A 72,089-nucleotide genomic window follows, 5' to 3' on the forward strand; every position below is an offset into this window, starting at 1 on the left:
CCAAAATTTATTAAAATTTAATTAAAATCCAAAAAATTACCCAAAAAAATCCTAAAAAATCTCCAATATTTTTGTAAAGAATTGAAATTTTTTTCAAACTAGAAATATACAAAAAATGCAAAAAATTTTGAAAAATAAAAAATATTTTCAAAAAATTAAAAAACTAGCCAAAATCCATTAAAATTTGATAAAAATACCGACATAATTTCAAAAAAATTTCAAAAAAGTCTAAAAACTTCATTGTTCCTTTTGTCAATCATTTCTCAATTGAAAATGCTTTCCTAATTGGCCGAAGTATTATTTGAAGAAAAAACCCTAATTTTTTGCCCAAATTCATGAAAAATTCATTTTCAATCTCAACAATGAGCTGAAAATTTAAATCTGATTACCTTAGTGACACTATGATCATGTTTGATTTGCTGAAATCTCATTTTTACATTATGTAAAAAAAAACTAAAATACACTATAAAAACAAGAAACAAAACAAAACAAAACCACAAACTTTCCGCACATTGATATTTCAACCGTGATATGTTTTCTCCATTGGTTTGTTGTTTCGATACACATCAACATGAACCACCATATTGCCCTTCATTTTATTTTTTGCATTTTTATCCTTTTAAAAAAAGTAAAAAAAGAAAAAGAAAAACGAAAAAATAAACAAACACCAAAACCATAATAATAAAACCCAACTAAAACAAAATCCCAACATATACATCATTTTATTTTATTTTGGTCATATGTATCATTCGTTTGATTCATTTTGGTCAATGTGTTAGTTGTTTTTTTGTTTTTCTGTACAACAAGATGACTAGTTTTAGTCGACATTTTGTCCGTTGTGTGGAATATTTGTGGATTGTGCATTTTCTTTTTTTTGAGGATGTGGTATTCGACTTTGTAGATAGCCCCAACCATTGCCAAGTTTTTTTCTCTTTTTCCCTCTCTCACGTTGCATCGTAACACACCTGTAATTGTAATAAAATCAACCGACCGTTGCACCCACCAAATAAACAGAATGCACTTCATTAATTTTTAATTTAAAAGAAACCCAACCGTTAATTGTAAAATGAACTCCCGCCATTGCACGAGCACATGGCACAATAACCCACATAATTTTCTAAAATAAATCCACAGTGCACACGCACACGCGCTATAGACACAATTTATTTGTAATTAAAATGAACCCCTGCCGTCACACATGTATACACTTTGTGCCACAGATCACGTAAGTTGTAACAATGAATTGCATTTTTAGAGACCCCCAATTAGTCAAGTCAGTCTAAGTAGGGGTTGGGATTGCGGAATCGACTCACTATGCATTAATGGTTAATTAATAACGAACTGCAATCTAATTTGTACATGATTAAAATGAACTCAACAGTATTCACCCATCCACATTCACTGCACCATAGGTTTACGCAATGGGTTTACGGGGATTGGGATTTGTTAAGTCAGAGATGTCGGTCTTGTTCATCTCTCTTTATTCTGTTGGTCCAAGTCCTGGATTCTGTTTGAGTTTGGTCATTGCCTAGGGTACGGTGTGTTTGAGTTTTTTAATTGATTGCTTGATTCCACGGGGTCTTGGGTGCCTGCTTGTTGCGTAGCATGAAGCTTTCGGTCGCACGAGTGCGTAGGTCATGTCAAATTTTTTTTCCGTAGGATGTGGATTGTTTGGGGAAGTCTATCCAGTCTAGTCTAATTGTCTGTCCTTTGTTTTGATATTCTTCTCAGTGTTGATTTGTCTGGGTTTTGCAAGAAAATTTTCATCTTTTTCCTTGGTTGTGTGTGTAGGTGTTCTGTGTAGTCTGAATGGCATCTACCTCTATTCCTCCTATTGTCATCCATCATGTGCTATTGCCGGTGCATAACTATGCTCTTCTCCTGGAGGCGGATTGCATTCACCGTGATGGTCTTCATCCTTTTGTGGCTTTGAAGTTTTCGCCAACACGATTTGCTACTCCTTCCTGGCATACTTCAAGAACTAGTCTGGCTTGGTTTATAATCGACGCTTTTGCTTATCCACAACCAATATCAGTGATGCGTTGTATTTGCCTCTTTTAGCGCCTTTCGTCCCTAGTGGAAATCAATTATTGACAGCTGAGGAGATCCTTTCTCTCCTGCAGAAGGAAACCTCTACTCCTTTGGTCTCCAACAAAGTTATTACCAATTCTGGGGTTTCTGTAGCTCACATCTCCTCCCCGGTATGGAAACAATTTTTCCAGTTTCTACAAGACATGTTCATGTTAGGGAAGCTTGCTTCCAAATGTCTCTCCAAGGAGCTGTTCACTGCTTCTATTAGGATCCTGGAGGGAGCCAAGTTCAATTGGGCAGCATTCATGCTCGTGAAGATGGATCATCATTTTCAGAGAGTTCGAAAAGGTTAGGGCAGTAATGTCTCCTACGGTGTTTTTCTTCAGAAGATTATCTCCCTTGCACCTTCTCCTGGTGGTGTGCAAGTTCCTGATCCAGCTCCTCTTTTGAAGTAGCCTCCACCTTTTGTTCCAACTCCTCCATTGTAGCCCAATTCTGATTTGGAGGATGAGCCCCCTTCCAGATTCTCTTGCAGTAAAAGATTACGTACTAAAGGGCCCCTTAGTCTTGTTTCTATTTCAGTTTCTGATTCTTCTGCACAAGACTCCATTCCTCCTATTTCTACCAGTTCCCTTCCTTCATTCTTGTCATGTCCTAATCTATTTGCAGCACAAAGGGATGGGCAGCTGGATAAACAGATCCCTGCTTCCTTACAAACAATGTTAGCTGGACCTTTGCTTCCTCATCTAGTTTCTTGTGTCCAGGCTACATTGGAGACTTCACTGACGACTTGTCTTCAGTCCATTTACACAGGGGTGTATACTTCCTTGCAGGACAAAGTGGATTCCTTGACTAGTCAATTGAGTAAGGCTTTGGAGGATCTAGCATTTGAGAAAGCCGCCCTCACGGATATTCACAAACAAATGACTGAAGCTACTGCCCTGATGGATTCCCAGAAGGCCACCATTCGAAGTTCGAAACTCAAGTAGTTACCCTAGAAGCAGAGAATGCATCTTTGACTAAAGAGAATAATTCTACCCTTGAGGAGATGATTGACTTAGCCAGTAGGATGGGTACTTGTGAGGGTTAGCTACAGTCTTCTCAGGAAACTATTGAGTCACAGAAGACGATGATTGCAGAGCTTAATCAGAAGATTGTTACTCTTTCTGTTTCTCCACCTCTTGTGGTTTCTTCTGTAGTATCTTCCAATCAGGATCTTGACCAATTACAGCAGAAGGCGAAGTTGTGTAATGATTTTTCTGCTAAGGTAGAATGCCTTCAACAATGTATGAACTATATGCAGGATGATTTTACTAGTTATGCTGAGCTGGTGTCACCCCCACCATCTTTCTGGATCAAGTATAATCAGCAATGTTTGGCCTTGTATATCTCTTTGAGCAATGTGGATTTAGAACCTCCAGAGGATGGGTGGATGAATTTGTGGTCTACATATTTGCTGAAGTCTATGTTTGACAGATTTGTTGATGAGCTGATTTTGCATGACGTACAATTGTTGTCTTTCATGTATCTTACGAGGCATCCGTTTGCAGATTCCTGATGAGGAAGATATCAATGTGTATGTGGGAGATGTGATTTTACAAGCAGTGATGTATGTGCACTCAGTTGAGCTCCTGCTAGCAGATAGTTTGAAGCATTATCATGAGCAGACGTCTTGGTGTAGAGGACATACTTGGCATCTACCTTTGGAGGATGTTGCTTTAGAGTCTCGTTGTCTGGGGGTGTATTCCACAAATCTGAAATCCAGCCTTTGCAAACTCAACTGCTGCATCATATTGCTGATAATCCATTATTCACTGATTCTTTTTTCCAAGATCTTGCTTATGGTTGTTCTTTTTATCCATTAGATCCCAATGATCTTTTGTCTTTTTCTCTTATGTTCTATCGTGAGGGGGGGGGTGGGGGGCGAATTTTGGAGGGGGGTGTTGTATATTTCCCTCCTCACTTCCAATCCTCACACTATTCCTCTGTTGTCTTTTACTCCTGATTCCCCTCACATTCCTGTTTTTACTTTTTGTCCTTTCATTGCCGATCCAACATCATCACCTAACCCTTCTGAACCTCCTCTTGTAGTTCCTCCTATTCCTTCTGTTTTCTCAGCAGATTCCCTTCATAAGTTTTTGCTGAATTTTCCATCTTTTCCATCTTCCTTATCTCTTCATTTCCCTTCTTTTTATGATCTATCCTATCCTCCTTTACAATGCTCTCCTCTTATTCCATTCCCCTCTCCTTCCGATTACATTAACTTTCCTCCTCAATCAATGCTGGATACACCAAGGTATGATAGTGACATACTTCGTCGACGAAAATGGACACTACATGATTTTGTGACAGGACTGGTGTTTAACTGGCCTTTCATTCCAGGGTCCTAGGATACCTCTACAGCATGTTCGAACTCTTACCTTCATTTTGCTCGGGTGTATGCTCATTCTGAGGATACCTCTGTACATCTTGCAGCTCATTTTTGCTAGTACCTTGCTTTTATGCATCAACAGTCTAATCTGAACACTCACAAGTGTATCTCCCATTTGATGATAAATCCGAATGTGGATGTGACTGTTGCTCTGATGGATATTTTGTATTACTTCGCACAAGATTTCCCTAACAAGTTTCTTATTTTGCTGGAAAGGATGTGTTGTATACAGTTCCTTCAGAATGTGCCTTTGTATTTTGTAGATGAGAGTAAAACTTTGGAGCGTCTCAAGTCTAGCATGCAGTTTAAGAAGTGTTTGCATCCTGCTTAGCAATGGAGTTATTTAATGGAAATCTTTTTCTGTGCTCTCCATTTTTCGGGGACATGTGCCATTCAGATTACCTGATGATGTGTCTATGTGAGTTGTATATGTGGTATGTATATATTGTTTATCTTTGTTGGATGGAGCTGAAGTTGAAGCTGGATTGATGAAGAAGATGTTGGACTACAAGCTAGCAGAAGATGATGCTGATTCAAAGAAAACTCTTATATCCTTTATGACTTTGTGTTGCTAACAATTTTTTTAAAAAAATGGAGATAATATCACAATGGGTGTTTTCCTTTCATTGTAGTATTATCAGAGATACAGGTGATAAGTTGGGGTCGTGGTGGAGTGATTGTTGAAGATACTATAGAAAATCAAATTGAGCTCTTTACTGAACTTACATTCTTCTTTTCCTTAGGTTGCGAGGACGCTTCCTTTCTAAGTGTAGGGATATGTTGAGAGTGAAAAAAAGCTGAAATTTTGATAGATTTTTGTTGTTTTCGAGGTCTGAATGGTTGATTTTTGATGGATTTTGAGTTATGCATGGTTGTTAATGGAAGTGTTTGAGAGTGTTTTGGATGATATTGATTATGTTTTGGAAGTTCATAATGATTCTTAGTAGAAATATGAGGCTCTGTGATGTTTTGATAGGTTCTATTGAGGTTCTGATTGGTTCTGATACCTTCTATATAGCTTCTGTTTTGTGCTGATTTTCTTCTGTATGAATCATGGATTGATGATTGATGAAGGTTGAAATCTTTTGAAATCTTATTGAATAATTTTTTATAGTTTGGAATGGTTTTAGTATGAGTTATGAGGATTTGCTATTCTCTGATGACCTTCTGTAACCCTTTGTAAACCTTCTATAAAGCCTATGTCTCTGTTCTGTCTCTACTTTGTTCCTGTTCTGTTATGTTCTGTAGATCTTCTGTAAGTGTTTATGTAGAATGTATGTGTGACTTTGGAAAAGTTTTCTAGCTTTTGGAAAGGATGAATCTAAGTTCAAAAGAGCTAAAAAAAATGGAAGAAGCAGTTGCTAAAGATTGAAGAGTAGACTGAAGTGACAGAGACATAAGTGAGGTATGAAGAGACACTGTAATGGCCCTGGTGCCTCTTCGACATAGATATACCTCTTATGAGGTGCATCCAAGACCTAAGAAGGATTATTGAGATTCATTACTGAGTATTGTAGTGAGGAGATGATGTATTATTGACAGAGAGAGAGAGAGAGGGAGAGAGAGAGAGAGAGAGAGTCAGAGATAGCCAATTTTATAAAAACAATGTATGTGTATATGAGAGATTGAGAGAGAAAACTATAAAGACATTGAAGATGAATACTATGTGATTGATTTCCATTCAAAAAATGGTGTATTCTTTTATGTTCCTTGTTCTATTGATGGATTCTATGAAGATATTGAAGATTATGGTTGATTTCATCAAATCTGTGGGAGATATCTACTATGATGATGCGTGAAGATTTGCTGTTTTCTTTGTTTTGGTCATCAAAAGAATGAAATAAAAGCTTGTTGATGTTATAAAATATGTTTTCTTGTAGTAGAATCCCCTTTTCCTTGGTGTCTCTCTTGGGGCTCCAACCATAGCTAACTAGCTCTAGATCCATGTTTCTCAACATGGTATCAGAGCCATGGCCGAGCTAGTTGGCTAGTGTGTGTGCACTTTCTCAATTTTCCTCTCTTCCATTCTCTCATTCTCTCCATCTCTCAAAGTCATCCAATGTGTGTTCTCCATTTCAAGATTAGGAGGTTCAAGTATTGAGGTTTTGCCAAGTTTTTGGAAGTGCTGCAGTTCAAGATATCGTGGAGAATAGATCAAAGTCTTTGGAAGTGTAGCTCTTTAGTGTGTGTTACCATTTTCAATATCATTTCATTGAGCTCCTTGAGAAGGTGTATTATTTGCCAATTGATCCGACAAATAGCAAGAGGAAACTATTTGTCTTTAGAGGTGGACTATTAAGGATTGCATGCCATTTCAGAGTAAGGCAAGGCAGTAATTGACTAGTAGCTCAAAACATCGTTTCTAAGGAAGAAGTTTTAGACCATCTTTGAGGTGTATTCTTGTCTGCTGGGGCTGTGAGTTGTTGCAAACACCATAGTATTGTGTTGGATGTATGTAGAAATGGAGGAACATTACATCACACAGATCGTGTACAATGTCAAGCCACAGGTCATGCCACTCTAGGGCTCTAGCAAATCACATCAGGCTTCTTGATCTCATTTAATGAGAAGCTCTATGTCAGAGATCCACCTCTGTGATAGCACATTTTGCTCATTGTCTATGTCCAAGATCAGACCTTGAAAATGCACTCAAGCTAGTCACAACATTGGGCTTTCTATATAAGCATGTACTTGACACTCATTTCAATAAAATGGAACTATTAGTTTGAGTTACTCAAGACTATCTTTATGAGTCCAAGCTAATCTATCTTGGAACCTAATTCACTTGAGTTAAAATGTCTCATTCTGATAATGTATCGTGTGTTTGATTTGCATCCACCATACTAACTAGCTCTAGATTCGTGTTTCTCAACATCTTTTTTTGGAGGTGACTAAGTATTGTATTATTATTAATGGTGTTAAAAAAGAATCTCTAGGTTATAAAATTGGAAGCCATTTGTCTAGCTAACTAATTAGCTCATTATTGCCAAAGTGATTCTCTTTACAAAGTCCCCTAAGATACCACCAAACTTTTGGCCATATTTCAACAACCTAGACAACTTGCCCGTCTCCTTCTCCTAATAAGAGGATTTTAACGCATGCTTACCATATCTTACATAGTGTAAATCACCTAGTTATATTAATAGCAAAAGTTTGTAGGCTGTGATAAAATTTTTTGGGTTGTGAACAATTAATCCCCATGGACTCAATTCTGGAAGAACCTCCTTCCAAATTTGGGGGGCATGGAAACCATCCCAGAATAAGTGTGAAGGCATTTCCACTCCTCCATAAACACATAGGTCATCTAAAATACTTTTGCTCTTTAATTTTTAATGTATAAAAAGAGCACCTAAAATGAGTTTCCAGCCAAATACTCTATCTCTGAGAGGAACCCTAATGTTCCAAAGATGAACAAGTGCCCCCTCAATCTCAACATCTGACAATTCAATGCCCTAGATTCTGCAAATGTGGCTAAAGTTAGGTTTGCACCTTAACAATAGCTTCCTAACATGAGTGGAAGACAATGATTGGTTGATCTTCTTGCCTTCTTTACAGAGAGGGGGGGTGCTATTCATACTAAGATGCGATTTACTACTACACCATTGTACCACTTCTATTTTGACCACTATCCATGATAGTTTACAAGGTTGTGTGAGTTGAGCAACCTCTTGATTGCCCTCCTCCAACACTTCTAATCTACCTTGATGTAGCTAATGTCTAATGAGATATAGCTTTAGAAGTGTTTTTGGAAGGCTCATATACAAAAGGGACTGAATGAAAATAGAGTAGTACCTCAACACACTGTCAAAGTGTAATATCTTCGCACAATAAAAGTTAGTTGGTTGGTTCGAAAATTAGTTAGCCAATTAATAAGTTAGTAAGATTACTAACTAAAGTCTAACTAAGGTAAAAACTAACTAACATTAATTATTAATAATTTTTATTTAATTAAAAATATTTTATTTAGAAAAATCAAGAGTCGTAAATTCGATATTTTTCTTGGATTGGCAAGGACTGTAGCCACCCTTCACGTAAATTACAACACGAATGAGACTTATGAGCTATATTAATCACTAGGTTAATGTGTATAGTTGGATGGTCCAAAAATATTAGATTTTGGGCAAAACTAGTATATTTTAGATATTTTAGATATTATCCTAAAAAAGATATGGAGATTTTTAGAACTGGATGTCATTTAAAAGAAAAGACAAGTGATATTTTAGTTAGTTTGGAGATTTTATAAAAATAAAAAATAAAGAGAGGATTTGCGAAATATCGTGCGCCACGATCGCAGTACACAGGCAATGGACAGCACTTTGAACAGAGAAAAGAAGAAGGAGTGAACTAAAAGCTTTCTAGCAAGTGTCTTGGAGTTTTACCCCCCTTTTGGAGCCAATGGAACCATCAGATTTATGATCTGAGCATCAGATCACTGATCTTTCCAAGATCCCCCTCCACAAAGAGCTCCACTTCTCAACCACAAGCCCTCTTCTCTAATTCACTATAAATATGAGGCATGGGAGAGGCATAAAAAAGCATAAGGAGACCCCGAGAGGCTGCGAGAGAGAGGTAGAGAGAAGGACAGCCCTCCAAGAGATTGTGAGGAAGAGCTTGAAAGAGAGCTTGAGAGAGAGAGAGAAAGAAGAGTCTCCCCGAGAGGCTCCAAGGAAGAGAATTAGCTCAATTCCCTCTATCTCGATCCTCGACTTAACCATCTTCTCTTACGCTGTCAAAGGGTTTCGAAAGCAATGTCGCAACTTCAGAAGTCCTTGATAAATTTCAGGATAGAAAATCAAGCAAAAGAACGTAGTCAAATTTGTACCAAAAATAGGAGATGTAAAGCTTCATCCAGTAGAACTTAAGAATGATCAAAAACTGTTTGTATTGGTACCAATGACAGGGCTCAAGCAACTAAATACCCTAAAAAATGATACTCAGCATACATCTATTCCACTTACTAACAAAGATCTTATTTGTTGAAACAATCAGACCCATATGACTATGAAGCTTTCCATATAATGCTGAAGTACTCCTGATTCCTCAGATTCCAAAACTCTTCATATATTTATACGTCTGATTCCAAACTGTATTTTGAGGGCTTTAGGACACCAATGTAGGGCAGGCAATGTCTCGCACAGTTCCGGAGTGGAGCTCTCATCAAATCTGAAACCAAGGTCAAAGCATCCCCTCAGCTCTTCAAAGTCATCATCAGTCAGACTGCGTGTCTGACACCACCTCCGATTGTTTTCTCCATTGCCTTCACTATTATCAGCATCATCATCATGTTTGAGATGCTGTCCTCGCTGCTGTGAGGCAGCACGCCTTACCTTGCAATGTGGAGGCAGGAATTTGCCACAGTATGAGATGCCCAGCTTCTCAAGCTTAGATCAGTCCTTCAAATCCCTGAGTTCCTCATGGAGCATCACTTCGTGTTTGCGCTCCCATGCTTCAATTAATTGCGCTTCAAAATTGTTTGCGTTCCGTCAAAAGTGAGAAGCGTGACTCATGCAACCACTTTACCAAGGCTCAAATCTTTCGATAGAACACTTCCTATCACATGATAGTTGGTTACTATATGACCACTGCGATCCCAAACAATTCCTGAACCATTTCCTTCAGGAACCTCATCAGACCCCGATAAGTTAACTTGAGGACGTAACGTCACATCAAATGCATTCACCACCAAGTATGTTGTTCTCTCAAATAGCTTCACCATTCTCTCCTCATTAGGTGAAAGGGGAATTGCAAGTGCAACAAGAGAAGTAACATCTGCAATAGTGACAGTCGAATCACCCAAAGCAATTGATGAGAGTTGAAAGTCCACACACAAAAAGAAATAGCAGCAACTATAAGAACACTTCGTCGATCCTTCGTCGACCACCTGATTGAAACAATGGAGCATCCAAATTCCCTCTATCCAGTATGTACCAAATCACTTCTCTGGAAGTAGCAACAGTTTCAGAGGAGATTTTTCCGGATTGACATCGACATTACTTCTTTATCAACTTCCTTCAGCTGCAGTTTTTGTCTACTTCTTCATAATCCTGATCCATCTGACAACGAACATCCTACCCTCTGACCAAACTCAGACCACTTCAGCCTTTTCTCCTTTGTCATGTCTCCTTTTGCAAGCTTTTCATCTTTATCTTTATTCCTGTGCTTCTCCGGCTAATACCTCACCTGTAATAGTTGAGCTAGACGAGCAGTACATCACCCTTGACTATAAGTTTTTCGTCGTTCGCTTTGTTACTATCAATCGCTTGGCACTCCACTCCGTCTTCACACAAAATCAGTCTTTCGTCCCTTTTGCAAATCAGTCAAACGTTGCTGGGGTCTGTCATTCCTCTTCTTACTTTCATCATCCTACTCACAGCATCATTCGACGCAGATTTGATGTCACAGAGCTCCTGCTTATTCTCCATTTTCAGAGCACTCTGTTTTTCTTCTTTCAATCCTCTCTCGTGCCAGGCAAATTGGCGAGCTCCTTTCTCCTGTGTGTCAACCCCTTTTCTCCTCAGAATTCTCCTCAGTTTTTTTTTTAAATCCCACTTTCCAGTTGACGATTTCCTCTGTTTTTCAGAATTCTGCGCCCTTCACTGTCTAAAAAAGAGACCCACTCCCCAATACTCCGTGGTGGAAGACGAGTGTATGTAGAATTGTAAGGAAAAAAAACCCCAGAATAAACTTCCACACCTCACGACAAAAACTAGGCTCAATGCCTCCCTGATTCCGCCCTCCAATCTCTGCGTGTCGACTCCTTTTTCTCCCGAATTCTGCTCCTTTTGATTCTTCATAATTCTCCCTTTTTTTCCCCCCAAAAGCCTTCTTTTTCAAAAATAGCCATCCGTGGCAAAGCCTCCTTTTAAAAATAGCCCAAAAGCTTCTCTTTTTCCCCTCAAAGCACGGCTCCTTTTCCCTTTCAGCATCCGAGTATATATTAGACATACAGACATAAGCCACTGGATTCTTCTTATTCAATTACAATGCATGTTCGAAGGCCTGCATTCCGAATTCCACATTGCCCCACTTCTGACAAGCACCCAAAACAGTAAGCCACAACACAAGGTTAGCTGAATATGGCATCTTCTCTATAACTGCTACTGCCTCGCCTAATAGGCCCAGTTGACCTGTGTGACTGCATGCTTTAAGCACACTACTGAATGTTATCAAGTTTGGTTTTATGCCTTGTGCCCCATTTTGACGAATATATAAAATACATCTTCAGCCTTTCCAAGTTGTGCATATCCTGTGATTAGGACATTCCATGTGCCTAGATCTCGATAAGGAAGCATATCAAACACTGCTTGTGCCTCTGCCAGCCAGCCACATTTAGCATACATATCAATTAATGCAATGCCCACATCCACATTTGTCTTCAATAGCCCTATCCTATCAATCTCAGCATGTATTTCTTGGCCCTTGTTTATAGCTCCAGCCATGCCACAAGCTTTTAAGGTGCAGACAAGTGTGATACTATCCAAAGAGATATCCTCCTCATGCATTTGTTTGAATAATTGTAATGTCTTGTCTCCTTGATCCTGTTCAACATAGACTGAAAGCAATCCTTCATACTCGCTACTATACTCATACGCAGAGAATAAATGTAATCACAACAACTAAGTGTGCATAAAGTATTAAATCGCACACACAACTTTCGGGTGGTTTTCACATCTCGAATGCGCAGCAATACGACATCCACCCCCTCTAATCCTGCGCATCCTCCGGATGGGCCAACTACCCATGATCATTATCATCAAGATCCACAAACAAATCAATCTCTTCGTTATGCATTTCCGGTAGATCAACAAGATTTTCAGCCATATCATCTGTCTCTTCCATTGGAGTTTCTTGTCGTTGCTCTTCTCTTGAAAATTCTTCCAATGCATAATCCTCATCATCTCTTTTCTTGAAAATCTTGATTCTTTTTCCAGCAATAGGCACTCTAAGCATTGTCCCATCCAATTCAGTCAGCTCATATGTTGCATTATCAAAGACATGTCTGACTATGTACGGCCCAAACCATCTTTTCACCATCTTCCGAAGTGCAGTATGCTGATTTTCAAGGCTGCTATCAAAGACCAATACCCAATCTCCCTCTTCTATTGCTCTAGGCCGCAAGCGATGCCTGCTGTCAAACCTGTCCTTATTTCTTAGTCTAGCAACCTTCAACCTGCCAATAGCTAGCTGAATATCCTCAGGTCTCCTCTCCAACTGTCGAATCCGAAGAGCTAAGAGCTCCTCTCTCGTCAAATCCTCCTGCCAAGGTAAAACTGACCAAGTCAAAGCACAAGTCTCAATCGGCATAACAGGTTTCTGACCATACATCAACTCTGCAGGCATATATCCTGTGGTAACACTATGAGTCGTACGATCAGCCCATAAAGCAAATGGTAGAAGTCTTGGCCATTCTCCAATCCGTCCTCTGCATGCTTTGGCTAATGCTTTCACTATCGGCGGATGCCCTCTTTCACTCTTTCCATTTCCCTCTGGATTATATGCTGTGGTTAGAGCCAATTTGATTCCTAGCTGAGAGAAAAACTCCCTAGCTTCATCTGCATCCAATTCACCACGATCCGCAGTGATCTTACCCACAGAACCATACCTGCAGAAAATTTCCTCCAATAAGAACTTACACACTACACTAGTGGTCTTCGTTCTCAAAGATCTGCCCTCAACATGATTGGTAAGATCCTCTCTAGCCAAAACAATGTATCTCATCTGCCATAGACCCATAGGCATGGTAACCAAATCAACTACCCACTTAAAATGAATGCATAGCGGATAGGTCGGATGAAGCTCATCTCTATGACGCACTACTGAATACATCTGGCAGTCTCTGCAAGTCTCAACAAAGTGAGAAACATCTCTATACATGCCTTTCCACCAATATTTCTCCTTGATTTTCTCATAAGTAGCCCATACTCCTCTATGACCAGCCCAAGGACTCTCATGAAACTCCCTCATCACCTGTAACTGTGTCTCTCTATCGCAGACAACCCGCAAAGGTAATCCGCCTCTTTTCTTTGGATGCTTCCAAAGAAATCCGTCCTTGAGAAAATAACCATAGGCTTTCCTTCTGATCTTCTTGAACTCTTCATCTGTCCATTCATCTCTTTTGCTTAGTGTACTAAGGTACCTGCCAATCTGCAACCAATCTCCAACATAAAGTTCTTCTGTAAAAGCCATAATATCAAAGACATGACAAACATGATCAACCATAGTGGCTGAAATTTCTGCATCATCCTCTTCTGCAAGTAGAGTCTCCTCATCATCATACCTGGCTCTAGACAACATATCTGCCACTGGATTATCCTTCCCTGCTATGTGTTTAAATTCCGGATTTAATGACTTGATGTATGCAATCCATCTCAACATGGCTATATCCGGAGTAGAGCAACTCGTGATCATACCAATCAATGGCAAGCAATCTGTCTCTACTACAACTGAAGCTCCAATAAAGTACTCCTTGTCACATTTGAGAGCCGTGACAATCCCCAATAACTCCCTCTTGATTTGCGGATATCTCCTCTGTCTCTCGTTTAGGACTTTCGCCCCAAACCGAATAGCATACCTATTTCCATCTGCATCATCTTGACCCACAGCCCAACCTATGCCAATTGGACTAGTGTCAACTGTCAATACAATAGGCCTATCACAGTTATAATCCGCTTTCCTGAGAGTAGGAGCATTCTGCAATAACTTCTTCAATTTTCGCATGGCTCTAGTGTGACTCTCATCCCAATAGAATTTCTGCCCCTTTCGAAGCAACTGATACAAACAATCTGCAATGTGTGCAAAATGAGGTATCCAAATCATATAAAACACGCAAGCACCAATGAATCTCCGTACCTCTGAAGTAGTAGAACAATACTTTGCAATCTTGCTTATAGCATTCACCTTATCAGGTGAGGGTTTCCTGCCATAATATCCACACATATGCCCAACAATGACAACCTCATTCACTCCAAAAACAGATTTTTGCCCTGAAAGTGTCAAGTTCACTTCTTCTAATCTGGCCAAAATCTTCTCACATGCTGAAATATGATCAGCCACAAAGTATCTGCATCCCTGCTCATTTAGGCTCTCATTCTTCTCTTCTTCTGCACACCCCTTAATGGGCACATCATCCAAGAAAGGCATAGTAAGCTGAGGTATGTAATCACGAAGAACCTTATGCATGGCATTCATCATATGCGCAACAGAATTAGTGGCACCTTGAGGCAAGGTACACATCCTGACAAGCCCAATAGGAGTTCTCATGGTGGTTATATCCCTGCTTTCCAAAGCCAGCTGAAACTGATCATATCCTGAATACAAATCACCCAAGGAATAGATGGCACGTCCTGCAAATGCCTCTGCAAACTCATCCACAACTGGACCTATACCAACATTCCTGATAGTAACTCTGTTCACTGGCTGCATATCCTGAATAAATCGAAGAGTACCATTCTTCTTCGGAACTGTAAACCACCTGTTTGAGTATGGTGCAGATGAAGGCTCAAGGATTCCCATCCTGATTTTCTCATTCAATAATTCAATCAGCTTTGGCAAGTGTGCTTTAGGCACTGGAATAGGTCGAAGATTCCATGGAATATGAGGAATAGTAAAAATGACCATAGGAGCAACAATATCAGGATTCACACATCCAATCTCATGTGGCAAAAAAGCAAATCCCCTTCCATGACGCTCAAGCATCTCCTGAAAGCATTGCTTCTCCATGGGTAACAAGAAATCACCATTTTCTATTTTCAATTCAGCAAGTGTCTCTGCTGAAAATTTATGACCAATATGCTCCGGATTCCTCAAAATTTGCTGTTTAGCAGCCCTCTCTATTTGCTGATCACTGTCAGGTGGAAGCGGTACAGCAACCGGCTTCACCTTCTTATCCACAGTTTTGTATTTTGTGTCAACCCTGGCTTCATTATGCTCTTCTGCATTACATAAACCTTGCTGTAAATCAGCAATTCTGCACTCCAATGGCTGAATATTCTCAGCCCTCTGCTCTATGGACTGCATAGGAACAGCCCCAAACTCTGAATGCTGAAATATTTCAGCAGTACACTCTATTGGCTGAAAATTTTCAGCCCTCTGTCTCTCTGAAAGCTGATCATAACCAGCTGGAAACTCTGTTTGCTGAATTTCTTCAGCACTCAACACTCTTTGCTGAGTTTCCTCAGCCTCTGACTCAATTTGTGACACAAAATCTGCAATTTCATGAAACATGTCCAGGTATTGCACTAATACATTACCATGACAATTCAGCATATCAGTTTTCAGCATATCTCCCATCTCTGTCATCGTATCTGCACAAATCACACTGTCATACATACCATCTATGTGCTCATCATCCTCCAAAATTCCTGCATTTTTCAAATTTTTCTCCTTCCTGCATATATACTGCCTGGCAGCTCTAGGCAACCTAGAAGTCTTCTGATAACTCATTGAATTGTTTGCTGAAATCCTAACATAACCGGAGGAGAAAACATCGCTGCCAGGAGGCGAGAACTCCAATCTCCTCTGCTCTGTACCACCGTCGTCTCGCGAAACGGCGGTACCTAATGAAAACCCGAATCCCTCACAGTGGGCAAGGGTGCATCTCTGAGAGTATCCCTGTTTCTAACATGATTCACACATACAGTCATAAACTGAACTGCTCTCATACCATCTTTACTGCGAATCCGTGCATAAGCAGATCCATCATCCATGACCTTTGTTTCCATGCACATCTCTGTAATGAATGGCTGTCCAAGAATTATGGGATACGAGCATGAATCCTGCACAAAGAAATGAAAATCCTCCTCTACATCACCAATAGAAACCCTGACACTAGGGCAAGCAGCATATAAATCACCTGCAGTGTTATTGGCAGCTCTCATACGCCACCCATGCTCTACATCCATAGGCCATCTGTTACTCTCATAAACTCCACGAACTATGAGATTAATCTCTGAACCATGATCAACCAATGCAACATAAGGCACCTGTTTTTCTCCAACCTTTACCATCGTCTCTGTAGTTGCCCTAGCCCAATGGCTCCGCGAAAAGTGACTACGCGGTATCAAAACAGGCTCATCAATTTCAGCATAATGCATAGGCTGAACCCTCTTCTCTACCTGCGGCAAAACAGAAGCATTATCAACCATAACCTCATCATCATCCTCATCCAACTCTCCAATCAAAACTCCCTGTGTATCAGTGGTAGACAATGCATGTCTTTTCCTCTTCAGGACCTCCTGAAACTGATCCTGAAACTCTCTTTTTGAGATGCCCAAAATCTCAGAAATAGTGAAAGTCACCTCACTGCCAAGTATCTTATCATTAAAGATTTTCTTCATGTCTGTTGATATCTCAATGTCAGACATTAATCTGAATCCTGGCTGCTTTCTCTCTCTAGGCTCTTACCTCTTTTCTCTCTTTTGAGCATCCTCCATCTGTCGATCTGGCCCTGGTCTTGAAGATGGTCCTGCACTAGGTGGAGTAACAAACTCACCCCCTCTAGTCTTCTTAGCTGCACTTGGATTTTCTTCATCCCTCTTACGCTTCTCCTCAACAAATACATCTGCACCATGAGATTTAGCCAAATAAGCATAAATAGAATACCTGTCAACAGGCGAGTCCCAACCTTCTCTGATCTGATGCTAGAGCCTGCACTAGTCAAAACAGTTTGCTGAATTTTCCCCTTGTTTGCAGTCTCCATAGCATAAGTCCATAGTGTGGACTGAGTCTCCAATCCCTTCTCAATCTGTACTCCATATGCAGAAGCATCACCTCTAGCTGTCACATAAGAAGTACGCGCAGCCATATCCTCCACTAACTTCTTCATTCCACCTTTACCAAAGTTGGTAGCAAGTGGAGCTCCTGTCTCAGTCAACCAAATCTTACCATCTTGCCCCCAATATACCAAATTCTGTCTCCTTGCATCCTGGAAAGAGTCACAATCCCTGCAATGCTGATGCTCCGTACTATCACACCAAATACATCTCCGATCTCTCCTAGGAGCACTAGAGCACTCCTAGGTGCAGTAGGAGCACTAGAAGAAGTAGTAGGCACAGTTGAAGCAAACTGCTCCTTCAACTTTCCTACTAACTCCGCTTTGACTGACTCAAGTGTCAAATCTGTGATGCCTTTGATTATGTCATCAAGAGAAGTAGGCACCGATGGAGCGGATGGTTTTGGAGCAGAAGGTGTAGGCATCGGTCGTGGAACAGGAGGAATAGGTGGAGTAGAAACAGTAGGCACTGGCATAGGCCAAGAAACTGGCTGAGGAGGAGAAGAAATAACAGGGATAGAAGTAGGCATAGGAGCTGATGATGGTGTAGGTGTCATGGAACCATTCTGTAGGCGAGTCTTCCATATTCTCCTCTTGGTCAAAGTCGAAACTGCATCCTGAGCATCCTGCCAATCAGTTTTAAGACCCATAGGCTTCGTACGATCTTCAAGAAGCTCACCCAATTCTTCTTGAAGAGCAGGATCTGCAGTTTGCAAGAAAAGCTCAACTTTTTCAACATCCAATGCTCTTTGTTCAATGGCATCAAGCTGACTATACCTCTCTTCAAATTCTCGAATCAACTCTGAAGCAGCAAGACCTTTGTTTGGCATGTAGACCCACTCTCGGAATGACTGCCGAGTAGCCATACCAAAGTCCTCAAGAAAGTATTCTTCTTTTAGAGCCTTCTTAAAATCTTGCCAATGTGTATTTTGAATAAAAAGATCAGTCACTTTTGTTCTCAAAGCAGGTGTGACAAGACGAAGGAAGTACTTACTCATAAGTCCAGCAGGAACTCCAAAAAACCCCATCTTGATCTCATATGTCTTCAAATATGCTGAAACATTACGCTCGTCAAATAGCTTCTTCTCACTCTCAACTGCTTCAATAGCCTTAGTCGCGCTGTTTGCATTCTCCTGCTCCGAATAGAGTTGCCTTTGCTGAGACAACTGCTGTTGATGCAATTGTTGTTGCTGCTGCATATACATTTGTGTTTGCTGATTTTGGAGCTGCATATACATGGACATATTCTGCAAAATCTGTTTTAGATCCTCCGTTGAAGTACTTGACGCAGCAGTCATAGATGGAGCTGAAGTAGAGGTAGCTGGAATTGTAGAAGAAGCTAAAATAGAGGCTGAAGTGTCTCCCATCCTGAAATTTCTGCGACACTTTCACGTCGGGTTTACCAAAGATGTCAAAGGGTTTCGAAAGCAATGTCGCAACTTCAGAAGTCCTTGATAAATTTCAGGATAGAAAATCAAGCAAAAGAACGTAGTCAAATTTGTACAAAAAATAGGAGATGTAAAGCTTCGTCCAGTAGAACTTAAGAATGATCAAAAACTGTTTGTATTGGTACCAATGACAGGGCTCAAGCAACTAAATACCCTCAAAAATGATACTCAGCATACATCTGTTCCACTTACTAACAAAGATCTTATTTGTTGAAACAATCAGACCCATATGACTATGAAGCTTTCCATATAATGCTGAAGTACTCCTGATTCCTCAGATTCCAAAACTCTTCATATATTTATACGTCTGATTCCAAACTGTATTTTGAGGGCTTTAGGACACCAATGTAGGGCAGGCAATGTCTCGCACAGTTCCGGAGTGGAGCTCTCATCAAATCTGAAACCAAGGTCAAAGCATCCCCTCAGCTCTTCAAAGTCATCATCAGTCAGACTGCGTGTCTGACACCACCTCCGATTGTTTTCTCCATTGCCTTCACTATTATCAGCATCATCATCATGTTTGAGATGCTGTCCTCGCTGCTGTGAGGCAGCACGCCTTACCTTGCAATGTGGAGGCAGGAATTTGCCACAGTATGAGATGCCCAGCTTCTCAAGCTTAGATCAGTCCTTCAAATCCCTGAGTTCCTCATGGAGCATCACTTCGTGTTTGCGCTCCCATGCTTCAATTAATTGCGCTTCAAAATTGTTTGTGTTCCGTCAAAAGTGAGAAGCGTGACTCATGCAACCACTTTACCAAGGCTCAAATCTTTCGATAGAACACTTCCTATCACATGATAGTTGGTTACTATATGACCACTGCGATCCCAAACAATTCCTGAACCATTTCCTTCAGGAACCTCATCAGACCCCGATAAGTTAACTTGAGGACGTAACGTCACATCAAATGCATTCACCACCAAGTATGTTGTTCTCTCAAATAGCTTCACCATTCTCTCCTCATTAGGTGAAAGGGGAATTGCAAGTGCAACAAGAGAAGTAACATCTGCAATAGTGACAGTCGAATCACCCAAAGCAATTGATGAGAGTTGAAAGTCCACACACAAAAAGAAATAGCAGCAACTATAAGAACACTTCGTCGATCCTTCGTCGACCACCTGATTGAAACAATGGAGCATCCAAATTCCCTCTATCCAGTATGTACCAAATCACTTCTCTGGAAGTAGCAACAGTTTCAGAGGAGATTTTTCCGGATTGACATCGACATTACTTCTTTATCAACTTCCTTCAGCTGCAGTTTTTGTCTACTTCTTCATAATCCTGATCCATCTGACAACGAACATCCTACCCTCTGACCAAACTCAGACCACTTTAGCCTTTTCTCCTTTGTCATGTCTCCTTTTGCAAGCTTTTCATCTTTATCTTTATTCCTGTGCTTCTCCGGCTAATACCTCACCTGTAATAGTTGAGCTAGACGAGCAGTACATCACCCTTGACTATAAGTTTTTCGTCGTTCGCTTTGTTACTATCAATCGCTTGGCACTCCACTCCGTCTTCACACAAAATCAGTCTTTTGTCCCTTTTGCAAATCAGTCAAACGTTGCTGGGGTCTGTCATTCCTCTTCTTACTTTCATCATCCTACTCACAGCATCATTCGACGCAGATTTGATGTCACAGAGCTCCTGCTTATTCTCCATTTTCAGAGCACTCTGTTTTTCTTCTTTCAATCCTCTCTCCTGCCAGGCAAATTGGCGAGCTCCTTTCTCCTGTGTGTCAACCCCTTTTCTCCTCAGAATTCTCCTCAGTTTTTTTTTAAAATCCCACTTTCCAGTTGACGACTTCCTCTGTTTTTCAGAATTCTGCGCCCTTCACTGTCTAAAAAAGAGACCCACTCCCCAATACTCCGTGGTGGAAGACGAGTGTATGTAGAATTGTAAGGAAAAAAAACCCCAGAATAAATTTCCACACCTCACGACAAAAACCAGGCTCAATGCCTCCCTGATTCCGCCCTCCAATCTCTGCGTGTCGACTCCTTTTTCTCCCGAATTCTGCTCCTTTTGATTCTTCATAATTCTCCCTTTTTTTTCCCCCCAAAAGCCTTCTTTTTCAAAAATAGCCATCCGTGGCAAAGCCTCCTTTTAAAAATAGCCCAAAAGCTTCTCTTTTTCCCCTCAAAGCACGGCTCCTTTTCCCTTTCAGCATCCGAGTATATATTAGACATACAGACATAAGCCACTGGATTCTTCTTATTCAATTACAATGCATGTTCGAAGGCCTGCATTCCGAATTCCACATTGCCCCACTTCTGACAAGCACCCAAAACAGTAAGCCACAACACAAGGTTAGCTGAATATGGCATCTTCTCTATAACTGCTACTGCCTCGCCTAATAGGCCCAGTTGACCTGTGTGACTGCATGCTTTAAGCACACTACTGAATGTTATCAAGTTTGGTTTTATGCCTTGTGCCCTCATTTTGACGAATATATAAAATACATCTTCAGCCTTTCCAAGTTGTGCATATCCTGTGATTAGGACATTCCATGTGCCTAGATCTCGATAAGGAAGCATATCAAACACTGCTTGTGCCTCTGCCAGCCAGCCACATTTAGCATACATATCAATTAATGCAATGCCCACATCCACATTTGTCTTCAATAGCCCTATCCTATCAATCTCAGCATGTATTTCTTGGCCCTTGTTTATAGCTCCAGCCATGCCACAAGCTTTTAAGGTGCAGACAAGTGTGATACTATCCAAAGAGATATCCTCCTCATGCATTTGTTTGAATAATTGTAATGTCTTGTCTCCTTGATCCTGTTCAACATAGACTGAAAGCAATCCTTCATACTCGCTACTATACTCATACGCAGAGAATAAATGTAATCACAACAACTAAGTGTGCATAAAGTATTAAATCGCACACACAACTTTCGGGTGGTTTTCACATCTCGAATGCGCAGCAATACGACAACGCTCTCCCATCTTGAATCTATTTCACCTTCTTAATCTCTCGAGTCTACCTGTGGACGATGGCCTCCAAGCGAAGAATGTCACGTGTGGATGACAATCTTGCAAAACCAGCAACAAGGCTTCGGGCAAAGGCATCACTATCAATCCAACTGCGGTTCTGGTCGTAAGTAAATGTATTTTCAAATTGATAGATGCTTGCTTTGATTCTCATATGAGATACGTTAGGCCCCATACTATGATGCACAAGTATAGGTCATGGGAAAGGATAAATTTCATCTCACCTACTCGAAAGAGGGAGTTTGTGAAGTGCATATATCAAGGGAAGATAATTGCACCTAGTTACATATGACTTATTTGCTGGTAGAGAAATTACAAGGAAGAATTAGTCAAGGGTTACAAATATCATAATTACTAAAAGAATATGACATTGAGAATCGTCAATAGAAAGTACTAGTTTAAAGTTTAAATACTTCAAAAATACTTAGTCTAAGAGCCCAAATATTTAGAAAAACTAGATTCTAGCTCAATGCAAGGCCTATTGGAGTCTAATTACTTGAAATCATCTTGCACTTATCTTATCAAGTATTTACACGTTATGTCTATAACATGTTTGATATATGAGGATAATTTTCCGCTAGTTGCCTCATGACTTGACTAAGAGCTAGTACAAGAAATTAATCATAAGGGTTAAAACTAAGATGTCTTGAGTTCCGTCCGATAACGATGACTTTTTCCAATCCAAATCCAGGGTTGGATTATCAATCAAGGTAAGTGACCTATAGAGCTTACATCATGAAAAGTGTTTGAACCCTTAACATATGCCCTAGCTGAAGAAAGGAAGTGTTAAGAAACATTTTTGCATAGTATTGCTCTTAGATCCCAAGGGGGAGAGCAAATATGCGTTGGGAAATATTATATAATCTACTCTTGCATTATTTTGGAAAGAATGCAATTGGTTTTGTTGATTGATCGAACAACATCCTAAATGTTTTTACATTCAATTGGTTGTTAGTTGTTGTTTGAATGATTATTCCAAGTGCTTGTGATTTATAGTAAATGCATGGTAAGGGTTTGTGATGACAAGTCGCCATGGGAATAAAGGAATGTTTTCTTGGAAAATGATATTAGGCTGAATGCCTTGTTTGTGCTTGATTCTTAAAGGATTTAATTAAGGAAGGATATATTGCACGGGTGGATTACCTCCATGATCGCACCGCGTATTAACCCGAGAGGGCACTGCTCGATTCATGGGCCGAAGGTCGAGTGGTGAAAAGGCCAACCACGGGAATGATGTTTCTCTCCTAGACAGCTTGCGGGTCAGTTGGAGCTCTGGACACCCTTTGCTAGGTCTAGAATGGAGTTGAAGACCTCCGTGGCCCCCAACATCTGGGCATGTTGGGAGATCCTATTCTAGATAAAGGATTGAGTTTGTGGTGCCATGTGAATTGGACCAGTTACTTCTGCAGGGCAGAAGGGATACTTCTGTTGGACAGAAGCGATACATAATTTCTTCTGTATGGGGGGGAGACAAAGATTAACTTGAAGATAAGTTAAGTAACTTGTTTGAACTTGTTTGTCAATAGATTGCTTTGCTCAGTTTTCGTGTCTGTGCTATAAGTTATGCAAACGAACCATGTTCCCTAAAAGGCTTAATTAATGAAGATGACTTTAAGTGTCACACATAAATGTGGTAGGACCTAATTAGAAAACTAAAGCTATTAAGAGAAGCGGGTGGGCAAAACCCCCAATGGGTCCATCCTATAGCAGGGTGGTCCTAGAGAATTGGGAGGCTTCTCACAAGTTTTTATCGTCATTCGACCTTTAGGTATTGTTAGTTAGAACCCGATTCATGTCGTTTTAGGGGACCGGAATGGGACTATGCCCTATGGGCAGAGAGATTGAGCAGCGCATCCCTCTCGTTTCCCATTCTCTTTGAACCAAGTGCGGCATGGGTCTGCTTCGGATTGGGTATCTCTGCATAAAGTAGGATGTCCAAAACCCGACACTAGAATGCTAATAGGAGACCTTGACAACTAGAAACCCGAATTTCAGGTCGATCCTAGTGGGTTCGGTCACGTGAACGTTCCGTTGCGAGGTGGATTCAGGAAACCCTAGGCGACAAAACTCGAAACATTCCCTGGGAGTGCCGGGCAGCGACGCTTAGATTTGTTTCTCGATAGACCGGTAAAAGAGTGCCTGGAAAGCCGATGGGCGGGCACCTCACACAAAGAGAGAAGAGTGGACTAAAGAAGAGTATAGGAGGATTAAAAGAAATACATATGGGTCTTTTGTGAAAGATAGGTATCTTTGGAAGCATGTGAAGAAGAAAAAAGGGGTTTCACTGTGAGTCCTTGGTGATAGAGCTTCATAGCTACAAGTGATATAGGAGTTTCATGAGAGTTTGTTGGCTAGCCATAGAGGTGTTTTGGTCACCTTTGAGAAGATAAAGGCAAGATATTGGTGGTAAGGGATGTATCTCAGGATATTTCACACTTTCTTGAATTGTGTACTACTTGTTAAATATATTCAGTAGTGAAATATAGAGATGGATTGCAACCAACTTATCCCTTGCCTATTCATTCTAAATGGATGGTAGATTTGGTGACTATGCTTACATGCATGTGGTGGAAGCGATATCTTGTGCTTGCACACAAGGATTTGACAAATTGGGTGGAAGGGAGATCTCTCATCAGTACGAAGACAATACATACTTTATTTCTTTTGGAAGAGGTCTTTTGTTGTTATGGTTGTGTGGGAAAAATTATAGCTGATAGAGGAGAATGGGATGTAGATGAGGCTCATGAGTAATTTGCTCAATTTTGGGAATTATACTTGGATCCACTTCAACCTATAATCTAGAGGATAATGGAAAGAGGGAGTGAGGGCACATGCCTATCATTAAAGCATTGTAAAAGTCATATAGGGGAAGAATGAAGGAGCCACCCGTAGGAACCTAGCACCAAGGCTAACCTCGTGCTACTAGATCCATTATTTCTAAATAAACCGCATCATAAATGTTATGCATAAAGTAAAAAATCAGAATTTTTATATATTTAGTGTTTAAACTATTGTATAACATCATCCTCCCCCTCACCGTTTAAATTTTGCTGCGGTATATAGGTGTAGAGGTACTTTTATGTCATTTTTTGTATGTAAAAGAAATAAATACAAACTTTAACACAAAGGACCAAGGCCAAACTGAGGCTTAACCTCATGCTTCAGCTCCGTAAGACATTCACATACATAGATCTTATTTTTCCATTTTTTTATTTCGTAAAAAATCCATTTTTTCTTATTTTTCCTATTTATTTTTAATTAAAAATAGTTATTTAATGGTTTTTTCAGCGACTGATTATTTGAACTGAAACTCAGTATTTTTCCCTATTTTATCCCATGTCCACTCATTTTTCCCACTCAAAATAAAAAAAACTATCAATTTCCGTCAAAATTAGTGTTTTTCAGGTTTTGAAAATTTATAATTATTGTAAATCAATACGGGTTCTGCATAACAATGATTGCAGCCCTCAAACATAATGCAAGGAATATTCAAATAAAATTTCAACCCATGTGAACACCATTTAGACCATGAATGATAAAAAACAAGCAAAATTCTTTCATAAAATGGAGCATACCACCTTTTTGCGTGTTTCAGGTTTTTTGAATATTTAGTTGAGGCTGTGTATCGACCAACCAGCCATGGATTTCAGCATAGATCTTCAACCTTCAGCCTCCTCAGCCTCTTGGAACAATCCGGTGCCTCCCGGACAAGCATCCATCACCCGATTCTCTTCTTGATTTTTGCCACATGAAGTGCCTCTATATAGGAGAGAGAGGGAGAAGAGAGAAAGACTGGTTTTTTATCTCCACAACTAGGCAGCCATTTGACGCGTGGTCTAGAGCGATAGGGAGCAAAGATAGGATGTACACCATCATCGACTCAGTTGGGGGGTTGCTTTTAGGCTCTCCAACCACCCTCTCCATCAAGCGTGATAATGGCACCTTCTCCCTGATCACATCATAAAACGCCCCCCCACCCCCCGCCCCCCCTTCCCATGATTTCCAAAATTTGAGGGGGGCCCAAAGGGAGCCCCCAAAAATCATGCCCTTTGGCTCCCTTAAAGTCCTTTCACACTTGGCCTTGGCCTTGTCCTCCCAAGCATCCCCATTTCATTGTCCGGTACCCGATTCTTGGTTCAAAAATTCCTCAGCGTTTGTCTTGAGGTCCTCCACTGCCGTGCATCTCCCAGGGTCTCGTGTGACACATCAAAAAATTATGAAAATTCATCAAGTGTAGTCAAAGGGATCTTTTAAGCATTTTGGAGCATTGCCGCTTAAAATCATATTGATTGCCACTGCCGCCTTCGAGAAGTCTATTTTTTCCTTGAAATTCAAAATTTTTATCTATTTTTAAGCACTTCTCGGTATCAAAAATCACCTGTCATTGGCGACCACAAGATAGAGCGACTCAGCCCGTCAAATCCCACGAACAGATCTACACATAAACACAACCACAAAGAGCATCAAGCTGATACAAAATAGATACACAACAAAACACAACACAGCTCTCACCCTACCCCCTGTCAAAACCAAGGCAGGAAATCCACGAGGAGTAGATCTAGCATAATCTAATAGAAATTCTAAAGGTAGTCACTAAACCAACTACTGCAACACAGCCAAGCTAAAAAGAACTATCAAAGAGGTCATCCTAAGTGGTGGTCTAAACTACCTACCTAACATAGGACAACTCAACTAGGAGCTTCTACTAGGCAAGAACTCCTATAGCCTGATCAAGAAATAGTTTCTTTTGGCACATTGCTCTTTAGCCTCTTATTTTCCATACTCGGGCGTGTAAAAAGGAGGGAGCTGAGCATAGTGACCAAAGGAGAACAGGGCATCGGCCTCAGGTCCTGTCTCAATACCCAAGAACCTACTAAGCCCTCGCAAGGCGACACTCAATCCTTTTTTAATGCTCACTTTTATTTTCACTCCAACCTTCTTATATTCTTTGTTTTTCAGCTAGATGCCACCGCAAGGCATCAGCCCCAAGTCTTGTCTCGTACCAGGCCTTTGCAAGGCGATAAACAATAGCTCAAGGATTTTTCTTTCTTTCCATTTCGATTTTTATAGGGGTTAGAATCCCTTTTTACACACCTCCATATATTCATATATTATCTTTCAGATATTTAGGGTTTTACTTTTTTCCATCATTATTTAGTAGGCTTCTCTAACTGCCTCACAACTAATTGGAACTCCTAGAACAGCCACTTAGCAGATTAGCAGAATAGGGTCACTAGAATTGTCTTCTAAAATAGGTCTTTCAATGCCTGACAATGTCTTTGCAAGATCCAATGACTACTCAGACCTCCCCTAGACTTACAGAGCCTAAACCTGGGACTTCATGCCTCAAGTGTCGGTCCCCAACAAACAAAAGAAAGTAACCCTTACATGCACATATGTCATTAATTTCTTAAGGGAAAGGACTCGGAAAGGGAACGAAACCACCTAGAATGGCCACAAGAAGCTCCTTCGCAACAAAGGCTCCCTCCAGCGACTTCATCAACCTATATGATACAATCACTACAATAAAAACCCATTAATTGTACCTGCACCAAACAGACATAGGGCCCTCTTGGCCTAAACAAATCAAACATGACATGACAAAAATAACTGGCCCTCATGGCCTAAGGAAATAGATCATTAAAACCTTAAAACAACTGGCCCTCTTGGCCTAAAAAAATCAAACAAACCAGCTCATATAGATCCCTCCTTGGAAGAAGGAAAATATACGAAAGTATGCTCCATTCCAAGGGAAAAATAGGGCTCTCAGCCCTAAACTAAATGCATCAAGTTGTGACCCATACCTCCTAACACCATATTGGGGAATATGGAAATTTTCCATAAGTTTGGGACACATGGTCAAATCTTTGGATCTATCATAACTTGAACAATATAACTCCAAATCGAGCGCTCTATAGCTCAATAGATTCCATTTTACAAGTGCTTTCCTGATAGGTCACATCATATGGTTTTGAGAAACTTATGGGCATGTTATCAGGGTGCCACACCTTTTTAGTATTCAAAAAATGGGAATTGGGAGATTCTCAAACTCATTTATATTATTTTTTCTGCATATATAGCAAGAGACGTACGCATAACATGTCGTCTGATCAACCTATGGGTCCAAGATAATAGTCATAGATGGGTCTCGGCCACTCTTCACATTACTAATATCAACCATCGCCTACCATATAACACATGGTCTGATAACATTTCCCACAAGCAACCAAGTCCCGTCTCGTTATCAAGAGCAACATCTGGACTAGGACCACAGTTGAAGAAGAGGTCATCTTCATAAGAAAAATTAGCTAAGGAATCCGCAAACTGATTTCAATAATGTCGAATGAGTTGAAGAGATACGATCTGAGAGCGGAATTTAGGAGACGGGAAGTGCTTAAAAATAGCTAAAAATTATGAATATCAAGGGAAAAATATTCACTGTCAAAGGCGGCGGCTCGATCTAGGACGATTTTAAGCGCCAAAGTGCTTTAAAGGCGCCCGAGCGACACTTGTTGATTTTTCATAATTTTTCAGACGGTCGTGCGGGTTGACACAAGCTACTGGCCAATGCGGGATGCTAAGCCGGATGCCCAGGATTTTTCAGAGCTCGATTCCGAGTCCGGACAGGGAAATGGCCAAGAAACCGGTCAAGATGCGAAGAGGTAGACAAAATTTGGCCAAAATGGGCAAGTGACCCTTGGGAGCCCAAATTTAAATGTAACATGAAACTTTGGGGAGGCATGATGCATGAAATCGTGGGGAGAAGAACACGCCAGACTGCGCCGAAAAATGCGCTTCATGGATGGAGATGCATCATCCAGCCTGCAAACAACCCCCCCCAATCATCATTGGCCCTCATTCCCCTCTGTATCCTGACTCTATCGCCGCCCTTCGCTCGCGCAATGATGCCCTCTTTGGAGAATTCTGATTTCAGTCTTTCTCTCTCCTCCCTCTCTCTCTTCTAAAGGCAAGTTCATGTGGGGAGAAGAAGGAAGAAGAAAGAATGATGGAGGCTTGTCCGGCATGGATCGGATTGCTATACGGGCTGGAAATGGTGATTTGTGATGTTGCTGGACATGAAGTGCTGCTGTTTTCCAAATCTACAGCCATGGACACAAAACCCGAAACACGCAAATAAGCGGTAATTTAAAATTTTCAAAGGAAATTTGAGTTTTTATGGCTTTTGATGGATGAAATGGTGTTCATGTGGGATAATAATTGTTCATGATGCTGTTTTCTATGAGTTCTTGCTGGTCATGATCAAAAAATCAGAAAAATATGCATTTTGTGGGTCAAAATAATATGCTAAAACACGTAAAACATGAAAAAACAAGGGAAAATGAGGGTTTTTGGCATAAAAATGGAAAAATGGATAGGAACATCAACTAAACTTTCATTTTTCTGCAAGAAGGAACTAAGGGCCACAGCCCATAACCTGTTTTGAATTTTCAGCAATTAAATAATGCAGGAAAATAAGGGAAAATAGGGAAAAACCATGAAAAATAGGGGAAAAATGCATTTTGGGTTCCGAAAAACAAGGATAAATAAGAGCAATGTTTGTGAATGGTTGTGGGGACTGAAGCATGAGGATTTGCCTCAGTTCAACCCCACCTTCTTGTTCTAGTGTTTTTTTTTCCGCTTTCTATACATAAAATGATGTCAAAATACCCTATAAACCTATCCAACGATGCACTATTTAAACGGAAAAGGGTAGAGGAGTTGAAATATGTCTAAATGCCGTGTGAGATGATGATAAAGTTGCTGATTTCTATGCATAGCATTTAGGATGGATGATAATTAAGATTAAGAGCTTAGTAGCACGAGGATCACCTCGGTGCTAAGCCCATGCAACGAAGCACGAACGGTAGTTGGAAACCATTAAAAGAATGGTTTTGCACTTGTGCACGATACCGTTTTGCTAAATGTTTGAGCACTAGACATCCACCAAATGCATGGAGCATGGAAAAGAATTTAAGAGTATCGGTGATCAGCTCCTGGACATGCATTGCAATTGGTTTATTAGGACATGACCTACGATGAGAGGCAGTGAGGTACCCATGCTGTAGGCTAGTCGTGGGGTCCTAAAGGGGAAAGAGAAGTAAGGACAATGGTACATTCCTGGATACGCTTATTTGGTACCTTGAGCGACTTTTGTGCGATGTGTCTAAATGTTGAGCGACGCATCGAGGGGCCAATCCCCAAGGTGTAGGAGGGTCGCAGAGGGTTGATGGCATTCAGCCGTAGGAGGAACCCCATGTGTATGTGATTCGAGCCTTTTGGCTATGTGAAAGGGACTCCCTCTGAGGAGTAATATTGGGTTAGGATCAGTTGGACTACAACGTATTACAAACGCAATGTGCAGGAAGGCAGAGATTTTGATAGACGCTCCTGGCCGCGAGGCCGAGGGGTTGTCTTGTGCATAGTGACGAGGTCCGGCTAGTGCATGAGCCAGTGCCGGCCCGTTTTTAAGTCCATCAGTGGTGCGTCTGCCGGGAGCCGCTTAAAAGTGGCGGTTCTCGAATCCTGGTTGTTTAAGGACCAACTAGCAGTTTATGCCAGAGGATACTGAGATTGATCCGTTATTTATTGATAAGCATCGTCTAGCAGAAATCCAAAAGCAAGAAAGAGACGAAAGAGCTAGGCGACGTGCTGAGATTTTTAGGAGATATTCCCCTAAGCGTAGCGGCGCTGAACCCTTACGAGGGAGTGGATCTAGTGGTCTTAGAACCACGAGCAGTAAGTTAGGAGAAGGTGGAAGCTCTAGTGCTCCCCTTCCTGCTATAAGCCAGTCCACGTCAATTGTGGGAGGTGTAACCCCACCGTCCCCTATTCCTAGTGCAAATCCAATCCTCGTCATGGCGCAGCCTATTGCAATTCCAGCAGGAACGACGGATTTGCCGGCTCTAGGTTACCCACTACCCATTTTTAATGGGTTAGTTGAGGAAGATGCGGAACTCCACATTAGGGAGTTTCAAAAGCTGATGTTTAACTGTCGCATCCAAGAAGAAGGACATTTAATGATGTTCTTCAATATGACTCTCAAAGGAAGAGCCGCTATATGGTATCATGGTTTAGAAGCCGGAACCATATTGAACATTGATGCATTTTATGGAGCTTTTCGAAGGGAGTTTGCCCCTGAAAGGGGTGGGCAATATTGGTTGCGTGTGCTCAACGTGACTCGCCAAGAACCACACGAGGATATTCGTGCTTATGCGAAGAAGATAAAAGAGGTTTTCCGTAAGTTGGACACCTTTATTCCTATCCCCGCAGCTGCCCAATTGCAATATTTTCTACATGGTTTGGACTGTAACATCCAATTGCAGTTGAGTAGTGTCCCCTTGGGGGATATAGATACTGCCATTACACGAGCACAAGAGGTGGAATCCCGATTACAAGCAGCCTATGCTTCTCGCGGCAATTCGAATATGGGTTTAGTATTGGGAAACAATATGGCAATGGCCAATGGCAGTAGTGGTCAAGGGATAGCGATGGCTAACCCTAATGGGAGAGGGAACATGATGCAGAATGTGCCTTTATTACCAGCTCCCCCTAGCATGTCAATGCCTATGGGCAGTCAAATGGCTTCAAGTGGTGGAGGCCAGGCGGTCAATCCTAATACCATGCCTGTGGCTCAACAACCAGTGCCTAATCGAATTGTTAGGCCGATTGAACGACATGGTAATGACCAAGGCTATGAGTCCAGTTCTTCTAATGTCCTTGGCGAGGTTAAGGACATGATGAAGCATTATACCGACATGATTACGGAGCAATATCGACAAATAGCCGTTGATGTCAACTTCCTTAAAAAACAACAAAATTTGATAGGAAGTAGATACCCAGAGGAGGGTGCACCTTCGAGGTTTAGTTGCAAATGGTGTGACGGGCAGCATTATCCAAGGAATTGCCCAAATGTTAAGTGCGACATTTGTGGAAAATCTGGCCATTTAGCAGCTACTTGCTGGAGTAAGATTAGTTCCCTCCAGCGAGGTAGTCGGCAACCCGGGCCTGTTAATCATCGTGCCCAAGGAAACGATTCCCAGCGAGAGGACGGGCCTAAACAAATACTGCAACGACCAAAGACTACAGTGGAGGAGCTACCAAGTGGTAGTGGGGTTAGTTTGATTGAGGCTGTACGCGTTAACGATGCTGAAACCTCTAATTTGCGAGCTGTCCTTACAAGAGGTCAAAAGGGTAGAGAAGCCGACAAGGATAAGCCTATCGACGGCAACCCTAAACAAGGCGACAAAGGAACGCAAGTTTTGGATCCTGCCCTAGAAGGGGGACCTTTGAAGCCCGTAGAGAGTAAAGCCGATAAGGAACCACCAAAGAAGAAGGTGAAAGTTCAGAAAGAGGCAATAAAGCCAGTTCAGCGACCTAAAGAGCGGATGGTTTGGCGTGAAAAGCGAGCTCTATCGAACTATCATGAATTCGATTTGGCGAGCTCTCTTTGCGAAGTCAAGCCGGATGTGAATCTTTTACAGCTTATTAAGCTTTCCCCAGGAGTACGTAAGGAATTTAGAAAGATCCTACGTACCGGGTATATCGTAGAACCTTTGGGTATTGCGCGAGTTGGTGATGACTGGTTCGAGCATGCTGAGAAGCATTGCCCAAGGGTTGCAGCCTATGTCGATGGGATATTAGTAGATTATGCCATTGTCGACACGGGATCATCTGTTAACATTATGAGTTCTGAACTGATGGAAAGGTTGGGTCTTGCGATTCAGAAAGATACTTCCACAATTCTCAGAATGGCAGATGACAGTTTGAGACAGCCGGAAGGCTGCATTACTAAGGTCCATGTCACTGTTGCAAATGTAGAATGCATGTTGGACTTTAGGGTGATTCGTTTTGCAGGGCGGCCAAGTTACCAAGTATTACTTGGACGACCTTGGATCTTGCAAGCGGATTGCCAAGTGGATATACCCGCCGGTCGATTGATATTCGGCAGAGGTGCCCAGCGTGTGGTGGTTGATGCTTATCCTGAGTCCCCGCAGAGTGAGAGAGCTCCTCTATCTTCTACAGAATTGGAGACATTAGAAGATTTATCTGCCAGTGAGACATCATCAAGCGATGAGTCCAAAGAAGGATCCACCACAGAGGACATCTATCAGATCACTTTGAACGAGCCGATAGAGGCCCAAGATCGTATAAGAGATGCAGATGTTATCGAGCTAGACCTTGGTACGCCTGATGATTCGCGGCCAATCAAATTAGGCTCTATGCTCAGCACAACAGAAAGGGAGGACTATGTGGCCTTGATCCAGGAATTCCGTGATATCTTTGCCTGGAGTTATGATGAGTTGAGAGGCATTCCTCCTAGTCTTGCTGTTCATACAATTCCATTGAAAGAGGGCAGTCGTCCTATACGACAGAAAGTAAGGCGTATGCCTTTCGAACTGAGGGACGGGTTGTTTGAAGAGTTACAGAAGCTTCGAAAAGCGGGTTTGATTTTTCCTGTGCAACACACGGAATGGTGTTCGCCAGTTGTGATTAGAAAGAAGAAGAATAATCAGATCCGTTTATGTGTAGACTTTAGGGAGCTGAATAAGCAGACAGTTAAGGACTACTACCCATTGCCATTTATTGACCAGATTTTGGATCAATTAGCGGGTAGGGAGATATATTCGTTTATGGATTGCTTTGCAGGATACAACCAAATGGCAATTGCAGAAGAGGACAAGTTGAAAACAACTTTCATCACTGTATTTGGTACTTTTGCGTACCATGTGATGGCCTTTGGTTTATGCAATGCGCCTGGTTCGTGGCAACGAACAGCCGATAAGACATTCGGTGACATATCCCCTGAAGGGTTGAGGGTGTTTATTGATGACTTAGGGGCCGCCACCGTGAGAGAAAGGCAGTTGATCATTTTGAGAAAATGCTTTGAGCGCTGTAGACAATTTTGCATCGCCCTAAACCCACGGAAGTGTGCTTTTGGAGTACCTTATGGGCTATTGCTGGGCCATGTGGTCAGTTCGGTAGGAATTGCGACAGACCCCGAGAAGGTCAAAGTTATAGTTGCCATGGGTCCACCACGCACTCCGAAAGAAGTTCATAGCTTTCTGTCTTCGGTTGGTTACTACCGTAGATTCATTAACACCTTAGCAGAAAGAACGTTGCCGCTTACAAATTTATTGTCCTTTAGCTGTTCGTTTGAATGGGGTGACCCTTGTGAGGTAGCATTTGAGGATGTGAAACAAGAGTTAGCAAGAGCGCCCGTTTTAAAAGCACCTAAAAGAGGTGAGGTGTTCTATATATTCTCAGCAGCCACCATGTATAGTATCAGCTGCTGTTTAGCCCAAATTTGGGAAGAGAAGTGGTACCACCCGATTGCTTTTGCTAGTCGGAAGCTGGGGGTATCCGAAATCAATTACACTTACATGGAGAAATTATGTCTAGCAATGGTCTTTGGGACCAAGAAGTTCAGGCATTACATTCTCTATGAGAAAGTCGTGCTTTATACGAAGGCGGAGGGACTTCGACTATTGATGAATAAGCTACAGCCGCCTGATCGTCTAGCAAAGTGGTTGATCACTTTGCAGGAATTTGATTATGACATCAAGAGTAAGCCACCAAGGTTGCAAGGCATCGTGGAATGTCTTGTGGACTTTGGGGAGCCGAAAGAATCTGTGGCTGAAGGTAGTGACATGGAGTTGTTATTTAAAATAGATACAGCATCTATTCCCTCCTGGTATGCTGCAATAACGCATTATTTATCAACAGGAGAGGCGGGATCCGAATTATCTAAAGCTGAGAAAAGGAAAATTAAGCAGCAAGCGTTAAAGTTTGCATTGATCGCAGGTACATTATATCGGCAAGGGGTTGATGATATCTATCGCCGGTGTGTGATGCCTGACGAGGTACCATTCATTTTGGAGGAGGGCCATGATTCTGCTTGCGGTGGCCATTTTGCTGGACGGCTTACAGCACAAAAGGCTTTAAGAGCAGGTTATTGGTGGCCTGCCATCTTCTAGGATGCGTTTGCGTATGTTAAGAGATGCGATATTTGTCAACGGCATGATAGTCGAGAGAATAGGAAACGACCACTCAACCCTATTATGGCGATACTTCCATTTGAGAAGTGGGGAATAGACTTTGTGGGTCCTATTACTCCATCGTCGACTACACAAAAGAGGTACATCATTGTAGCAACTGACTACTTCACAAAGTGGTCAGAAGCACGTGCAACAAGGAAAGATGATGCTAAAGAAACTGCTAGTTTCCTTTTAGAGCAGATAATATGCCGGTTTGGTCCGCCGAAAGAATTAGTTTCGGACCGCGGAACCCATTTCCTGAATAAGGTGATCAAAGGTTTGACAGAGTTGTGGCAAATCAAGCATAACAAGACAACCCCCTATAACCCGCAAGCCAATGGGCAAGTTAAAAGCACCAACAAGCAGCTTGTGGGCATCCTGTCCAAAATTGTGTCGGAAAAGAAACGGGATTGGGATAAAAAGTTATACGTGGCAGTGTGGGCTTATAATACGACTTTCAAACGAGCCACTGGGCATACCCCGTTCAAGTTAGTATATGGGGAGGAGTGTGTCTTGCCTTTAGAGATTGAGCTGCCGACTATTCGGTTTGCCATCAATCATTCTTTGAGTGATGAAGACGCACTTTTTGAGCGCTTGACGACACTAGCACATTTAGATGAGCTTAAGTTGCAGAGCTTATTGCACCAAGAAGTGGCGAAGCGCCGAATGAAGAAGCTACACGACCTCAAAGCCAAGAAATATACCTTCAAGAAAGGACAGCTTGTTCTGTATTATGACGCACGACGTGAATTATTCCCAGGCAAGCTAGAACCCAAATGGGATGGGCCTTATAAGATAGTTAGGATAGGAAAGAATAAATCTACAGTGTTGTTAGCTGACCTTGAAGGGATAGAATTTAAAAATAAGGTTAATCTTAATAAGATTAAACCTTATTACTTCTGATTGCACTAATGCTATGACTGCCTTGCAGGTCTAGGCAAGATCGATCAAACATCTGCCAGGAAATCGTGATAGAGGTTGATGGGTCGTCTGATCCCTTATTTAGAACACCCATATTTAGAACAGAGGTATCATCAGGGGAAGCTCATTTGGTGGAGCAAAGGATACAAGGTGATTGAGCAAGAAGACGGGACATTTATTTGGGAAATCAAGGTCTTCTGCCATCACTGCCTACAAATTTTGACGAGCATCCCTGTTGAATTCAATGATGATGGAGGGATGGAGCCTACAGTCCACCCATTGAATATGCTGAATTTCGATTACCATAATTACGAGTAGAGTTCCGAATGGCGGGATGTGTAAACCCTTTATGGACGTACACCTTGTACTTTGATGGGGCGTCCAGGGGTCCATGCAAAAAAGGAAGTGTAGGAGTTGTCATCCGAGACCCCCGCCGACGCATTGTCATGAAGTTAGCTGTTTATCTCGGGGCGAATTTTACCAATAATATGGCAGAATACAAAGCCCTGATTATGGGTTTGAATATTGCAAAGAAGGGTGGTATCCGCCAGTTGTTGGTGAAAGGGGACTCTCAGTTGGTTTTAAATCAACTCAATGGGACGTACATGGTACGGAACCCCATCCTTTGTATGTACCATCATACTGCCATAGCCCTGCTAGACGAATTCGATAGAGTGTCTTTTCAGCTCATTCCACGGAATTGGAATCAGTTTGCCGATTCATTGGCTAATCTTGCGTATGAAGAGGACCTCTTCTTTAATTGTGGCCCTTGTCCCGATATATCTATTGATGGTGAGACAGGACCTGGTCGTTTGTGGGGTATGCTTTCTGAACATGCCCTCTTTGGCAGACGATGGTTGATTTGGGTGATGCAGAGGGTAAGCGAGACTCATCTACCTTTATTATCGGGGACCCATAGACTGATTCGACGACATGTGATGCGAACACCTCTTGCGATATACGCAGGAGGGATAGGTCATAATTTAATGCACCTAGTTTAGGGCTATGCGCCTTTGTTCCCCTGGGAATAGTATGCTTTGATGTCTATCATGGTTGTTTCCAGGTGGATGTTCTGCATAGTATTGTTTGATTTCATTAGGCCAAGAGGGCCGATTCAGTTTTGTAGCAAAGTCATGTCTGATTTCATTAGGCCAAGAGGGCCATTTCCCTGTCTAGTGCGGGTGCGTTTAATTGGGTTTTTGTTTAGTGTTGTGCTGGACAGGTTTCGCGGGTTGTGGAATTTTGTGGAGCCTGGAGGAGCCTTTGCTGCGATGGAAGCTTCTTGTGGCCACTCCAGGTGATATTTCTCCTTTACGAGTACCTTTCTTTCCTGTTATATGTGTATTTGTACTTGTCGAGGGGACACATTTTTGTTGGGGACCGGCAACCAAGGCATGAAGTCCCAGGTTTAGGCTAAGTATATTTGAGGGAGGTCGGAGTAGTCATTGCCTCCTGTAAAGACATTGTTAGGCATTGCAAGACCTGTTTGAGAAGGAAGTCCTAGTGGCCCTGTTCTGCCAGCCTGCTAGGCAGCGTTCTAGGAGTTCTTGTTAGTAGTGAGGCAGTTAGAGAAGCCTGCTAGAAGATAATAATAATGATGCCAAGAAATCCTGAATATCCTAAAAGATGAATATCAATACGAAGGTGTGTAAAAAGGGGTTCTAACCCCTATCAAAGAAAAGAAATGAAATAAAAAATATATAAGCAGTTGCTCATTGCCTTGCGAAGGCCTGGTAGGTTCCTGGGGACGAATCAGACCCGGGGCCGATACCTTGTCTTCCTAGGGGTGGCTTCTTGCTGGAAAAATAATATCAAAACAAGGAAGGTTGGAGCGAAAATAAAAGTGAGCGTGAGAAAAGGATTAAGTGTCGCCTTGCGAGGGCTTGGTAGGTTCTTGGGTGCCGAGACAGGTCCTGAGGCCGATGCCCTGTTCTCCTTGGGTCACTACGCTCAGCTCCCTCCTTTTTACATGCCCAAGTATGTCAATAAAATAAAAACCCTAAAAGAAGAACTGTACTGAAAGAAAATACTCTTGATCAGGCTATAGGAGTCCTCGCCTTGTAGGAGCTCCTAGTGGTGTTGTCTTTAGTTGGTAAGTAGTTCAGACTACCACTTAGGGCAACCTCTTTGGCAGTTCTTTTTAGTTTGGCTGTGTTGGAGCAGTTGGTTAGTGACTCGCTTCGGATCTTCTATTAAATGATGCTAGGCCTACTCCTTGTGGATGTTATGCCTTGGTTCTGCCACGGGTAGGGGGAGCATTGTGCTGAGTTTTATGATGATAATTGTTTTGTATCAGTTTGATGCTTCTTTGGTTGTTTATGTGCAGATATGTTCGTGGATTCGACGGGCTGAGTCGCCCTATCCCGTGGTCGCCAATGAGAGCGGAATTTAGGAGACGGGAAGTGCGTAAAAATAGCTAAAAATTATGAATATCAAGGGAAAAATATTCACTGTCAAAGGCGGCGGCTCGATCTAGGACGATTTTAAGCGCCAAAGTGCTTTAAAGGCGCCCGAGCGACACTTGTTGATTTTTCATAATTTTTCAGACGGTCGTGCGGGTTGACACAAGCTACTGGCCAATGCGGGATGCTAAGCCGGACGCCCAGGATTTTTCAGAGCTCGATTCCGAGTCCGGACAGGGAAATGGCCAAGAAACCGGTCAAGATGCGAAGAGGTGGACAAAATTTGGCCAAAATGGGCAAGTGACCCTTGGGAGCCCAAATTTAAATGTAACATGAAACTTTGGGGAGGCATGATGCATGAAATCGTGGGGAGAAGAACACGCCAGACTGCGCCGAAAAATGCGCTTCATGGATGGAGATGCATTATCCAGCCTGCAAACAACCCCCCCAATCATCATTGGCCCTCATTCCCCTCTGTATCCTGACTCTATCGCCGCCCTTCGCTCGCGCAATGATGCCCTCTTTGGAGAATTCTGATTTCAGTCTTTCTCTCTCCTCCCTCTCTCTCTTCTAAAGGCAAGTTCATGTGGGGAGAAGAAGGAAGAAGAAAGAATGATGGAGGCTTGTCCGGCATGGATCGGATTGCTATACGGGCTGGAAATGGTGATTTGTGATGTTGCTGGACATGAAGTGCTGCTGTTTTCCAAATCTACAGCCATGGACACAAAACCCGAAACACGCAAATAAGCGGTAATTTAAGATTTTCAAAGGAAATTTGAGTTTTTATGGCTTTTGATGGATGAAATGGTGTTCATGTGGGATAATAATTGTTCATGATGCTGTTTTCTATGAGTTCTTGCTGGTCATGATCAAAAAATCAGAAAAATATGCATTTTGTGGGTCAAACTAATATGCTAAAACACGTAAAACATGAAAAAACAAGGGAAAATGAGGGTTTTTGGCATAAAAATGGAAAAATGGATAGGAACATCAACTAAACTTTCATTTTTCTGCAAGAAGGAACTAAGGGCCACAGCCCATAACCTGTTTTGAATTTTCAGCAATTAAATAATGCAGGAAAATAAGGAAAAATAGGGAAAAACCATGAAAAATAGGGGAAAAATGCATTTTGGGTTCCGAAAAACAAGGATAAATAAGAGAAATGTTTGTGAATGGTTGTGGGGACTGAAGCATGAGGATTTGCCTCAGTTCAACCCCACCTTCTTGTTCTAGTGTTTTTTTTTCCGCTTTCTATACATAAAATGATGTCAAAATACCCTATAAACCTATCCAACGATGCACTATTTAAACGGAAAAGGGTAGAGGAGTTGAAATATGTCTAAATGCCGTGTGAGATGATGATAAAGTTGCTGATTTCTATGCATAGCATTTAGGATGGATGATAATTAAGATTAAGAGCTTAGTAGCACGAGGATCACCTCGGTGCTAAGCCCTTGCAACGAAGCACGAACGGTAGTTGGAAACCATTAAAAGAATGGTTTTGCACTTGTGCACGATACCGTTTTGCTAAATGTTTGAGCACTAGACATCCACCAAATGCATGGAGCATGGAAAAGAATTTAAGAGTATCGGTGATCAGCTCCTGGACATGCATTGCAATTGGTTTATTAGGACATGACCTACGATGAGAGGCAGTGAGGTACCCATGCTGTAGGCTAGTCGTGGGGTCCTAAAGGGGAAAGAGAAGTAAGGACAATGGTACATTCCTGGATACGCTTATTTGGTACCTTGAGCAACTTTTGTGCGATGTGTCTAAATGTTGAGCGACGCATCGAGGGGCCAATCCCCAAGGTGTAGGAGGGTCGCAGAGGGTTGATGGCATTCAGCCGTAGGAGGAACCCCATGTGTATGTGATTCGAGCCTTTTGGCTATGTGAAAGGGACTCCCTCTGAGGAGTAATATTGGGTTAGGATCAGTTGGGCTACAACGTATTACAAACGCAATGTGCAGGAAGGCAGAGATTTTGATAGACGCTCCTGGCCGCGAGGCCGAGGGGTTGTCTTGTGCATAGTGACGAGGTCCGGCTAGTGCATGAGCCAGTGCCGGCCCGTTTTTAGGTCCATCACGATCTCAAATTCATCAAGTAGGGTTATAGCAGTTCGATGATACATACGAATGATGGGATTTCGGACTGTATATGTCCCATTGAGTTGATTTAAGATCAATTGGGAATCCCCCTTTAACAACAACCACCGGATACCACCTGTCTTGGCAATATTCAGTCCCATAATCAAGGCTTTGTACTCTGCCATATTGTTAGTGAATCCTACCCCAAGATAAATAACTAATTTCATTGCAACCCTACGTTGGGGATCTCAGATAACTACTCCAACATTCCCTTTTTTATTAGGCCCCCAGGACTCTCCATCAAAGTATAACGTGTACGTCCATAATGGGTTTACACAGGCATCCATCAAGAACTCCCCTATTCGTAAGTATGATAGTCAAAATTCAATATATTGAGAGAATGAACTGACGGCTCCATTCCACCTTCTTCATCAAACTCAATAGGGATGCTCGTCAAAATTTGTAAATAGTGATGGCAGAAAGCTTTGATCTCCCACACAAAAGATACTGTCTTCTTGCTCAATCACGTTGTATCCTTTGCTCCACAAGATAAGCTTCCCCTGATGATATCTTTTCTCGAGATATGGGTGCTCCAAATAAGGGATTAACTACCCCATCAACTAGTTTAAGCTCACTTGCAAGTCTCAAATCAACCCCAACATAGACCTACAATGCATTTAACGCGTTAGTATATTCAGAAATAATAAGGTTTAATCTTATTAAGATTAACCTTATTCTTGAATTCCACTCCATGTAGATCAGCTAATAAATCCGTGGACTTATTTTTACCTAACCAAACTATCTTGTAAGGGCCATCCCATCTAGGTTCCAGCTTTCCTGAAAATAGCTCCCTATGCGCATCCTAGTACAGAACTAGCTGCCCTTTCTCAAAGGTATATTTCTTCACTTTAAGATCATGCAACCACTTCACTCGACGCTTAGCCACGTCCAGGTGCAATAGACTCTGCAATTAAGTTCATCCAAGTGGGCTATAGTCGTAAACTGCTCAAATAGGGCATCTTCATCACCCAAATAATGATTGATTGCGAATCTTATGGTCGGCAACTCAATTTCTAAGGGAAAGACACACTCCTCCCCATAAACTAATTTAAATGGGGTGTGGCCAGTGGCTCATTTAAATGTTGTATTATACGCCCATACCGCCACATATAATTTTGTATCCCAGTCCCGTTTCTTAGCGGAGACTATTTTGGATAGGATACCCACAAGCACTTTATTGGTACTTTCAACTTGTTCATTGGCTTGCGGATTATAGGGGGTCGTCTTGTTATGCTTAATTTTCCATGCTTCAGTCAGGCTTTTAATTACCTTGTTCAAAAAATGGGTTCTACATTCCGATACTATTTCCTCTGGTGGACCAAAACGGCAGATGATCTACTCAAGTAGGAAACTCGTAGTCTCTTTTACATTGTCCTGCCTCGTCGCCCGTGCTTCTGACCACTTTGTAAAGTAATCGGTTGCTACTATAATGTATCTTTTCTGAGTAGTAGACTACGGGGTAATAGGTCCCACAAAATCGATGCCCCACTTCTCAAATGGAAGGGAGCCATAATCAACGTAAGTGGACGCTTCATATTCTCTCTACTGTCATGTCTTTGACATGTATCACATCTATTAACATAGTCAAATGAATCCTGGAAAATGGACGGCCACCAATACCTAGCTCTTAAAGCATTCTATGTCATTAACCACCTAGTAAAGTGCCCTCCACAAGCAGAGTCATGGCACTCTTCCAGTATAAATGGAACCTCGTCAGTCATCACACATCGACGAGATAGATATCATCAACACCCTACCGATATAGTGGTCATACGATCAAGGAAAATTTCAATGTCTGCTGTTTGATTTTCCTCTTCTTTGATTTTGATAAAGTAGCTCTAGTCTCTCCCGTAGAAAGATAGTGCATTATAGCAGCATAGCAAGAGGTAATAGATGCCGTATCAATCTTGAACAAAGTTTCCATATCACTTCCTTCAGTTGAGACCTCTTTTGGCTCTCCGAAATCCACAAGATACTCTACAATGCCCTGTAGCTTCGGTGGCTTGCTCTTAATCTCATAATCAAATTCCTGCAAAGTGATTAACCACTTTGCTAAATGATCAGGTGGCTGTAACTTATTCAACAACAATTGAAGCCCTTCCGCCTTCGTATAAAAAACCACCTTCTCATAAAGAATATAGTGCCTGAACTTTTCGGTCGCAAATACCATCGCAAGGCACAACTTCTCCATATAGGTGTAGTTAATCTCTGATATACCCAACTTTCGACTAGCAAAAGCTATCAAATGGTACCACTTCTCCTCCCAAATTTGGGATAAGTAGCAGCTGATACTATACATGGTTGCTGTTGAAAATATATAGAACATTTCGCCCTTTTAGGTGCTTTTAAAACATGTGCTTTGGCGAGCTTCTGCTTCACATCATCAAAAGATACTTTGCAAGCATCACTCCATGCAAACTGATAGTTAAAGGACAATAGGTTTATCAATGGAAACGTTCTTTCTGCTAGGGCATTGATAAACCTCTGATAATACCCTATCGATGTGACAGAAAGCTATGCACATTCTTTGGAGTATGTGGTGGACTCATGGCGACTATGACCTTGATCTTTTCAAGGTCAGCCGCAATCCCTATGGAACTGACCACATGGCCTAACAATAGCCCATAAGGCACTCCAAAGATGCACTTTCATGGGTTGAGAGCTATGCAAAATTGTTTGCAACACTCGAAACACTTCTGCAAAATAATCAACTGCCTTTCTCTTACGGTGGTTGCCCCCAGGTCATCAATGAATACTTTTAACTCCTCTAGGGAGATGTCACCAAAGGTTTTGTCGGCTCTTCTTTGCCATGAACCAGGTGCATTAGATAACCCAAATGCCATCACATGGTACAAAAAGGTACCAAAGACAGTGATAAGTGTCATTTTTCAGCTTGTCTTGCTCAGTAATCTCCATTTGGTTATACCCTGCAAGGCAATCCATGAACAAATATATTTCCCTACTCGCTAATTGATCCAAAATTTTGTTAATAAATGGCAACGGGTAGTAATCTTTAAGAGTCTATTTATTTAGCTCTCTAAAGTCTACACAAAGACATATTTGATTATTATTCTTCTTTCTAATCACAACTGGCAACCATTTCGTATGCTGAACTAGGAAGATCAAACCCGCCTTCCACAACTTCTAAAGCTCTTCAAACAGCTCGTCCCTTAGTTCAAAAGACATACACCTTACTTTTTGACGTATGAGGTGGGTATCTTCCTTTATAGGAATGGTATGCACAGCTAGACTGGGAGGAATACCCCTAAGTTCATCACAGATCCAAAAGATATCGCGAAACTCCTGAATTAGGGACACATAGTCCTCTCTCTCTTCCAAACTGAGCATGGAACCTAATTTGATTGGCCATGAATCTTTAGGCATGACAAGGTCCAACTCAATAACGTCTGCATCTCTTATTCGATCTTGAGGCTCTATCGACTCATTCAAGGTTATCTCATAAATATCCTCTATAGTGGACCCTTCTTTAGATCCATCGCTTGATGACGTCTCACTATCAAATGGATCATCTACTGTTTCTAGTTCAGTGGAGGATAATGGAGCTCTCTCACTCTGAGGAGACTCAAGGTAAGCATCCACTATTACACTATGGGCACCTTAACCTAGAATCACTCGATCAACGGGTATATTGAATTGACAGTCTGTCGGTAGAATCCATGGTTTGCCTAGCAAAACTTGATAGCTAGGACGTCCTACAAACCTTATCACCCTAAAGTCTAGATAGCATTCCACGCTCGCAACTGTAACGTGGACTCTAGTGATGCAACCTTCTGGTTGTCTTAGACTATCATTAGCCATCCTAAGAAGTGTGGAGCCATCCTTTTGGATCTCTAGACCTAACCTCTCCATCAAATCTGAACTCATGATATTGATGGAGGATCCAATGTCCACGATAGCATGCTTCACTAATATTCCATCCACATATGATGGAACCCTAGGGCAATGCTTTCAGCATGATCGAACCAATCTCCCACTCTAGCTATGCCCAAAGGTTCTACAATATACCATATACACAGGATTTTCTTGAATTCCATGCGTACTCCTGGAGAAATTTTAATCAATTGTAAGAGATTTACGTTTGGTTTAACTTCGCAAAGAGAACTTGCTAGGTCAAAGTTGTGGTATTTAGCCAAAGTTCTCTTCTCGCGCCAAACCATTCTCTCCTTTGGTCTTTCAATTGGCTTTGATGCCTCTTTTTTAGCCTTTACCTTCTTTCTTGGCAATCCTTTATCTTTCTCAGGATCAACTTTACTACCAATAGGTCTTAAAGGTCCACCTTCCATATTAGAATTCAGGACTCGCTTTTCCCTAGCATCTTGCTTAGGGCTTCCCTCGACAGGTTTTACAATTCCTTTGTCACCCTCTTTGATCGTTTGACCTCTTCTTATGGCTCGTAGATTAGAAGTTTCAGTATCATTGACACATACGGCCTCAATAAGGCTCACTCCACTGCCATAAGACAATTCCTCTACAGTAGCCTTTCCTCGTTGCAGTATTTGTCTTGGTCCCTTTTCTTACTGGAGAATATTCCCTTGTGCGCAATGGTTAATTGGACCTAGTTGTTTACTCCCTTGTTGGAGAGAATTGATCTTACTCCAACAGGTAGCAGCTAAGTGGCCAGACATTCCACAAATATCGCATTTGATATTCAGGCAATTCTTAGGAAAATGTTGGCCACCACACCACTTACAGTTGAATCTTGAGGGGACACCCTCTTCAGGGCGTCGACTTTCTATCAAATTCTGCTGCTTCTTAAGAAAATTGACGTTCATAGCTATTTGTCTGTATTGTTCAAAAATCATATCGGTATAGTGCTTCATCATGTCCTTAACTTCGCCAAGGACATTAGAGGCACTCGACTCATAGCCGTGATCATCTATCTGTCATTCCATCGGCCTAACTACTTGATTAGAAATTGGTTGCTAACCTACTGGGACAACATTAGGATTCATTTTGGCTTTCACTACTATTTAGTGAGGCCGCCTGACTAGCCATGGGCATAGTCATACTAGGAGGGGCTGGTAACATAGGCAAATTTGGCATGATACTCCCTCTCCCATTCGTGTTTAACATAGGGTCCCCTTGACTCCCATTGGTCAAGGCCAAATTATTACCATTCCAATTTATCCTTGCTGCATAAGCTACTTGCAAGCATGACTCCACTCCTTCTGCTTAGGTAATAGCAGTGTCAATGTCGGTCAAAGTGACACTACTAAGCTGCACTTGGATATTGAAATCCAATCCATGTAGGAAATATTGCAACTGTGTAGCCACTGGAATGGGGATATAAGTATTAAGTTTGCGAAGAACTTGCTTGAGTTTCTTGGCATAGGCCTGGACATTCTCATTTGGTTCTTAGCTTGTTACATTCAAGACACGCAACCAATACTGTCCACCCTTCTCAGGAGCAAACTCTCTACGGAAAGTCATAAAGAATTGGACACTGCCAGTTATGGTTTTGGCTTCTAGACCGTGATACCACACTGCCGCTCTTCCTTTTAACGTCATGTTGAAGAACACCATTAGGTGTCCTTCGTCTTGGATCCGATAGTTAAACATGAGCGTTTGAAACTCCTTAATATGGAGTTCTCCATATTCTTTTGCTAACCCATGGAAAATGGAAAACGGTACTCCTAATGCCGAAAAATCCGGTGTACCTCTACTGGAATTGCGATGGGTTGTGCCATGGCTACAATCGGATTGACAATAGGAGTTTGTGTATGTACAACTACACCCCCACTTGAAGTGGGTTGACTAATTGGAAGAAAGGATGTACCAAGGCTTCCACTTGCACTCGAACAGCTACTCGTGACACTTAGGTTACTAGAACCACTGCCACTTATACGTAACGGGCTGCTCCTTTGAGGAGAATAGCGTCTTACAATCTCCAACCGCCATTTAGCCCTCTCAACACGTTCTGCTTTTTGTATTTCTGCTTGACGGTCCTTGTTAGAGGACATAAACCAAATATTTGGTCCCTAAAAACCCTAGATTCAAGAACCACCACTTATTGGCAACTCCCAAAAATCGCACCATTGATGGGACCTAAAATGGGCCGGCATTGGCTATAGCACTAGTCGGACCTCTAACATACACAAGACAACCCCACAGCCTTGCGGTCAGGAGCGTCTACAAGACACATTGCCCTGCCATCATACATACATTTTGTGTTTGTATCGTGTTTATAGTCCAACCCTTAACCTTCTTAGACTCCTCAGAGGAATACCCTACACATTTTGGTGTAATTCACCATGTAGAACAACATAGGAGGCACCCCTCGACTGATTGCCGCGGCCCCTTTGCGACCCTCGTACACCTTGGGGATTGGCCCCTCGATGCATCGCTAACACATATAGCACATACAAAACAGACTCCACTCTTGGTACCAATATTATATCGTTCCAGGAATGTACTAGTCCTTACTTGTCCCCCTGGACCCACTGTCTAGACCTACAGCTTGGGTTCCTTACTCTCTCTAACGTGGGTCATTTATACTTTAACCAATTGTTGTGCATGCCAGGAATAGATACCATGCGTATGATTCATGAAAATGTGAATGATTGTGCACAAACAAATATGGTTTGAAATCAGCCTATGTGTCATGCAAAAACAACCGTTTTAATGAGTTTCCACTAGTATGCAATGCTTCGTTGTAGGAACCTAGCACCAAGGCTAACCTCGTGCTGCTAGATCCATAATTTCTAAATAAACCGCATCCTAAATGTTATGCATAAAGAGAACAATCAGAATTTTTATTATTTCAGTGTTTAAACTATTGTATAACATCATCCTCCCCCTCACCGTTTAAATTTTGTTGCGGTGCATAGGTATAGAGGTTCCTTTATGTCATTTTTTGTATGTAAAAGCAATAAATACGAACTTTAACACAAAGGAAAAGGGACAAACTAAGGCTTAATCTCATGCTTCAACCCCATCAGACATTCACATACATAGATCTTATTTTTCCATTTTTTTCAATTGCAAGGAGCCCATTTTTTTCTATTTTTCTCTATTTTTTCTATTTATTTTTTAAAAAATATATATTTTATGATTTTTTTTCTAATGATTGATCATTTGAGCTGAAACTCAGTATTTTTTCTTATTTTATCCCATGTCCACTTTTTTTTCCCACTCAAAATAAAAAAAGTATCAATTTCCATCAAAATTATTATTTTTCGGATTTTTAAAATTTATAATTGCTGTAAATCAATACGGGTACTGCATAGCAATGATTACAGCCCTCAAACATAATGCAAGGAACATTCAAATAAAATTTCAGCCCATTTGCACACCATTTAGACCATGAATGATAAAAAACAAGCAAAATTCTTTCACAAAATAGGGCATACCGCCTTTTTGCATGTTTCAAGTTTTTTGAATATTCAATTGAGACTGTGTATCGACCAACCAGCCATGGATTTCAGCATAGGTCTTCAACCTTCAGCCTCCTCAACCTCTTGGAACAATCTGGTGCCTCCCGGACAAGCATCCCATCACCCGATTCTCTTCTTGATTCTTGCCACATGAAGTGCCTCTATGTAGGAGAGAGAGGGAGGAGAGAGAAAGACTGGTTTTTGATCTCCACAGCTAGGCAGCCATTTGATGCGGGGTCTAGAGCGATAGGGAGCAAAGATAGGATGTAGACTGGGCATCAACTCAGTTGGGGGATTGCTTTTAGGCTCTCCAACCACCCTCTCCATCAAGCGTGATAATGGTACCTTCTCCTTGATCAACCACCCTCTCCATCAAGTGTGATAATGGTACCTTCTCCCTGATCACGTCATGAAAAAAAAAAAGCTTCCTTCCCCATGATTTCCAAAATTTGAGGGGGTCCCAAAGGGAGCCCCCAAAAGTCACGCCCTTTGACTCCCTTAAAGTCCTTTCACACTTGGCCTTGGCCATGGCCTCCTAGGCATCCCCATTTCATCATCCGGCACCCGATTCTTGGTCCGAAAACTCCTAGGCGTCCAACTTGAGGTCCTCCACTACTGTGCATCTCCCACGGTCTCGTCTGACACGTCAAAAAATTATGAAAATTCACCAACTATCATCCAAGGGATCTTTTAAGCATTTTGGAGCATTGCCGCTTAAAATCGTACTGATTGCCACCGCCGCCTTCGACGAAATCTATTTTTTCCCTGAAATTCAAAATTTTTAGCTATTTTTAAGCACTTCTCGGTATAAAAAATCATCTGTCATTGGTGACCACAAGATAGGGCGACTCAGTCTGTTGAATCCCACGAATAGATTTGCACATAAACACAACCACAAAGAGCATCAAGCTGATACAAAATAGATACACTACAAAACACAACACAACTCTCACCCTACCCCTTGTCAAAACTAAGGCAAGGAATCCACGAGGAGTAGGTCTAGCATAATTTGACAGAAATTCTAAAGCTAGTCACTAACCAATTGCTCCAACACAGCCAAGCTAAAAAGAACTATCAAAGAGGTCATCCTAAGTGGTGATCTGAACTACCTACCTAACAAAGGATAAGTCATCCATCTTAAAGTCTTCCACTGCCGTGCATCTCCCAGGGTCTCATCTGACACGTTAGAAAATTATGAAAATTCACCAACTGTCGTCTAGGGGATCTTTTAAGCATTTCCGGGCATTCCCACTTAAAATCATATTAATTGCCATTGCCGCCTTCGACGAAATCTATTTTTCCCCTAAAATTCGTATTTTTTAGCTATTTTTAAGCACTTCTTAGCATAAAAAATCTTCTGTCACTATCGAATTCAAGATGAAGGACACTTGATGATATTCTTTAATATGACTTTGAAAGGACAAGCTATAGTATGGTATGACAGCCTAGAAGCTGGAACCATAACTATGATTGACTTCTTCTTTGTGGCCTTTCGAAGAGAGTTTGCTCCTGAAAGGGGAGGTCAGTATTGGCTACGTTGTCAAAGAGTTTACTGTTCATAATATAAATCATGGGATTCTTATGAACACAGAAGAACTTCACTGGGAGTTATATGAGGAATTTGCATACAAAATTAAGACATTGTTATCTAATAACTAACTTAATTACATAAGTTCTTTTGTATTTAGCATATAATTTTCAGTTATACCATGTATATTGATGAAAAATAAGTTTATGGGAACCTACAACTTGGTCAGCTGGAAGTAATTGACAGTTTGCAGGATAAATCACATTGATTCAAAGTGCAAAAATATGGTCAGAACTCAAGAAAAATGCCAAAAGTTGCCAAAAGTCCACTAGGTTCACAGGGGACCTGAAGTAATAGACTAAAGTGACCAGCAAGTGACCTGAGTAGGTCACAAAGTGACCTGGGCCTGAGCAGGGAGCAGCCCGCATTTTTCGGCGCAAAATGCGGGCTGCATAGCCTGACTGCAACTAGAGAAAGCTAAAGCTATGGTGCATGCTTTGGAGCATGCAAACTGAAGATCAACAGGACCTGGAGATGAAGATGTAAACACGGTGAGAGCTCCACTTATCTGTCCATTTGATCTAACGAAAATGCATGATATGACAGTCTATAAAAGGGAAAAATCTGAGAGAAAAGTATTCAGCCTGCTCTTATGCACGACTTCTCTCATTTTGTCTACCTTATTCTTGGTCCAATGAAGCCTGACTTGTACCCAAGTACTTGAGTGACTTTGGGGCAAGCAAAGGGTGAGGATTATAAAGATGTATGGGCTGTTATGGGCTGAAATAACTAGTCATAAACAGGGCAGCCCACTGTTCTTGTCCATTTTTATGAGCAAACAAGAGATTTATGTGGTTGTAATGGAAGAAAATGACCTCTTTTCATCAGGACTTTGTTCATTAATGATTAGAGGAGCTCCCTCATGAGTTTATGCACTCATTTTGAGCTTGATTATGGGCTGGAATTTTCCGTTTTAAAACAGGGCTGAAGCTAAAATTATGCTCCTTCAATGCATTTCATGTACCATTGGCCCAAATCTTGAATGTATTTGAAGTCTATCAACATAATACTTGTCCCAAAGAGTTGAAATCCGTCTATGTACTTGAAATAAAAGCCATTAGAACTTGCATTTGATATTCATGTTTGGATTGAGAATCTGAAAATATCCTTTATGTTATGGTGTATGTATCCAGAGGCATTTGATGTAATGAAGATAGAGTTATTTATTCCATTCATGTATGCTAAATACATAGAGAAAAAGCTTGAATTCTTCTTCCACATCTAAATCATTTCTAAATCCTGGATCTTGTTAAACCCCAATCTATTTCCCTTTCCTGAACTTTGAATACCATACTCCTCTTCTGCACTAAGCCCTGGTGGTAGACCTTCAGCCCTAAACACGACGACAACGTGTCCTTAATGTAATATGTCAACAACCTCACAAAAATGTTAGTGGGTATGCCAAGAAACTAAATGAATTATTCTGTAAGTTGCAAATATATATTCATATTCCAACTATTGCTCGGTTGTGCAATACTTTCTAAATGGACTAGACTTTAATATTCAAGTGTAGTTGAGTAGTGTTGCCCTTGGTGATATCGATACAGATATTATAAGAGCAGAGGAGGTAGAATCACAATTGTAAGCGGCTTATACCTCTAGGGAAAACTGGAATCTAACTTTAGGGTTTGGAAATACTTTGGCGTTGATGAATGGTGGTCAAGGGGATACCCATAAGTCCTCCTAATGGGAGAGAAAGCATAATTCAAAATGTGACTATATGTTGCTAGGTCCTCCCAATGTGACCATGCCTATGGCTAGTTAAATGGATCCACCTAATGTTGGAAGCCAAACGATGAATCCTATTATTTTTTTAGGAAACCAAGAACCAATCCCCAATGTTGAATGCGGAAATGACTTGGTTTTTTGGATGATTTTTGTTGTTTTTGAGGGTTGAATGGTTGATTTTTGATAGATTTAGAATGACATTTAGTTGTTTTGGAAGTTTTTGAGAGTCTTTTGGATGAGGTTGAATATATTTTGGAAGTCACAATGTTTTATAGTAGAGATATGAGGTTCTGTGATGTTTTGATAGGTTCTATTGAGGTTCTAATTAGTTCTGTTTAGCTTGTGTTTTGTTCTATCTTTTGTATGAAGCATGGAGTAATGATTGATGAAGTTTGAGGTTTTTTGAAAGTTCATTCAGTGGTTTTTGATAGGTTGAAATGGTTTTAGTATGAGTTATGTGGTTTTGATGCTTTCTGTTGACCTTTTGTAATTCTCTGTTGAGCTTCTATAGAGCCTCAGTTACTGTTATGTTATGTTATGTATGCCTCTATAAATGTTCTATGGAATTTATGTGTGACTTTGGGAATTTTTTCTAGCCTTTAAAATGGGTGAATTTAAGCTCAAAAAAGTTCAAGTGGAAGAAGCAGCTGTTGAAGACTCAAGAGAAGACTGGAGTGAAGTGATAGTGATGAGTTGTGAGGAGTCACTATAGTGGCTCTGGTGACCTTTTCATATCAAACACACCTCTTGAAAGAGTTATCCACGACCAAAGAAGGATTATTATGAGTGATTATTGAGTATTGTAGTGAGGAGATGATGTACTATTGATTGATTGATTGATTGAGAGAGAGAGAGAGAGAGAGAGAGAGAGAGAGAGAGAGAGAGAGAGCCAATCCTATGCTAAACAATGTATCTATCCATGAGAGATTATGAGAGAAAGCTGTGAAAAAATTGAAGATGAATCATATGTGATATTTTTCCATTCAAAGTGGAGTATTATTTTGTATTTTCAATGTCTATCAATGAAGAATATGAAGAGAATGATGGATTTTGTTAAAGTTAAAACCATGGGAGAATTGTTTCTATGAAGTTGCGGGAAGATTTCTTGTTTCTAGTGTTGTTTTCTTTGTTGAGATCATATAAAAGATGAAAAATATAGTTGTTGATGTTACAAGATATATTTTCTTACAGTAGAAGCCCTATTTCCTTGGTGTTCCTTTTGGGGCTCCATGTTTTTTGTGTGCAGTCAAGGAAAACTACCATCAACAAGCATAAGAAGATGCTAAAAATAAACGAAATGGCATTGCCAAGAGGAGAAAAATTCAATGGATGTTTGCAAACTTCCTTCTACCCCTGAAGAATTGGAGATTATCATTTCCAAAGACACTTTTTACAAGAAGTTTATCACACAATAGTGGAAACATATTACCATCATGATGTAGGTTCTATGTGATGATGGAATATTTCCTCTTCCTGTTGAAGCAACAGAGACGTGCATCTTGGTGGTAAATTTTTTGGGAACAAACTGAAGGGTAGAAATAGAGAGAATGATCATCCATGGGAGATTGAGCCTTCATTAAGAAGTTTCCAAACATCATCAAGTGAGAGATCATGAAGAAGCTTCAGGAGTCATGGTCAGTGGAGGTTCATGAAAACAAGAAAGAAAAGATTTGGCATTTGTTCGTGGATGCTCAATAACAGGACACGGTGGGACACATGGTGTACTGATAATCTCATGTTTATCCAATTAGCAACCCACTAGAAGTTGGTGGATAGAGTATTCTTCACAACATATACTATTGAAACCATCAAAAGATGGCATTACTATGATGATGGTACCACAACAATTCTCAGAAGAATGAGTTTTGACACATTTAGAACAGAATACCTTTCCCCCTATAACGATTTGAAAGTTGAATTCATAGACATTGAAAAGAAGAAAGTAGAAGAGATGTTGGCAAGAGAGTCCTCCAAAGACTAAAGTCCCCCTCTGATTTTGTTCTATTTAGTATAAACCAACTGGGTGAGTCAACTCCCTGATGAATGACGCAATCAAGAGGCAAGCACTAGAATGAATCCAGAGGTACGTCAAAAGAGAGAAGGAAAAAATCAAAACTGAGAATGAGCTAACAGCATAGTAGAAGCCTCCTTTGAAACCCTAAAAGAACTCTTTACAGAAGTCTCCATGGCGACTCAAGGTCCCCTTCCTAGTTAGATCCGTCCTAGAAATATTGATGACAAGCCAGCAAATGTAATCCCATTGCCCATTTTTAAGGGAGAGTACAATGAAAATCCTGATCTTCATGTAGCAGAGTTTATAGTAGCATGTGTAGCTAACGATGCTAGAACCCCCAAGCATTGGTTAGAAATATTTCTTGCCACTTTCAAAGGCGCCGCATTTCAGTGTTATGAGAGACAAGCAACAGGAACTTTTGGCACATGGGATGACCTAAAGTTGGTCTTTCTCACTAAATTCAACGTGAAGGTTTTGAAAAGCAGATGCAAGAGGAGTTCAATCCTCTGGAGAAAGAGTTAAAGCTTATGTCTCAAAAATTGAATCCATACTGAAGATATGGACCAACCATCATTTGGATAAAGGCTTCTAGAAGGGAGTTTTCCTCAAAGGCCCACAACTAGAAGTTCACAAGTTCATGGAATTAAGGAGACCAGTCAATCTGGAAGCTATAGTGGAAGGTGCAAGACTGTATGATAACAAAGTTGAAGCAAGGTTGTCAATGAATTTATGAAGAGGAGTCTTATCTCCTCCCATGCAAGGAATGGTATACCCACCAAATGGAGTCCTAGGGATAGTTTTTCTATCCCTACCCCTAGATGCAAACAGTTGTGCAGTACAGTGCACCTAATCCACATTGGCCATAAATGATAGTGCCTCAAATGATGGCTCAACCACAACAATAGTGGCCTCAAACAGTTCCGCCAATGGTGACACAACAACAGTGGAATCCTACCCACTAGAATCAACAACCCTAAGTCTCAAAAGGAGCTCCAAATTAGAACCAAAACAACAGAGGACCCTCTAGATCAACCCAACTAGTGTATACAGTAATCACAGAAGCTTCCCAAAACCCTACTAGAAGTACTCCAGGAGGTGAAAATTTGAAGGACTGCCTATCCAATTCAATCGAAAGTATCAAGAAAGAGCTTATGAATGTGATTATAAAACATCTACAGACACTGAAGGTGAATACTGCTAATATATTCACTCCTGCAAGAGGTGGGAGGGATTTTATTTTCTAATACGTTGTTACATGAGCGGTGATTGAGAGCAAGCCTCACTCACAACCCGATAACGAGACGTTAAGAAGTGCCGGTTGGGATAATTGACTTTGTCGGATGCACAACACAACTTGAAAAATTCAAATATTTGACAATACACCACAAGCCATACACGAAACTAACACTAAACAATGCCTTTTGTAGCAAAGAAACTTAATTTCGGGTAGAGCATCACACAAACCCAACACAAAATTAGGAAAAACACCAATAGTTTTGAAGACAAAAACAAGAGTATTGTATTCTCATACCTTGAAAGCCTTGACCCAACGCTCACCACCACAAAATCCAAATTCTTCAACTTCTAATTTAGCACGTCAAGAGTATCCTCTCGCATGCGACCTTCCTCTCACCTCTCTCACAAAGTACAATTGTATAGGAGGGGGAAGTCCCTTAACTCTCCATTCTCATCTCCTTATATAGTTTTCTATCCACACTCACATACATTAGGCTTTTTTCTTTCTGCTTTTGGCTTTTTCTTTTCTACTGTTTTTCACTATTTTCATTTTTTCTGCCCTATGCCTGTTTGCAACTTATTTGGATCATAACTTCATCACTTGAACTCCGGATACAGTCGTTCGTACTCAAAACGATTGGAACGCATCTAACCGACAAGTCAATGTGGGCAAAATTACGAAAATTCAACAAAAATGGGAAAAAATATTGATTTTCGTAAATTTCATTATTTTTCTCCATCTTTTATCTTGGACGACTTATTCCCTTCCTTGGCCTATTGTTCTTGTAATTGCACACACTTTCAGCACACATGTCCTCCTTTTCTTCAAGAAATACTCGCTGATGATATAAAACTTACGACCTTTTCCTTTGATCCTTGAGTCTTCAAAATAAATATTCTCTGGATATGAACCTGTTTTTTTAATGTAGTATGCTCTAGCAGGAATATGCTTTGAAAAATGAACATTGTGTCCATTCATACATGATTCAAGAAAATATGCAAATTGGAATCTCTGCTATGCAATTAATCAATCCATGTTCATAGAATAATAATGAATGCACTTGAAAAAATTATGCCTAACCTATCTAAATGTGCCAGTGCGTCATGCATAATGCAAACAAAATTACTTGTTTATTTGAATCCTTGTTCTCCTAGCTGTTGAAAGAAATTCAAAAGCATACTGACAAGAAGAAGAGGCTTAAGGATTGCTCCCTCTACAGCAATCAAGTCCAACAAATTTCTAGAATGCGTAAAAGAAGTGGATGTGGCTAATGCCTTCCTAGATCTAGGAACCCTAGAGATTGGCATATGGATTGAAGAATGTTTTATAAAAGATGCATTGATTGATGGAAGCTCATCAGTAAAAATAATGACAGACATGACAATGAAGGATCTAGGCTTGCAATGAATGCAACCTACACTATGGCTTATCAGATTGGTAGAGACCAAAGCAGAATCAAGCCTTTGGGCATTCTCCCATACATAAAGACGACCCTCATAGGAAGAGATTATTGGCTAACATATCTGGTGGTCAAACCAAATTCCTATGGGACCTCATACCCTCTGCTATTGGGAAGACCTTAGCTTTTTGAAGTAAGAGCGAGGACAGATTGGTTCAAAGGAACCGTAACCCTAAGCAAAGGATCCAACAAAGTGGTGTTGAAGTTGTATGGATCGCAAAAAGGCAATGGATCTATGTCCATCAAATTCTTAACAAACTCCTCCAATGAAATAACATATGATGCATCAGGAGATGAAGAAGCTATCAAACAGATATTTCCTAAGAAAATAGAGGTATAGTCCCTAACAGTGGGCACTATAAGCCAACCACATCGAAGGAAGCAAAGTCATTGTCCATGGGAGACTGACTTCTGAAATCACCTCCGATAGCGAGATAGAAGCATTGATGTGCTGTTCTCCCTGTTACATGGTAGTCGCAAAGATAGAGCTAGAGACAAAGACAGGAGCAGAGATAGAGACATAGATAGAAGAAGAAACAGAAGTAGAGGACATAATAGAGATCTTGTTCTTCTCTTATGGAGCCCCCACAGAGACAAAAATAGAATCTAAAGAGGATGAAGGTGATAATGCTGATGAAGAGGAGTGAAAGTGAGCTAGAAGAGTCTATCCTACTCATAGAAGGCAAAGATGAGGAAGAAGTTCCTAAAGTTCCTTAAGCCATAGAAGTAGAAGATCCCTTTCTGTTCGACAGAATGATTATGGTACCCTTTGGATTGATTAATGAGTCACATCATAAGCAACATCTCTATAAGAAATGGATTAAAAAGAATAGGCTTTCCTTCAGCAGTGGCTCTTGTCACCCAAAGTTACCCTTTCTACGAGAAGATAATGATGATGCACCTTGCCAATAACCCCCAATTTGCAGCAGTTCAAATGGAATGTAGAAGGTTCTTGTTATTTGACATTCTTTGATGCATCCTTAGAAGATGAATCCTCAAGCCAAGAAGTAACTCATCCCCAATACTACAATGATACCCTTTCAGCTTCCCAAAGAGCAAGCTAAGCCTCCATTAAAAGAGGACATCAGTTCCAATGGATTATCATAAGAGGAGGCCACCCCCTTGAAGGAGTTAGATCCCTACCCAAAAGCAGTCTGTGGGACATTCATATGAAAAGTGGAAGGTGAAAAGCAATTGATGTTTGTGGATGTTGAAGGGATTAAACATCACCTAAAGGTGGGTCTAAATCTTTTAGAAGAAGAACTATTGGTTCTGCGAGACTTATTAAAGGAGAACTTAGACGTGTTTGCATGGCCGTATAAAGATTTAAAGGGGATTGATCCCACAGTATGCCAACACCACATCGACCTAGAGCCTGATGCCAAACCTATGAGGCAGAGACAAAAGCGCATGAATCCAAATTACTCTGCCCTAGTGAAGGCCGAATTAGTGAAGCTCCTTGAAGCTGAGTTCATTTATCTAGTAGCTAAGAGTGAATGGGTTTCACCCATTGTGGCAGTATCCAAGAAGAATAAAAAATTGTGAATATGTATGGACTTTCGAAAGCTGAATTCCAAGACAAAGAAGGATCATTTCCCTATCCCTTTCATAGACCAATTGTTGGACACAGATGAGCTCTATTCCCTCTTGATGGATTCAGTGGATACAATCAAGTCCAAATCGTAGAAGAGGACCAATTGAAAATGACCTTCATAACACAATGGGGAACCTATGCTCACAGAGTGATGCCATTTGAGTTTTGTAATGCCTCTGGTACCTTCCAACGAGTGATGATGACCTCATTCCAAAACCATTTACATGACTTCATTGAGGTGTTCCTCGATGACTTCTGTGTCTATAGCCTAATCCGTGAGCATTGGGGACACTTAGAGCTATGTTGAGATATTTCAAGAGAGTACGGGATTTCTCTCAACCTTGAAAATGTGTTTTTGGTGTCTTGTTAGGAGTTCTAGGCCACATTGTCTCTGCACAAGGGATAGCAACAGATCTTGCTAGGATTGAGAAGATTTTCGCCTTGACAGCTCCAACCAACCTTAAATAATTGAGGGGATTCCTTGGGCATGTGGGCTATTATAGAAGATTCATTCTGTATTTGCAACAAAGGCAACCCCTTTGCATAAACTCTTAAGAAAAGATGTAGAGTTCATATGGATCACTGATTGTGACGAGGCATTCAATACCCTAAAGCAATGTTTGATTGAAGCACCCATCCTGCAGCCTCCTGATTGGACGAAGGAACTCCTTTGCACACTAATGCATCAGTTGAAGGCCTAGGTGCAGTCTTATGCCAAAAGGGCTCCTCTAAGTTAGATAAACCTATCTATTATGCAAGTCAAAAAGTAAACTACACAATGACAGAGCTTGAGTGCCTAGCAATGGTGTTTGCCTTGGAGAAGTTTTGACACTACCTACTATCGACGCACTTCAAATTCTATGTGGACCATGAAGCCCTGTCCTTCCTGATAAAAAAGGACGATATGAAGGGAAGAATGATGAGATGGCTCCTTTTGTTTCAAGAGTTCGACTTTGAAGTGGTTACCAAACCCAGTCGCTCTCATGTCCTGGCTGATCATCTATTGCGAATCCCTCACAACAATGATGAAAAAGAGCAAGATGATCCAAACCTTCCTAATACTTCCTTGTTTCTAGTCAAAAAAGTTACCCCATGCTACGTAGGCATAGCCAACCTCCTATGGCAACCCAACACTATCCCCCAATTATCTCAAGCCATGAGAATAAGAAGCTTCTATTAGAATCAGCCCCCTATACTCTATTAGGTGGTGCTTTGTACAAGAAAGGCAAGGACGAAGTCTTGTGAAGATGTGTTGTAGGAGAGGAGATTGGAAGCGTGCTGAAAGCATGCCATGACGAGCCTTGTGGCGGACACTTCGTGGGATAAGTGACAACTAAAAAGGCCTTGCTCACAGGATATTGGTGGCCGACCCTCCACAAGGATACCTATGATTATTGCAAACGGTGTGATGCTTGTCATTGAATGGGAAATCCTACCAAATCTAGTGCACCAAGCCCATGCAACCTATTCTTCCTCTAAAGCCATTCGAGAAGTGGAGAATTGATTCATGGGCCCCATTGATTTACCAACTAGAAGAAAGAATAATAGATACATTTTGGTCTATACAAACTACGTAACCAAGTGGTGTGAAGCTAAAGCTGTGAAGCTGGATGATGGTAATAGTGTGGCCTTTTTCCTATACGAGAACATCATCACCCATTTTGGCAGTCCCCTAGAGCTCCTCAATGAGACCGTGGTACTCACTTCCTCAACAAGATTATGGAAGAGTTGATAGAATAGTGCAAGATCCATCATTGTAAGTCCACATCTTGTTACCCTAGAGCCAACAGCCAAGTCATTTTTACCAATCACATCCTCTACTCAATTCTGACAAGAACGATAGCCGCACATCATCGTGATTGGGATGATCGACTTACAGAGGCCCTCTAGGCAGCATACAGAACCTCCCATAAGGCTGCTATAGGACAAACCCGTTTCCAGTATGTATATGGAACAGAAGCCGTTGTTCCTGTTGAACTCGAGCTACCCTCTCTATAGCATCATCTGCAATATCTGCTTGGGAGATGAGACTTGTAGATGGCTTTATAGTGCATGGAAGCCATGCAAGCTCGTAGAAAGGCCTATCATGATAGCTTCATCAACAAGCAGAAAGAGTTCAAGGAAGGCGACTTAGTCCTAGCTTATGATTCACAATTTGGCAAGCTTCAACAACATTGGATGGGCCCTTATAAGGTACTTTCGTCAATCCTAATGGCTCGGCCAGACAGTCAATGCTTTGGATGACCCCTTCCTTATTATTCTTTGGTTTTTGATGAATTTACTGCAAGGATCCCACTTTCTGAATCTTCTTCCCTGTCATCTGCATCACCTTCATCATTTTCAAAGAGATCCCAGAGGTCTTTTCTCATGAGGTGGTATATGGTCTTTTCCTTCCATGCATGGAAACCTTCTCCATTAAACTTTGCTATTTGCTCAAGTTTTTCCATGTTGATAAGCTTCAATTATTCAGCAAAAGAGTTGTATTTTGATGTGTTAAGAGACACAAGTGCAAGGTAATGTGAATGCACACTCTGTAGTATCAAGAGATGAGTTGAATGTGAGTTGGTTAGAGATCACTAGAGGTGAAGGGAGACTAGAGAGTGAGAGTATGAGCTGTGCCATGCCCAACTGAGCTCTAATGCCATGTTAGAAAACACGGATCTAGCATAGCAATGACTATAAAGGATGGAAGTTGATAACACGACTCGAGTGAATTAGGTTCCAAGATGTAGGCTTGGACTCATAAACACAATCTTGAGCTGACCATGACAGAGACAGAAAATGAAGTACAAAGTACAAAATCTCATTCAATTTAAAAGTGAACCAAGCACATGTCTTTATAGCTTTTCAACTTCTCCACTATCCTCACTGTGCATATGAGATTCAGGACATTTCTTCTTGGAGCATACACCATTTGTTATTTCTCAATAACATTTTCATGTGTCCTCCATTCACCAGAACCCCCATCCAACTTGATAGCCCTATTTTTACCTTTGACCTAGCTACTTTTTATTTTTACAGATCCCTGTTCCAAGCCACGGATCTTGAGTTATTCATTTTTGAAGAATTTTCTACCCTTTTCACGTGTTTCCATGCAAACTTGCCTTTTTCACATAGAAACTACAATTTGATAAGCTAGCCCTTCCCTCCACCTTCCCATGGACATTTTTTAAACATTTGCCTCTCATTTCGATGTACGGTTTGTTAATTATTAAATTTTCTGTAAATTTGAATATTTTTGTGTGCGTTTTTAATTATTTTTCCACGAGACCTACCTTAATTACCTCCAAATTGAGTTTTGATTGCATATCCATGCCTGACTTGGCCCCTTCTTGATTTTCATTTTCCCCCATCCTCTTCTGGCCTACCCATTTTATTTTATTTATTTATTGGTGCATTTTTATGATTTTTTTCTTCTTTTTTTCATGTGAATGCCCCTAATGCCCTCAAACTGCGTTTTGACCAGAGAAACCTATTCCACTCCCTTCCTTTGATATTTTTCCTTTTTGTTTCCCTTTGTTCTGATGCATGGATTTCTGCGTATTAATTTCTAACTCCGTTTTTATTTGTGTTTTTGTCGTTTTTTCCAAGTGCATGTGTCTCACCATCCTTGGAACCATGCTCGACCTTTCCCATCCTATCCGCCCTATTCTTGCGGACATTTTCTATGTTCACTTTGTCGTGTTTTGGCCGCTAGATCTTTTTGTATTAATTTTTCTTCCCCATTTTGGATATATTTTTTAAGTTGTTTTCACGCGAATGGATCCTATATTTGTCAGAATGGCATTCTAATGTGATTGCCCTGTCTGGCACATCATTCCTTATATTTTTCCTTTTTTCCACACTTTGTTTCGATGGACGGATTTTCCAAATTTAATTTTTGTCTATTTTTGCATCTCAAAGTCGCACGAGTTTGCATGCGAACGCCCTCGTTTCTGTCTTTCGACACACTGTCGCACAAGATACTTGTAGGACTTCACGAAGTCACTCGCCGCAGGGACGCTTAGCAAGATGGGAGGAAAGGATAATGAAGAGTACTCAACTTAAGGCAAATACGTGGAATAGAAGAATCATATACATTGGTGATCAAGGTAAATTGGAAGAAGCCATATAATCGTTTAAACTTGCTTTGTATTTGGGAACAAGATACAATCTTCCAAGGTAAGAGAACCACTCCAAGGTATAAGCATAAAAATGTAGAAGTATAGTGGTATTGTAGAGAAGGTGTGGATAGAGGATAACACAATTGTAATATGACATGTGATGAGTATGCGGGAGCAATTTGATATGCATCAATTGGACGATTAGTACAATGATGAAGCATCCTTGTTTTAATGCTTTGGTGGAAGTTATGAACTTGCTCAAGCCTTGGTCTTGTTGGCCTTATGTGGTCTTCATGTCCTTTTAAATTTTCAAACACCAAGTATAGATCTTTAGAACCTTAGTAGAATTTTGACCCTTAGCTTAACAATCAAGCAGAGAAACTTAATAAGAAAGGTGCCAGTCCAGACCGACAAACACTTGGAATTGTCATTCAAACATGTGGGAAGCTTGGAGAAAAGGAAAAAGGGTAGAAAACCAACATGTCATTTCTGAAAATTAGCCAGGCTTTGCATTCGGATGTTTGGAGTTGTGGTTCAGCTCAGACAACTATGTTACTAGTCTCCTCTACTCCATGTTCCTAGCACCACAAATTTTTTTACCCCCACCCGTGCACGGGACCGTCGAGGGGGGGCCGTTTCTCATTCTTATTATTTTTCTTTTTTAATTTTTTTTCAAAACAATACAATTTCCCCCCTCTAACCACCCTCCCGCATCCCCTCATCCCCCCTCTCCTTCCCCCTTCTCTCTCCACTCTCTCTTTCTTTCTTTCTCTTCCTCTTTCTTTCTCTCTCCCCGAACCCCCTCTTTCTCCCTCCTCCTCCTCCTCCTCTTCCCCCTCCTCACCCACCACCGCTGGGCCAGGCCACCTCCCCCGCCCACGGCGTTGTCCTCTTTCATCTCGAGCCTCCTTTGTCGCCCCGATGCACTGCACACCGCCTCCTCTCCTCTCGCTAGCAGCTCATGCCCCCCACTGTGCTGCACACCGCCGCTTGCACCCTACGCCCACCCCTCTTCTGTAGCCTCCACCACCTTCCCTCCATGCTTCCTCCTCCTCCACCTCTTCTGCCTCCACCCCCATCCCCTCCTCCACCCTACTCCATCTCCTCTCCTCTCCTCTCCATCACCCCTTCATACCCCTTTCCCCCCCCACACAACCCTCCCCTTCCACCCTCCCATAAGCCCCCTTTCCCACCCCCTCTTCCACCCCACTAATTCCCTCCCTTCCATTCCCTCCTGAGCCCCTCTTCCCACCACCCCCCCTTATACCCCTTTTTCCCTTGCAGGCCCCCATTTTCCCCTGTGTTCCCACCCCTACCTCGGGCTTCCTTGTTGGCCACTGATCATGCACTCCATATCTCCATTTTTTGTGCTAGTTCATGTGGTGCAATTTCATGTGTGTTGGTCTGTTGCTGTTGGATCACGTGTTGTGCGTGCGTGCGTGGTGCGTACATGAGATGTTCAAGTGCCCGTTCACACGTGAGGACACGTGTATGGTTTTGCCTGTGCCACGGTGTCGCACAGATTACACACGGAGGGAGTTCGTGAGGTCGCTCGCCACAGAGACGCTTTGCAAGATGGAAGAAAAAGAAGAAATACAATGTATCACTTCACAAGAGATCTTCAAAATTTTGTCACAAGAGAGCTGAATACAATAAGCATGAAAAGATTGAAGTATATTTGGTATTTTGAGGAAGAAGGAACTTCTAGGTAAGAGGTTTTAAGATTGGGAAGACCATTTAAAGCATGTCCTTTCAGTATTCCTTCGGAACTTCTTCTTTAGTCAAAATCTTCCACCAAAATTGTCAAAATCTTCTGAATTCATAGTCATTGTTTGTATGTGGAGCCATAGAAGAAAAGATGTGCCATGAGAAAGGAAGGGTGCTGCAATTGAGGAGTTACAAGATGCTCAAAAGCATGATGACAAAAAGGCTCTAATGTAGTTGCTTCTTTTGGAGGCTAAGAGATGAATCTGTGGTGACTGCTCAGAGAAGGTTGTGTAAATGAAGAACGTTATGGATGAAGCAAAGGAGAATGGTTCTATACTCAAAGTGGAGAGAGGTATGGTGGTAGACACTTCATCGTTTCATCATCCACGTTGCCTCCTTTTTAGCTACATTGTTTACTGCATCCTTCTTTGACACCTTCAGCACTTCTTCGTCTGCAATAGCGTTCTAATAATCGAGCTACTCTCCCATGGTAGCAAATGCTTTTAGAATATCAACTGAGCTTCAATTTGCAGCACACGCCTTTCTTCCCGCTCAGGAGAGCTCGCCACCTTCCTTCAAGTTAGTCAGCTTCGCTAGTCCATCTTCTCTTCCATCGTTCGCTTGTCGTTTCTCTTCACATCACCCTCAACTTTCAGCCTTTTGTCATCGGCTTCGCTCCTATTGGTCTCTCGGCACTCCTCTTTGTCCTCGCACAAAGTCCTAAATTGATTGCTGACGATGATCCACTCCTCCTTCTTGAATAAAGATCTTGACGATCTTCCTTCTTTGTCTTTGTCTGCTTCAGCCAGCGAAGATCCGTCGTCACCATTGCAACTTCTCCATCTCTTTATCTTTGAGAGTCCGGCTTCTTCTCAGCTTTGCTGCAACCTTATTGACTAACTTGAAATCGTTACTAAAGACGATTCAGATGCCACATGGTTCAAGGTCGGAGAACGTGTTAATGATGAATGCATGGTGCACTCGTGCAGCGATTGTGACTCTTGAAAGAAGCAGCTTGAGCAGTTTTGTCCCAGAGAGACTGAATAACGTCGACGTTAATGGAAAACACACTTACGGAGGCTATTCTGCTATGGACTCAGAGCTCTACATCCACTTCTTATCCTTCGCATGCTGTCACTTTGTCTACAGGTTTCTAGTCTTCCTCCATCGCTTCCTTTGCAGGCAACATCCGCACCTCCAGAACTTCACAGCCACGTTCTACTTCAGATCCTCGTCTTTTGTTGCCTCTTCATGTTTCATTCGTCTTCCACCGGCATAGAACTCCTCCATCTGGTCCTTCCACTTTGTCTTGGTGTACTCTGATTCTCCCTTTTATACTTGTTTTACCATCATGTCAAAAGCTTTCTTGCTCCAAAAATTAATGAGTGCCAATCAGAGGCTTTAAAGGATTCCTTTATTTTCGTTTTTGTTTGGAGCTTCAATCGAGAGCTTTAAAAGAATTCCTTATCTTTGTTTCTGCTTTTCATCATCAATTACGTCAAAGTAAATGCCATCTTTATCTTGAGACCTTTCTATCGTAATAGGCCAGCACATGCAATCATGGCATTGTCGTCGTCCCTTGTGCTTGTTTTGGTTGTTTGTTACAAGAAGTAAGCCCTACTTTATACTCCTGAATTTTTGGATCCTTTCTCTATTCGTCTTGTGCCGTTTTCCCCAAAACTATATAACAACTTATGTGGAATCATGTGGGGAACAACTTCGAGATGTGAACAGTATTAAAAACCATGCTCAGGAAGTCAAATTGATGCACAAAGTTTGCCTCAACCTTTTTAGACAAATCTTAGTAAAGCCTTGACAAATAGAATGTCTAACTGTAAGGCTTTGGGTCACTAAATCATAGTGAGACTTTTCCAAATAATCTTAACAAAGAATTTAAGTGTCGGATGTAGCAATACTCCATTTGATCTTTTAGCCTTTGTAGACTGCTAAGCCTTAGAAATGGAATAAGGGTGAAGTAGAAAATGAACAATGTATTTTCTCTTTGAAGGGTAAGTGAGTCAAGGGGGGTTCACATGTGGGGGGGTAGTTCACATGGAAAGAGAGACTAATCTAACAATGGAAATGAATAGAAAATCAAAGTGTTCTAAGCTACACATAACAAGAAATATACCAAATTGAGATCGAAGCATGGCCATGCCATGGAACATCTTCTTCTATTACCATAGCAAAACCTAGCCATGAGTTGCAAACTAAGTACAAGAAGATGAAAGACAAGAATAAAAAAATTAGTGTTAGTGCCAAGAATGATGCTACATTAGCACTTCTTGCCTTTTTATACTAAACCCTAAAGCCATCATCTCTCTTGGCTCAAGTATTTACAAGGTTTATATTTGGAATAGGCTTCAACTCTCATGTTGATAATTTGCTTCATTACAAATCATTCCCTCCTAGAGATGTTTTGTCCTCAAAACTAAAGATAATGAGGTAATAGGCAAGCCGGAAAAGAGTGAGTTCTTTCAAACAGAAATTGAATATTTAGGTCATATTGTGTCATCAGAAGGCATTAAGGTTGACCCTAAGAAAATAGAAGCAATATTAAACTGGCCTATACCCAAAAATGTGCATGAGTTACGTTCTTTTCTAGGTCTTGCTAGTTCTTACAGGAAGTTTGTGCGAAATTTTTCATTACTTGCTTTGCCTTTGACTAAACTTTTAAAGAAAGGTATTGTTTATCATTGGTCTGATAATCAACAAAAATCTTTTGATTTATTGAAACATGCATTAACCCATGCTCCTGTATTATAACTACCTAATTTTAATAGACCATTCTTTTTAGTAGTTACTGATGCTAGCGGATCTGGAATAGGAGTTGTACTTATGCAAGATAATCATCCCATAGCCTATTCTAGATGTAAACTGAAACCATCCGAAATTAAATATTCCACATATGATAAAGAATTGTTAGTTGTTGTACAAGCTTTAAGGCAATGGAAACATTACTTAATGGGTTCTGAGTTTATGATTAAGACTGACCAACAAAGTATTAGACATCTGCTTAGTCAACCCCAAATATTTGACTGACATATCAAATGGACAGCTTTTATTCTGATGCCAGGAGGCATATTTCACGGTAGATTCCGTGAGGTTTTATGGTGGATTCCATAAACTTTGTTGACCGGGGCTCATACACAAAGTGGATTCTTTGTGCGAGAAGTTGATGGGGACGCCTATCCTTTTCGGGTATTTCATTAATTTAGTGTGTACATGGGTGATTCCATAGCGGGTGATTCCGCAAAATACATATTAAATTAATAAACGTTTATGAGTTTAGAGTGCGCACTCGTGATAAATTAAGGTTAGGATTGATTTCTAATGAGTTGATTTATTTATGTAGCTGAAGACTGCTAGGTATTCACTTTTGTCGGTTTAATTGTATTATTTTACTAACGATTATGAATGCTTCAGTTAATGTGTAGAGATAGTAGCAGTGGCGGAGGAAAGCATTGGAGGATAGCGTGTATTCGAGTTATCACTTATATTTTGATGGGCGCATACCTTAGGCATGGCGCCTATGTTTTGTCGCGCCTATTTATTAAGGCGTTGGATATTTATTTATTATTTTGTATGCGCATGGGCGCGCGATTATGATATTTGTATTTGGACATTGTATTGGGTATGCCTGACTCTTTGGGCGCCCGCCCATTAGCTTTATTTCTATTTTGTGCTAAAGCAAACTCAAAAGCCAAAAGCGTGCTATTTTGTAATTTGGGCTATTATTTGAGCTTGAAGATGATTAATACATAAAATACATGCTTTGTGGAGCACTCACACAAGGCATGGGGGGAGATTGCACCCAATTGGTCTCTTGTTCATGTCGTGCATGCTTTCTACCTTGAGTTTTGTGCTAAAGTAGAGTTCTTTTGTTCTTGGGGACATTCTGACGCTCATTACGCGAGCATACAACATCCGATCTGTGCACCATTACAGCCAGCAATCACCCCATCATCCATCATGGCGCATTTTTTGGCCATTGTTGATCACGCCATGCTCCCACATTCTCTCTCCACGTTTTTTGCTTCATTCTTGGTTAAATTTTTTTTTTTTGGGGGGGGGGGGGGGGGGGGGGGGGGAGGGAAGGGGGTCCCAAACTCCAAAAGGCACATCCCATTTGGCCAAACTTTGGTCCACCTTTTCATATCTTGATCGTTTGTTGGCTCCTTCTTCGTCCGGCATCGGATTCGAGCTCTGAAAAATCTTGGGCGTCTGGCTTGACATCTCGCATTGACTGGAAACTCCTGACAACCCCCACGACAGTCTAAAAAATTATCAAAAATCCACGGGTGTCACTTGAGCGCCTTTTAAAAGTCGTCTTTCACTTGGTGCTTAAAATCGTCCTAGCTGGAGCCGCCGCCTTCAATGCTAAATATTTTTCGCCTAAATTCTGGATTTTTTGGCAAATTTTAGGCACATCCCGAGCTTAAAACTCTACTTTCATTGGTGACCACGGGATAGGGCGACTCAACCCGTCGAATCCCACAACAGATCTGCACAAAACCAACCAAAGGAAGCATCAAGCTGATACAAGATAGATACATACCAAAACATAACACAATGCTCACCCTACCCCCTGACAAAACCAAGGCATGACATCCACAAGGAGTAGGCCTAGCATAATCTAATAGAAGGTCCGAAGCTAGTCACTAACCCATTGCTCCAACACGGTCAAACTAAAAAATAACTATCCAAGATGTTGCCCTAAGTGGTGGTCTGAACTACCTACCTAACTAAGGACAACACAACAAGGAGCTCCTACTTAGGTGAGGACTCCTATAGCTTGATCAAGAAGTATTTTCTTTTTAGCATATTTCTTCTTTTAGGTTTTTATTTCCCCATACTTGGGCATGTAAAAAGGAGGGAGCTAAGCCTAGTGACCCAAGGAGAACAGGGCATCGGCCTTAGGTCTTGTCTCAGTATCCAAGAACCTACCAAGCCCTCGCGAGGCGACACTTAATCCTTTTCTGACGCTCACTTTTATTTTCGCTCCAACCTTCCTTAATTTCTTCTTTTCCAGCAAGACATCACCCCTAGGAAGACAAGGCATTGGCCCCGTGTCTAACTCGTCCCCAGGAACCTACCAGGCCTTCTCTAGGCGATGATCAACTGCTTATAAATCTTCCTTTCTTTTCTTTTCTATTTCTATAGGGGTTAGAACCCCTTTTTACACACCTTTGTATATATTTATTTTCTTTGAGATATTCAAGGGTTTTCTTCCTCTATCATCATTATTTTTCCCTCAGCAGGCTTCTCCAACTGCCTCACAACTAACAAGAACTCCTAGAACGGCTGCCTAGCAGGCTAGCATAACAGGGTCACTAGAACTACTATCTAAAACATGTCTTTTGATGCCTAGCAATGTCTTTATAGGAGGCAACAACTACTCAAACCTCCCCTTAGACACACCTAACCTTAACCTGGGACTTCATGCCTTGGACTCCGGTCCCCCAATAAGAAAAGAAAATCCCCTTACAAGTACTCAGACACATATAACATAAAAACACGGTACTCGTAAAGGAGAGATATCACCTGGATAGGGCCACGAGAAGCTTCCGCGCAACAAAGGCTCCTTCCAAGCTCTTCTTCGAACCTGTCTAGCATAGAACTACAACAAGAAACCATTAACCGCACCTGTACTAAACAAACAACTGGCCCTCTTGGCCTAACGAAATAAAGCACTTCACTACAAAAATTGATCGGCCCTCTTGGCCTAACAAAATCTGGACGTAATATCCAAAGCAGCTATCCTTCCTAGCTTAAAACTAGATTTAGTCCATGTAATGCTGATGTCCTTGGCATATACATCACACCCTATCAGACTATCCAGAGTGCCAAGGATAGCATATCATAGATTGACCAGCCCCATGCTACTCATGCAAGTTAGCTAAAAGCTTGATCTTGTATTTTTTTAATCTTAGGTTTTTTTTATAGAGCTACAAGTCCAAGCCTTTCCACAAATAACTCATCAACAAGGTCGATCCCTTCTTGGGCACTATGAGCTGAATGAACAGCCATAGTGGGCTCGCATGTCCCACATTTATTGTCATCCGAATAAACTGGTCATTCAAGCGGTTGAGGCTCCTTTGGGAGAAATAATCATAGCTTTGTACTCATTCCAACCTCCCCTATTTGGGTGTTCACATAAATTAGTGCTACGACCCAAACTAGGTAGAGCTTCAAGCCTAAGCACATCACATGGGTGTATCCCCAGGCAGTGTATATTGTCATATGTATATCCAGTCTTATCCTCTTGGGGGTTCGACAAAATATATCCAGGTGGGATCCTTGGCCTTGCATCCGACACTCCTGTCATACTTTTGGAGATTTTGGGTCTCCAAACCCATCTCACATTTCCCTTAATATTCTTGCATTCCCTCAATTTGCTGCACTGGTCTAACAAACTCAGTGCAAACTTATCCCTATGGCCAAATGGCCTCACATCCTTATGTTGAGTGTTGAAATGACTTGTTTTTTGGTTGATTTTTGTTGATTTTGAGAGCTGAATGGTTGATTTTATGAGATGATTGATTGGTTTGGAAGTGGTTTGAGAGTGTTTTGGATGATATTGATTGTGTTTTGGAAGTTCATGATGTTTATTAGTGGTTCTGTGATGTTCTGATAGGTTCTGATTGGTTCTGTATACCTTCTGTTTTGCTCTGTTTTGGTCTGTTTTGTTCTGATTGTCTTCTGTAAGGAGGGATAAAGTATTTCTCATAATCAAAGCCACTTTCCACAAGAAGTTCATCCCACAATGGCGGAAACACATCACCATCATGATGCATGCTCTATGTGGTGGACAGTTTCCTCTTCCTGTTGAAGCAGCAGAAACTTGCATCTTGGTGGCAAACTGTTTGGGAATAAACTGAAGAGCAGAAACAGAGAGAATGACCATCCATGGAAGATTTGGCATTCATTGAGAAGTTTTCAGACAACATCAAGTGGGAGATTGTGAAGAAGCTTCAGGAGTCTTGGTCTGTAGAGGTTCACAAAGACAAAAAGGAAAAGAGTTGGAATTTGTTCGTGGATGCTCAACAGCAAGATACATGGGATGCTTGGTGTACTGATAATCTTCTGTTTGTTCAATTAGCAACCCACTGGAAGTTGGTAGACAGAGTGTTTTTCACAACATACACTGTTGAAACCATCAGAAGCTGGCATTACTATGATGATGGCACCACCACAATGCTCAGACGTATGCATTTTGACACCTTCAAAACCGAATACCTTCCTCTGTGCAGTGGAATGAAAGCAGAATTCAGGGACGTTGAAAAGAAAGAAGTAGAAGAAATGTTGGCAAGAGAGTCCTCCAGAGACTGAAGCCTTCTGTTAACCCTCTGTGGAGCACTAACAACATAGTGGAGCCAACCCCCTGATGAATGACGCAATAAAGAGGCAAGCGTTAGAACGAGTCCAGAGGTACGTGAGAAGAGAGAAAGCAAAAATCAAAGCCGAGAACGAGCTCGCAGCAGAAGCCGCCTTTGATGCCCTTGCGGAACTCTTTACAGAAGTCCCAATGGCACATCAAGCCCTTTCTCCTCCTGCTGGAGGTCCACTTCCAAGCCAGATCTGTCCTGGAAATATTGATGTGACAGGCCAGCGAATGTAGTCCCATTGCCAGTTTTTAAGGGAGAGTACAATGAAGACCCTGATCTTCATGTAGCAGAGTTTATGGTAGCGTGTGTGGCTAACAATGCCAGAACCCCTGAGCATTGGTTGGCAATATTTTCCGCCACTTTCAAGGGCGCGGCATTTCAGTGGTATGAGAGACAAGCAGCAGGAACTTTTGGCACATGGGACGACCTGAAGTTGGCCTTCCTCATTAAATTCAGGCGTGAAGGTTTTGAAGAGCGGATGAGAGAGGAATTTATGAACCTAAGTCAGTCTTCTGGAGAAAGAGTGGAAGCTTATGTCTCACGAATGGAATCCATCCTGAAGAGATGGACTAACCATAATCTAGATGATGGCATTCAGAAGGGGGTGTTTCTCAGAGGATTACAACCAGAAGTCCGTAAGTTTGTGGAGCTGCAAAGACCAGCCACCCTGCAAGCTGCAACAGAAGGTGCAAGACTGTACGATGAAGTGGAAGCTAGATTAGCGATGAATACAGGAAGAGGAGTCCTACCTCCTCTGATGCCAGGAATGATGTATCCACCAAATGCAGTTCCAGGGACTGTTCCCTATCCCTACCAACAGATGCCTCTAGTATCACAGTACAGTGCACCAAATCCACAGTGGCCACAATCCATGCCTCAAATGATGGTTCAATCACAACAACAATGGTCCCAACCAATTTCCTCCATGACAAATCAGCAGCAACAGTGGAATCCTACCAACTGGAGCCAACAGCCTCCAACAGTTCAAACAGGAGCTCTGAATTAGAACCAGAACAGAGACCCCTCTGTACCAGCCCAACCGATTTATGCAGTGATTACAGAGACTCCTCAAAACCCTCCTGCTAGTATCTCCGGAGGAGAAAGCTTGACGGATTACTTATCCAACTCAGTTGCAAACATAAAAAAGGAGTTGATGGATGTGATTACAGAACAACTACAGACGTTGAAAGTGAATACCGCTAGCATATCCAACATTGCAGGAGCAGGAAGAGATGTGATGCGATCAAATACTTGGTGTGGTAAGTGTCAAGATTGTGGGACAGAAGGAAGGAGTCTCACTTGTAGCTTTCTTGCTTGCACAATGGGGGAATACACACAAGGGTGGAGGCTGAAAACAGTTTTTCTCTTCTTAGTTGTGGAAGCCAAAAGAACTCAAGTACAAAGAAATAGAAGAACCCTAGATATGGGTCTCAAACCAAACTCAACTAACTAAGGTGGCATACTAACTGAGCCACGAACTAGAGTAGATAAGGATAGCTATCATGTAGCTATTATTCAGGGGCGGTGTACCAACCGCATCTGCAACTGACAAGTCGGTGACATAAATACACAACGGTCACCCTGGCGTATCACGAGTGGAGCTCGATATCTCAACACTCCCCCTCGAGCTCAATCCCAATTCCTGCACACCAAGCAGGTCTCTAAACTTGCGCAGCTTCTCTGCGCCCAATGCCTTCGTGAATATG

This window comes from Lygodium microphyllum, chromosome 1, assembly GCF_053477565.2.
Source record: "Lygodium microphyllum isolate KBCC chromosome 1, Lygodium_microphyllum_v1.1.10, whole genome shotgun sequence".
Taxonomy (NCBI): Eukaryota; Viridiplantae; Streptophyta; class Polypodiopsida; order Schizaeales; family Lygodiaceae; genus Lygodium; species Lygodium microphyllum.